This window comes from Tachyglossus aculeatus, chromosome 17 (genome assembly GCF_015852505.1).
Source record: "Tachyglossus aculeatus isolate mTacAcu1 chromosome 17, mTacAcu1.pri, whole genome shotgun sequence".
NCBI lineage: Eukaryota > Metazoa > Chordata > Mammalia > Monotremata > Tachyglossidae > Tachyglossus > Tachyglossus aculeatus.
Window position 1 is genome coordinate 55,591,056 of NC_052082.1, and position 60,948 is coordinate 55,652,003.

A 60,948-nucleotide genomic window follows, 5' to 3' on the forward strand; every position below is an offset into this window, starting at 1 on the left:
TGAGCTCATTGTGGGTAGGGAATGGGTCTGTTTGTTGTTGTACTCTCCCAAGCGCTTAGTACAGTGCTTTGCACACGGTAAGCGCTCAATATACACGACTGAATGAACGAATGCTCCCCCCCCCCCCCACCTTAGACCGTGAGTCCAGCGTGGGACGGAGACTCTAGTCACCGTATTTACCCTGGCACTTAGCAGAGTGCTCGGTCCAGAGCAAGGGCTTTGTAATTGCCATCCCCAGCCAAGCAGCTGGTGGGTTTGGACAGAAGGGGAGGTGAGATTTTGCAGGGGGGTTGAGGGGAGGGGCGGGACCGAAGAGAGGGTGGCACAGGAGGGCAGGGGAAGAGGGAAGCAAAGGGAAGGACGAGGTGGGGCTGGAGGAAGAAGTTCCTGAGGTCAGGGCTTGGGGGGAAAGGTCTCTTTGGAGCCAGACTGATTTTCTGACTGCTCTGGCTGCCTCTGGGCCGAGCCAGCGGCGGAGCTGGCTCATGGGGGAAGGAGGAAGGGTCTGCTGAGAAGACCACTGGGAAAGGAGGGTGGTGGGGAGAGCCAGAAACCACTCTTCCTCCGGGGCGGGGGGTTGAGAGGACGATTTTAGCAGCAGGCAACCAGGCCCGAAGGAAGGTCAGGGTGGGGGTCGGTGACCTAGGCAGCACCCCAGAGTCCAGGGCAGCTGAAGGTCTCCCCCGGGGGGCAGTGAGGACTGAGGGCGGGGAGAAGAAGAGGAGGCGGCGGAGGTGGCAGCAGCAGAGAAGCCCAGCCCCATGGGAGCAGAGAAGGGACCGTTGGCTTGGGCTAGGAGGGAGGCCACATCCGAGTGAAGTCATCGGAGGCAGTCGAGATGCAAAGCAAAGAATTCCAGGCGGGTGAAAAGGACTATCCTTTGGCTGGCAAGTTCCTCGAGGGCAGGGATCAGGTCTGCTAATTCTGTTGGTCTCTCCCAAGCGCTTAGTACAACACCGGGCACCGTGTTAGACACAGTCCATCCCCCGATCAGATTGGCAGAGAAAGGCCCATTCTGGTTGACTTCGATGTGGGCACACGACTGCCACACGTAGGCACTCCTCCACTTCACCCTGGCCTAAGGGTTTTAATTCCTACAGGCGGCTCCTTCAACCACACAACAGGCCCACCCCAAACCCTTGGACACGTTATGCTACAATAGTAATAATAATTATGGTACTCGTTAGGTGCTTACTACGTGCCAAGCACTGTTCTAAGCGCCGGGGTAGTTACAAGCTAAAGCAGGTTGAACACAGTCCCTGTCCCACATGGGGCTCACACTCTTAATCCCCATTTGGCAGATGAGGTAACTGAGGCCCAGAGAAGTGAAGTGACCTGCTCAAAGTCACACAGCGGACATGTGGAGGAGCCGGGATTTGAACCCAAGGATTTGAACCCTCACTGGAAGGGGCAAATCTAGACAGGGGCTGGTTTGGGGCTGAGCTCCCCCAAGCCCAGAGTTCTCGCTGCTGGTAGGAATTCAATTAATCAACCAGTCAATCAATAATATTTATTGGTCACTTACCCTATCCAGGGCACTGCACCAAGCAGTTGGGAAAGTACAGTAGGATTAGTAGATATGATCCCTGCCCTCAGGTTGCTTTTGGTCTCGTGGGGGAGGTGGACACTAAAGTAAATGACAGAAGGAAGCAAGAGAATGTAAAGATCACACTGTTGTAAAGAAGCCACGTTTCCTAGTGGAAAGAGCACAAGCCTGGGAGTCAAAGGACTTCATTCGTTCCTGCAGTCATATTTATTGAGCGCTCACCGTGTACAGAGCACTGTACTAAGCTCTTGGGAAAGTACAGTTATAACAATAAACAGACACATTCCCTGCCCACAACGAGCTTTCTGATCCCGGTTCCGTCACTTTCCTGCTGGGTATCTTGGGGCAAGTCATTTAACGTCTCAGTGCCTCAGTTTCCTCATCTCTAAAATGGGGGAACAGGCACGTTTTCTCCCTCCTGCTTAGGCTGATGAGGGCAAGAGAGTCCGGTACCAGCCTGCCTCCGCGCTGACCACCCCGTCTCCTGTCTCTCCCCATTCCGGTCCATACTTGTCTCTGCTGCCCAGATCATTTTTCTACAAAACCACTCGGTCCGCATCTCAAGAACTTCCAGTGGCTGCCCTTCCAGCTCCACATTCATTCAATCGTATTTATTGAGCGCTTACTGTGTGCAGAGCACTGTACTAAGCGGTCCGCATCAAACAGAAGCTCCTCAGCATGAACTGTGCGGCCCTCAATCAGTTCTCTCCTTCCTCTTACCTCGTTGATGGCCTTCTACCACCCAGCCCACAGCCTACTCACTGTACCTCGATCTCATCCATCCCACGGCCGTTCCCTCGCCCACGTCCTCTCCTGGCCTGGAACTCTTTCCCCCTTCACAGCCGACAGTCCCCACCACTCTCCCCACCCTCAAAGCCCTCCTAAATTCACAAGAAGCCTACCCTGTTTAAGCCGTCCTTTTCCCCTATTCACTCTTGAATCTGTGTCACCTATGCGCTTGGATGGACACCTTTTAAGCAGTCGATATGCACTCCATTTTCAGCCCCACAGCGCTTATGCCCACATTCTTATACTCTGCCATTTCCTTATCTGTGATTCATTTTAATATCTGCCTCCCCCTGGAGACTGTAAATTCCTTGTGGGTAGGGATTGTACCTACCGACTCTCCCCAGCTCCTAGTACAGTGCTCGTCCCACAGTAAGCGCTCAATAAACAACACTGATCGATTGGCCCAGGCCTGAGCCCCCAGTTAACGCGGTGGGGGGAGAAGTGGAGCTGAGCAAGGTGCCAGGGATTTCAGTCCCTGAAAGCAAGGACAGAGGCTGTGTCAAGGATTCGGTTTGTGTGGGGGGGGCAGAGAATGGGGGAAGGGAAAGAGATGTAGGGGGGAGGGCATGTGTGTCCCGAGCAGAAGGCTTCCAGCAGCTGCCGGGAGAGGAGGGTGTGGGCTGGGGCGGGGGGCTGGAGTGGAGCGGGCAGGGAGGGTGGGGGGCTGGCCCACGGCCGACTCAGCAGGCCAAGGTCAGGCTGGTCCGGGGTTTGGTCCGGGCTGGCTTAGGGGAGCGCAGGAGCCCCAAGGTCCAGGAGACGGGCGCGGAGGGGGCTGGAGCTGCTGGGTGGGGTGGGTCTGGAGGCCCCTGAGCGGGAGGAAGAGGAGGAGGAGGAAGGCCCAATCACCACGGGGATCGTGCTGCAGAGAGGGGAGCAACTGGGGCTGGTGACTTCTGGGAAGTGGGGGAGAATGCCTGAGGGTTCCCCTGAGGTTCTGGACCTAGGGGCCTGGGGACCACCTCCTCCCCCAAGTAGCTGGGTCAGCCGGAGCCCGAGTCCCAGGCCCCCCGGGCCCACACCAGCCCCAAGAGACACGTGACGGCCTCAGGATCCCCAGGCAGCCACCTCAGACCTAGCCGGGGCCCACGGGGCCCATCCCAGCAGGCCCGGGCCTGAGGGGAGGGCATGCTTTGGCAGCCAAACCGCTAGCCAGGAAGCTCCCGGAGGGCAGGGGTTGGGCCTCAGTAGGGTGCTGTGCCCACAGTTGACGCTCAGTCAACGCTGGAGATTGACCGAGTCATCAGCCGGTCCCATAGTCTGGTTGGGGGGACGTGAAGGGCCCCAAAGATGGGGAAGCTGAGGCCCAGGCCTCCAGCCTGTCATCGAGGGGGAATGTAGAATGAGGACAGAGTGAGAGCGGGGGCTCAGCCCATGATGCCCTCGGAGCTGAGGTCCCTTCGTTTAGGCCCTGCTTGTTTGGGGTTGCAGTTAGAGGGCTCTGGGCTGGACTAGACGCATCTTAGCGCGAAGCCCTATAAGGAGTTGGGGGGCAGTGGGCGTGGCCGGGGGGGGGGATCAGCGAGGGAGCTGAGGCAACTTGGAAGCCCCGAGCCCCCCTCCTCCCCACCCTCCTCCGGGGCCTTCCCAGCGGGAGACCCTCCCTCCCCGTCCCTCCCCGGGCCCGGCCCTGCCCCAGAGGCTGTGGCCGTCCCTCCGGGAGCTCCTTCGGCAGGGTGGGGCCGCGGGGGCCGGGAGGAGGACCAGGCCGCTGACTCCCCCCCGCCTTGGGGCTGCCCGGGGATTTTTTTTCCCTTCTACTGCTGCTGAATTTCCCTTTGTGAGACGCTGCTGCTGGGTAAATAAGCAGCAGGTTCCAACGTCAAGGAAACAGGAGGTCGGGGCCCGGCCTGCACAAAAGCAGCTTTCAGAGGCGGCAGGCGCCTCCCACCACCCCCCCGCCCCCGCCTGCCCACCCCCACCTGGCCCTGGCTGGGGAATCCGGGGGGATCCTGCTTGGAGCAGGCTCGCCCCTGCCCCCCCTCCCCAGCTGCCCAGACTCCAAGTCCACGGGAAGAGATGCGGGGGAGAGGGAGGCCGCTCGGGAAGGACAGGAACGGGGCGGGAGAGGTCAGCGGAACTAGGGCCCCTTCCCACGAGGGGCCGGGCATCCTCACACCCATACTCCATCACCATCCACCCCTGCAACCCAGCACACTCTCACAGCTTGCCCCAGGCCTCCCCCTTCACACCCCTCTGCCCAATGGTCCCTCTAGAGGGATACACACCCACCAACATACCCCATCCTCTATTTCCTTGCATCCTTCTCACGTACATCCCGACTCAACCCACCCTCCACACTCACACCTATGTTTACCCTACCACAAACCCACCAGGCACCCCTCCCCCGGCCCCCGTCACACTAACCATCCTTCAAGTTCTGTCCCTGAGTCCAGAGGGAACAGAAGGCGGGAAAGGGAGAGGCTGGGGCCACTGTGGGGTGAGTGAGGAGAAGGTCCGGCCAGGGTAGGAGGGCAGGAAAAAGCTGGTTGGACGTGGAGTGCCACCCTCCTCCTTTGGGCTGCCCAGAGAGCCATTGCTATCACCACCCCCTCCCCTGCCCAGCCCCTGCCCTCCTGGAGAAGACTGCCCCAACCACCCAACCTCCCCATCATTCATCCAGTCATTCAAATGAATAATCATTCATTTACTGAGTGCAGAGCACTGTACTAAGCACTTAGCACTGTATGGAGAAGCCCCGACCCCCTTCCCATAGGAGCTAGCTGCCTGCCAGTGGAAATAGGGGCTGGGGGAGGGTATAGGAGAGGGAAAATGAAAGGAGGGGCAGGGAGAAATTTCTCTGGGAGCCTGGGCCCCCTCCTCCCTCTGGGCCCTCCCCCTAGTCTCCCTTTCAGACAGACCAGCGGGGCATTGTTCCCCATTTGTAAAGAGAGGGATCCCAGAACAAAGGGGGACCCGAGAGGCTCGGGAAGGCCCCTCTCCTCCTGCCCTCCCTCCTCTGGGCATCTGCATGGGTGAGGGGTGGCCCGTCCCACCCCCATCAGAGTCTCACCCTACCCGCTGCCCCCAGGTCCCTGGAAGCAGGGCCGTTGCTATGGTGATTTCCCACTTGGGGCTCACCCCCCAAAAAGGGAGGGGCGGGTCCCACCCCAGCAGAGAGGACAGTGGTGCCCCATCACCGCAGAGCCTCTGCCATCTTCCCCATCCCCGTCCATCCCCACAATTTACCACCTCCCCGGAACGGCCCCTAGGCCCCCTCCACCTTCCCAACTCGTGGGGCCCTGGAGTGGGCTCTGCCAATCCCGTCAAATAAGGCTAGAGAGCCACTATCCTAGAGCGCACACACACGCACAAAAATACACGTGTGTGCACACAGAGATGTGCCTGTGTGAGCCATGCCTGGTTCAGTGGATTTTCTAGATCTGTCCTCGAATCCTTTTGCACATCGATTTGTGACGTATTGTCTGACTTCCCTGGAAGATCCTGGAGGGAGGGCAACGATGTTGCAGATTAGCATTAGAGCGGCAATAACGACGATGATAATAATTCCGAATCGCCTAGGCCCTCGGGCTCCTCCAGGGGATCTCTTGACCGGGAGAGATGTTGGGGCTGGACCATGGAGGGATGCACTAGTACGGTGAGCCTGGGGCAGAGCCCTAATCTGCCCCCGTCTCCGACCGGCTGGAGCCAGGCCCTCTTGGGACTTCTCCCGCCCCCACGTGATCCCTGATCGGCTCTGACCACCCAGGCCAGTCTCTGACTGGACCCTCCCAAAATGGCATGTTACAGTTTCACGGGGCTATCTTCGGGGTGCCGGGTGCCAACTGGTGGGTTAATGTAATCAATCGATCGTATTTATTGAGCACTTACTGTGTGCAGAGCACTGTACTAAGCACTTGGGAGAGTCCAATATGTTCTCTGCCCACAGCGAGCCCACAATCTAGAGGTCGAGACGGACGTTAGTATAACTAAATTATAGATATGGACCTAAGCGCCGTGGGGCTGAGGGAGGGGTGAATAAAGGGAGCAAATCCAAGCACAAGGGTGACGCAGAAGGGAGTGGGCAAAGAAATGAGGGCTTAGTCAGGGAAGGTCTCTTGGAGGAGGTGTGCCTTCAAAGAGGCTTTGAATAGGAGGAGAGTAATTGTCTGTCAGATATGAATGCAAACACCGGTGTTGAGCCCTAGCTGGATGGGAAACCTCATGGGCCCCCTGGGCCTGAACAAGGCGTGTAGGCGGGATGCCGTGGAATCAGAATGGGTTCCTCAGGGTCCCAGAGTCATCATCATCATCATCATCAATCGCATTTATTGAGCGCTTACTATGTGCAGAGCACTGTACTAAGCGCTTGGGAAGTACAAATTGGCAACACATAGAGACAGTCCCTACCCAACAGTGGGCTCACAGTCTAAAAGGGGGGAGACAGAGAACAAAACCAAACATACCAACAAAATAAAATAAATAGAATAGATATGGACAAGTAAAATAAATAAATAAATAAATTGAGTAATAAATATGTACAAACATATATACATATATACTGGTGCTGTGGGGAAGGGAAGGAGGTAAGATGGGGGGGATGGTATCTGTTAAGCGCTTACTATGTGCAAAGCACTGTTCTAAGCGCTGGGGGGGATACAAGGTGATCAGGTTGTCCCACGGGGGGCTCTCAGTCTTTATAATAATAATATTATATTATCCATGCCCCCTCGCCTCCCCCAACCACCCACCCCACAGGGGTTTGTCCAGATTCCCAGACCCGTATCCTGCCTAGGGGAAAATCTTGAACCACAGGAGAAGCAGCCTAGCCTAGTGGCAAGAGCACAGGCTTGAGTTCTAGACTGTGAGCCCATTGTTGGGTAGGGACTGTCTCTATGTGTTGCCAACTTCCCAAATGCTTAATACAGTGCTCTGCACACAGTAAGCGCTCAATAAATACGATTGAATGAGTGAATGAATGAATGAATAATCCTGACAGCTGCAGACCTAGAGCAAGTCAACTTCACTTTACCTCAGTTGCCTCATCTGAAAAATGAGAATTTAATACCTCTTCTGTCTCTTAAACAGCATGGGGGACAGGGACTGTGTTCAACCTGATTATCTCGTATCTACCCCAGTGCGTCGAACAGTGTCGGGCACAGACTAAGTGCTTAACTATCATTATTATTAATAGCAGACTTACCGGGGAGTAGGGGAGATCTGGGTTGCAATCCTGGTCTTCCCAGTGGCCTGCTGTGACCTTGGACAAGTCACCTAAATACTTGGTGCCCAGTGTAAAATGGAGATGAAATATCTGTTCTCCCTCGCCTTCAGACCGTGAGGCCCGGGTGAGACGGGGACTGTGTCCGACCTTGTATTTTCCCCCGGCGCTTAGTACAGTCCTCGGTGTCTAGTAAGGGCTGAACCAATACCCCAGCTAGGATTATTATGATTATTATCCTCATTAACTGGCTCAGAAGGGTGAGAACATACAGGGAGGCAGGGGTGGCCAGCAATCCGAAGCAGCATGGCTCAATGGAAAGAGCCCGGGCTTTGGAGTCAGAGGTCATGGGTTCAAATCCTGGCTCCGCCAATTGTCAGCTGTGTGACTTTGGGCAAGTCACTTAACTTCCCTGGGCCTCAGTTACCTCATCTGTAAAATGGGGATTAAAACTGTGAGCCCCCCGTGGGACAACCTGATCACCTTGTAATCTCACCAGCGCTTAGAACAGTGCTTTGCAGGTAGTAAGCGCTTAAGAAATACCATCATCATCATCATACCCCTCTCGTGGTCCTCCAGCAGCCCTGAAACGTGTGCCATGGCAGGGGCGGCCGGGGCTGGCAGGGGTTTGGGAAGCAGCGTGGAATAGTGGATAAAACTCGGGCCTGGGAATCAAGAGGCCCTGGCTTCTAATCCCGGCCCCGCCACTTGTCTGCTCTGTGACCTTGGGCAAATCACTTCACTTTTCTGGGCCTCAGTTCCGTCTTCCGTAAAACGGGGATTCAGACTGTGAGCCCCATGTGGGACAGGGGCTGCGTCCAACCCGCTTACCTCGTGTGTACCCCAGGGTTTAGAACAGAGGTCGGCACGTAGTAGGCGTTGAACCAATTGCGTAATTATTATTATTAACGCTCGGCTCCGCAGCCCCTTGGCCTAAAGGAAGCGCCCACCGGGTCGCCCTCCCGTCCAGCCGTCAGCAGAAGGAGCCTGGCGGGGACGCGGGGGTTTTTCGGTTGTTGTCTTAGTTCCGCCTTGTCCGAACGAGGGGAGAATCAATCAATCGTATTTATTGAGTGCTTACTGTGTGCAGAGCACTGGACTAAGCGCTTGGGAAGTCCAAGTTGGCAACATAGAGAGACGGTCCCTACCCAACAGTGGGCTCACAGTCTAAAAGGGGGAGACAGAGAACAAAACCAAACATACTAACAAAATAAAATAAATAGAAGAAGGGCGACCCCCACCCCCGACCTGCCCCGGGGGGAGGATGGCACTCCCGGGGCACTGCCTGGCCACCGCCCAGGGCCCCCGGGGCTGCTTCACGAGTGCACACCCACACCCACCCCCCCCCCACACACACGTTCTCACAGACACACACACACACACACACACACACACTCACTCACACCCGGTGCCCCCAATTTGGCCCGGCTGGTGATTGGAAAACGGCCCGGTCCCTTCCAGCCCTCTGCCCCTGGTCGGGGGGCAGGAGGGGAGACACAGGGAGGACCCAGGCGTCCACCCACGGGGACACACACACACACACACACGCACACACACACACGCACACACACACACACACACACACACACACACACACACACACACACATTCCGGCCCAGGTCCCGGGCACGGAGCAGGTGGGAAGTGGGGAGCCGGGGGAGCCCGGCGGGGAGACACAGGGAGGACCCAGGGGTCCGACCGCATCCACCCACAGACACACACATTCCGGCCCAGGCCCCGGGCACGGAGCAGGTGGGAAGTGGGGAGCCCGGGGGGGACACACAGGGAGGACCCAGGCGTCCGACCACGCCCACCCAATCAATCAATCAATCAATCTTATTTATCGAGCGCTTACTGTGTGCAGAGCACTGTACTAGGCGCTTGGGAAGTACAAGCTGGCAACATCTAGAGACAGTCCCTACCCAACAGTGGGCTCACAGTCTAGAAGGGGGAGGCAGAGAACAAAACCAAACATACTAACAAAATCAAATAAGTAGAATAGATATTTACAAGTCAAATAAATAAATGGAGTAATAAATATGTACAAACATATATACAGGTGCTGTGGGGAAGGGAAGGAGGTAAGATGCGGGGGATGGAGAGGGGCCCATCGACACCCACCCACCGACACAGATACACTCACTCTCTCACTCTCACTCACTCCCTCCCTCAATCAATCGTATTTATTGAGCGCTCACTGTGTGCAGAGCACTGGACTAAGCGCTTGGGAAGTCCAAGTCGGCAGCACATGGAGACGGTCCCTACCCACCAGCGGGCTCACAGTCTCGAAGGGGGAGACGGAGAACAAAACCAAACCTACTAACAAAATAAAATAAATAGAACAGGTATGTACAAGTAAGATAGATGAATAAATAGAGTAATAAATCCGTGCAAACATCTATACAGGTGCTATGGGGAAGGGGATGGGGACCCACTGGGCCCGGAGCAGGTGTGCCCCGCAGGAGCGTGCGGAGCCTTTAAGGCGCGCGAGGGGGGCGTCTCCTTGTGCCCCCCGCCCCGGGGGCGTCTCCCCCGGACCCGGCCCCGCCCCCCGGGGGTGTAGCGGCCGCCCGGGGAGGCGGCTCCCGCTCGGGGTGAGGGCGGCTGCGGCTGCGGCTCGGCGGCCGTGCCCGTGCCCGGTCCCGGTGCCTCTGTCGGCCCCCGGACCCCCGTGTCCCAGGACCCCCGGCCCCCAGGACCCCCGGCCCCCCGGGGCGGGAGGCCCCCTCCCCCCCTGCCCCCCCCGATGCCCGGCTCGGGGCGGGCGTGAGGGCCCGGGGATGGCATCGCTGCGGGCCGCGCTGCTGTGCCAGCTGCTGGCGGCGGGGGGGCCGCTGGAGATGGGCCCCGAGGAGGCGGAGCGCGGCCGGGGCTGGGCGCGGTGCCAGCCCGTGGAGATCCCCATGTGCCGGGGCATCGGCTACAACCTGACCCGCATGCCCAACCTGCTGGGCCACGAGAGCCAGCGCGAGGCGGCCATCAAGCTGCACGAGTTCGCGCCGCTGGTGGAGTACGGCTGCCACGCGCACCTGCGCTTCTTCCTCTGCTCGCTCTACGCGCCCATGTGCACCGACCAGGTGTCGGCCAGCATCCCCGCCTGCCGGCCCATGTGCGAGCAGGCCCGCCGGGCCTGCGCCCCCATCATGGAGGGCTTCAGCTTCGGCTGGCCCGACGCGCTCGACTGCGCCCGGCTGCCCACCCACAACGACCCGCAGGCCCTGTGCATGGAGGCCCCCGAGAACGCCACGGGCGCCGAGCCCCACCGCGGCCAGGGCATGCTGCCCGTGGCGCCCGGGCCCCGGCCCCCGGCCCCGGCCCCGGCCCCGGCCCCGGCGCCGGCCCGCTGCGAGAACCCGGACAAGTTCCGCTACGTGGAGAAGAGCCGCTCCTGCGCCCCGCGCTGCGGCGCCGGCGTGGACGTCTACTGGGCCCGCAGGGACAAGGACTTCGCCCTGGTCTGGATGGCCCTGTGGTCGGCCCTCTGCTTCTGCTCCACGGCCTTCACCGTGCTCACCTTCCTCCTGGACCCGCGTCGCTTCCGGTACCCCGAGCGCCCCATCATCTTCCTGTCCATGTGCTACAACGTCTACTCGCTGGCCTTCCTCATCCGGGCGGGCGCCGGCGCCCAGAGCGTGGCCTGCGACCGGGAGGCGGGCGAGCCCTACGTCATCCAGGAGGGCCTGGAGAGCACGGGCTGCACCCTGGTCTTCCTGCTGCTCTACTACTTCGGCATGGCCAGCTCCCTGTGGTGGGTCGTGCTCACCCTCACCTGGTTCCTGGCGGCCGGCAAGAAGTGGGGCCACGAGGCCATCGAGGCCCACGGCAGCTACTTCCACCTGGCCGCCTGGGGCCTGCCGGCCCTCAAGACCGTCGTCGTCCTCACCCTGCGCAAGGTGGCCGGCGACGAGCTGACCGGCCTCTGCTACGTGGGCGGCATGGGCGACGCCGCCGCCCTGACGGGCTTCGTGCTCGTCCCGCTGGCCTGCTACCTGGTGCTGGGCACGTCCTTCCTGCTGACCGGCTTCGCCGCGCTCTTCCACATCCGCAAGGTCATGAAGACGGGCGGCACCAACACGGAGAAGCTGGAGAAGCTCATGGTGAAGATCGGCGTCTTCTCCATCCTCTACACGGTGCCCGCCACCTGCGTCATCGTCTGCTACTTCTACGAGCGCCTCAACCTGGACCGCTGGCGGCAGCGGGCCGCCCAGCAGCCCTGCGGCCCCGCCGGCCCCGGCCCCGGGGGGCGGCGGGACTGCGGCCTGCCGGGCTCCGTGCCCACCGTGGCCGTCTTCATGCTGAAGATCTTCATGTCCCTCGTGGTGGGCATCACCAGCGGCGTCTGGGTCTGGAGCTCCAAGACCTTCCAGACGTGGCAGGGCCTGTGCCACCGGAAGCTGGGGGCCCGGGCGCGGGCCAAGGCCTGCGGGGGGCCCGGGGCCGCCTGCGGCCGCGGGGCCCGCTGCTACTACAAGGCCCCGGCCGTGGTGCTGCGCCTGGCCAAGACCGACCCGGGCCCGCAGAGCCCGACCCGCGTCTAGGGCCGCCCTCCCCGTCGCCCCCCTCCCCCGGCGGGCAGCCCGGAGCCGGACCGGCCGGCCTGACTTTATTTAACCGTGTAATTTATTGTGGAGTCGCTCCGGGACCGAATAAAGGCCCCCCCCGTGTGGCACGACCGCCCGACTGTGCCTTGGGGGAAGGGGCGGGGGGCTGGCCCCGGCCCCCGGTCCCCGGGCGGCGGCAGCGGGGTTGTGGGGGGGGAGAGGCCGGTCGGGGGCAGCTGCCCGGCGGCGGCCGCGGGGAGGAGAAGAGGGGAAGGGGTCAGGCCAAGCTCAGTGGGAGCCCCGTCCCCCATCCCACCGGTCCGGCCCGCCGTCGCCCGCCCACGGCCGGACCTCGGGCTCCGACAGCCCTCGACCGGTGTCCGTCCTTGCCTCCCTCAGAGCTGGGCAGGGGCCGGGATCACCGCCCCTCCGGGCCCCGGCAGGCCTCTTCCTCCTGCCCAGCGCCAGCCTTGCCCTCCTGGAGCCGGCCGGCCTCTCCGTCCGCCGGTCCCTGGGAGCCTGCCAACTCCTCCCTTCCCTGGGCCAGCTCTGCCCTCCCGCAGCCGGCCGGCCTCTCTGGCCCAGGGGCCTTCCCGGGGGCCGGCCGGCCTCTCCCTCCCCTGTGCCAGGTTTGCTTTCTGGTAGCCTGCCAGCCTCTCCTTCCCCTGGGCCAGTTTTGCTCCCTGGTAGCCTGCCAGCCTCTCCCTCGCCCCTGTGCCGGCCCTGCCCTCCGGGAGCCGGCCACCCTCTCCCGCACCGGTGCCAGCCCTGCCCTCTGGGAGCCTGCCACCCTCTCCCGCCCCGTGCCGGCCCTGCCCTGTGGGAGCGGGCCAGCCTCCCCCCGCCCCAGCCCTCCGGGGGCCGTCCGGCCTCTCCCTCCCTGCCCGCTGGGAGCCTGCCCGTCTCTCCCTCCCACGGTGCCAGCTCTGCCCGCCGGCAGCTGAGTGTTTCTTTGGGTCCCGGTAATGCAAACTGCTGTCTCTGCTCCCCTGCCTCCCTATGCCCCTCACCTCCCCCTCTCAGCCCTCTGTTGCGGGCAGAAGGCGAGGGCGGGGGAGGCATTTGACCTGGGCCAGAGCTGAGGAGGTTGTGGCACGTGTATCCAGGGGAGCGGAGGGGCGGGGGGTAGGCAGGAGGGCAGCTCGCTGGCTGGGATTGTGTATGTTTGTGTGTGCGCTCCTGGGATACTCAGGGATGTGCGTCGGCTGACTGGGGTTGCCTTTGTACGTAGCTGGAGTGAGCGAAGGATGTGTTGTAGGAACAGTATTTATTCGTTCATTCGATCGTGTTTATTGAGCACTTACTGTGTGCAGAGCACTGTACTACGTGCTTGGGAAGTACAAGGCGGCAATATATCGAGTTGGTCCCTACCCAACGAGCACCGGCGTCTCCTGGGTGCAGAGCGCTGCCTGGATGAGAATTAGACACGGTCTCTGGCCCCCGGGGTGCTCCCGGGCCGATGGCCATCCTAAAGCCCGGGCCTGGAGGGTCTCCGGGGTGACTCCGAGCCCCAACATCCGCTCCGCAGCCATTGTGCCGGGTCTCCATGGGCCCAGGGTGGAGAGAGGCAGGGGTCGCCCCCAGAGGACCACCTCTCTCCCTTAGCGTCTGGCCCCCGGCCCCGGCAGGAGAGCAGAGGCCTCCTAACTTGCTTCCTGGTCCCGGAGAGTGTCGCTCTGTTTTGGCCGGCTCTGCCGCTGACTCCTCTGTCCACCTCTACTGCCCCCCATTCCAGATGGACTGTGAGCCTGTTGTTGGGTAGGGACCGTCTCTATATAATAATAATGATGATGATGGCATTTGGTAAGCGCTTACTATGTGTAAAGCACTGTTCTAAGCGCTGGGGGGGATACAAGGTGATCAGGTTGTCCCACGTGGGACTCACAGTCTTAATCCCCATTTTACAGCTGAGGTAACTGAGGCACAGAGAAGTGAAGCAACATGCCCAAAGTCACGCAGCTGACGAGCGGCAGAGCGGGGATTAGAAACCGTGACCTCTGATTCCCAAGCCCAGGCTCTTTCCACTGAGCCACGCTGCTTCTCTCTATGTGGCCAACTTGTACTTCCCAAGCGCTTAGTACAGTGCTCTGCACACGGTAAGCGCTCAATAAATACGACTGAATGAATGAGGCAAGTGGGGGGAGCCCGAATGAGCCCATCCCAGTGGACAGATGCTGGCCGGCCGGCCCGATCCCTGGCACCGTGTGCCCGGGCGCCTCAAATCCACACTCCGAGTGGGACCGGACTCTGGGCCGCCCACCTTGCCCCGGGTTCCTGGCTGACTCCCCAAATCCATCTTTGTTCTGGGGGGGTTGGGGCTTGGGGAGGGGGCCTCCGGGAGCCCCAAAGCCACATCAGGACTTGGGTTGGGGTTGGCGATGCCCCAGGCTCTGACCTCAGACCACTCCCGGAGAGCTGGGGCTCGGGGCCTTAGGGGAAGGGGCCGGTGGGGAGTGAAGGCCCTGGACCCCAAAGTCAGTATTTGCTCTGGGAAAACCGTGCGGTTTGAGGTGGGGAGAGCGGCAGGCCTGGCCCTGCCGGGCCCTGAGCGGTTGGGGTCGGGGCTTGCTGACCCGTTGAAGCTGAGGGAGGCAGGGCGGAGGGGCTGGCCATGCAGGGCCATGCAGGACGGGGTGGTCTTGGGGTTGGAGGGTCCCACCTGCCCACGGAGGGGCACACCCCGTTGCTCTAAACGCCGGGCTGCGGACCCGGGTCCCCAGGAAAGAGCATGTACGGGGACCATGTACGTGGAGATCTGGGCGGTCCCAGTGAGAGGGACAGTGCCTGCCCATCTACTACAGAGGATGGGGTGGACCGAGAGGTCCCGCTTCTCTCCCCTCCTCTCCCATTTCAAGGCCTTTCTCCTCCCCAGAGAGATCCCCAGGAGCTGTCCCCAGGAGCTGCTGCGGCCTAAGGCGCTGGGACACTGGGGAGGGGAGGGAGCGGGCTCTCACCTCTTTATCAGGGGCGATAGGGACAGGAGAGGGCTGACGCTCAGCAGATAGGACTGGCAAGGGACAACTGGCACCCCCAGCCTGCATCTAGAGCCCGGGCTTGGGAGTCAGAGGTCGTGGCTTCTAATCCCGGCTCCGCCACTTATCGGCCGTGTGACTTTGGGCAAGCCACTTCACTTCTCTGGGCTTCAGTGACCTCGGCTGTAAAATGGGGATGAAGACTGGGAGCCCCACGTGGGGCGACCTGATTACCTCAGCGCTTAGAACAGTGCTTGGCACATAGTAAGCGCTTAACCAATATCATCATCATTATTATTATTATCTGCTGGGGGTGGGGAATGCTCCCAAGTTCCCTCCTCCCTGCAAATCACTCCACCCTCTTTGAGGAACAAACTCCCCATTATTCTCCCCCGGCACCCATGGACCTGTCCCCCCGGGGACTCGTCCAATTCTCACATGCCACACGGGGTCCTCCCCCCAGCTCTCCCTGGGCTGCCTGGGGATCGCCGGCATCTCCGTCCTACAGCCGTGGGAATCTTGTCGCTTACTGACGGGAGAAAATGTCAAGACCAGGCCCTAAGGCAGGGACTTCTAGACTGTGAGCCCACTGTTGAGTAGGGACCGCCTCTATATGTTGCCAACTTGGACTTCCCGAGTGCTTAGAACAGTGCTGTGCACACAGTAAGCGCTCAATAAATACGATTGATTGATTGATTGAAGGGGGCACCTGCCTGGGAAACAGGGTGCAGGCCGGGAGACGTCAGGGGATGTGCGCAGTGCAAGCCGGGGCGACCCAGTGCAGCGTAGGGTGGGGAGGGGGCGCAGAGCAGGCTGACGGGGGGCCTGGGGCAGGACACGGTGCGTGTTGGGGAGGGGTCTCGGAGGCGGGAAGGTGGGCGGCCCGATCACCTGGTCCCCGAGTTCTCGTTGGCCGGTCGGTCCGATGACAAGACCCCCCTCGTGTCACGCGATCCTGCTCCGGGTGACCTTTTCCGAGGCCGGTTCGCCAGCAGCCCCTGGAGAAAGAAAGGTTACACGCTTCCCCGGCTCCAAGTCAGAGCCCGGCCAGGTTAGGGGGCCCATCCTCCCTCCCCCCAAAACCCGCGGAGACGGCCCGCTACTGCGGCCCAGAGGAAACTTTGTTCCTGTAGGGTGGTTAGAGGCTTTATTCTGACAGTGGTGGGGGACCCAGGCTTGGGACCAACACCCCAGGGAGCTGGCACCCGTGTCCACCCTCCAACCCCTAAGGCTGCACGGAGGCCACCCCAAGACTCCTTCGGGTTCAGCCCACCCAATTCAAGGGCCACTGCAGGGGGATGAGGGGGATGGAAACACCCCACCTGACCCTCCTAGTCACCTAATACAGTGCTGTGCACATAGTACGTGCCCACTAAATACGATTGATTGGTTGGGTAAACCTGCAAGGGTCTGACGCTAACCCATCCTTAGAGACAGACAGAGAGACCGGCCCACGGCTTGTGGTTTAATAGTAAAGTTTTTATTCTCAAATCCTAGGAGTTACATCACCATGGCGGGGTTGGGGTGGGTGTTCTGACTTAAATAGGTACAGAAGAGCTAGGGGTGGCTTACACGTCTTCCAAATCCCACGTCGATACAAAAGAGAGTTAAACCCTGTTGGGTGTGGGGCTTTTTTGTTGGGTTTTTTTTTTGTTTTTTTATCAAAATCGGCCATAAAAGGGGGATGAGGGCTACAAAGGTTTTCGCTAAATACAACACTAGTGCTAAGGACTCACGTGAGGGGGGTCGGGGGCCTAGGCCTCTCTCCTCCCCGCTGGCGGCTGGCCGGTCGTGTCTCTCTCGGGTCATCGGGCCGGGCCCCGGCAAGGGGGGAAGAGGAGGAGGAGGAGACCGACAGGAGAGAGCGACGGTGCCCTGATTTCCTTTCACGGGCTCAAACCCAGCTGCCCCAGCTGGAGGAGGGCGAGGGGAGGGCGGTAAAGCAAACACACGTTTTCATATAAACTGTACTGTACATGTGCCAAAGCAAGACGACGGAATTATCTTACAAGGTGTTCTTTATACAACGTCACTGCTGAAACAAGCAACTTTTAATAACTAGAAAAATCAATTTAAAAAAAAAAAAAAAAAGAGAGAGATGCAGGTAAATTCTTCCTGCTTTGCTCCTCTGCCCCCAGAGCGTGTCTGTGGTGGGCGGGCGGAGGGGCCGGGCCGGTTTCGGGAGCAGAAGGCCCCGGTCTGCCTTGGGGAGAAGTGCCACCGTCAGGGTCAGAGGGGAAGATCTCCAGGTGGGGCGGTTTGGGAGGGGAGAGAGGAGGGGAGAGGAGGGCCAACCCCTCTCGTGATGCTGGTGAAGACGATCTGGGCGGGGGGCGGTTGTGCCCGGCCACGACCGGACCCTTTCAAGTCACTCTGCGGCCTTTCCCTCCCTCCCGGGCCGGAGGCTGCCAGCTTCCTGGCAGGGATCCGGAGTCGCTACTGCCGGGGGTGGGAAGCAGGGTCCTGGAGGCAGAGTTTGGGCGGGGGTGGGGGTGGGCCCTGACTGGGCAGGGCCCCCGCTTGCAACTTAGCCATCGCTATGGACAGCAAGGCCAATCTGGCCCCAGAATTCCCTAAGAGCTTTATGCGTGTGTGTGTGTGTGTGTGTGTGTGTGTGTGTGTGTAGAAGTGTACATGTGGGTGGGGGGCGGTTGGGCAGGAAGCACAATGCCACCCCTACTGCGGTAGGGCAAGTCGTGGGGTCGGAGGAGGTAGTCCGGGGAGGTGGACCCCCAGCCCCCTCTCCCACCTCTCTGACCACGGCCCGCTCCAGTCCCCCCCACCCCGCCGGGTCCCCCGCCGCCTCATTTCTTGCGCTTCCGCCCCCTGGCATGGGCCACGGGCTCGGGCTCGCTGTCCCCCTCCTCCTGGGCCTGGGGGCCGGCGGGCTTCCTGCGCCTCCTGCGCACGTAGGGGTGTCCGGGCAGGCGCTTGTGCAGCATGGCCACCAGGCACTGTTCCGTCTTGGCCAGGCAGGTGAGCACGTGGCTGCCGTGGCGGTTGTAGCGCTCCGCGTTGGTGAACACCTGCTTCATGTCGGCCAGGAACTCCTGCACCGAGCGGTAGCCGCCGCACGAGCACTTGGTCTGCATGGTCCGGAAGTCCATGGGGTGGCTGATCACGTCCAGGTAGTCCTCGGCCTCCTCCGGGGTCACGGGCTCCCTGCCGGCGGGAGGCGGGGGGAGAACCGATGAGCCCCCGCCACCCCAGACCTAGGGGCCGGGCCCGCCGCTGCCCCGGGCACGGCCCGCCGCTCCTCACCTGAAGGGCCAGCTGAAGCGATACTTGACCAGCTTGCCGAGGATCTCCTCGCACTTCTGCAGCTCCAGGCTCTGGCGCCGGGAGCCCCTCCGGGCCTGCAGCACCTGCCCCGGGGGGGAGAGGAAGGGCGGAGCGGGACGGGTCACCCCCGAGGCGGAAGGATTCGGGGGCGAGGGGAGGGTTCGGACGGAGCTCGGCCCCCAGCCTCCACAAAAATCATCCCCGCTGCCCCAGTGATCGCTGCGGCGAGAGCCGGCCTGCAGCGGGAAAGGCCGTCGGGTCAGGCACAGGCAATCCCCACGGCGGCTGCCGACCCCGGGCTTTGCTGTCCGGGAGACGGGATCGGGATGGGGGTGGGTCCCCAGAGGACCCCGCTGAGGTCCTCTACCTCAGACCCCAATGTGGCTGGCAGCCCTGGGCCCGAGGGACAGCGACCTGCCCCGTCCTGCCTGCCCCACGCAGCTCAACTCCCCCCCACCAGCCCAGCCCCAACCGGCCAGTTGCCACACGGCCCCCCGCGGGGCTGGTGCCGGGGAAAGGTCCAGCAAAGGCCACCCTGGCCAGGGCGCCAACTGCGACGGCCGGGTGTGGGGCCCGGGGCCCGGCATAGCCGGCATTCTGGCAGCGGCTCGGCCCGGCCCCCGGGGACACATGGACGCTATTTTAAACCCGGAACGAGCGGCGGCGGTGGGCCTCCAGCAGATCTGATGGAGGCGGACGACGTGTGAACACGGCCGCTGGGGGAGGAGGCCGGGATGCCCGGCATAACTCCGGCCGCGCAGGCGGCGGGAAGCCCCCGGACCCGGGCGGTGGGGGAGGACGGGGGCTCACCAGCTCATCCACCTCCGCCCCGTCCACCGCGGGGACGTGCTTGCGCAGCCTCCTGGAGGGGTGCAGTTTCTTGCCCGGCCGCCGGCCCGGTCTCCCGGGGTGGGGTAGGGCCCCCTGCTTGCCCCGGCCAGCCTTTCGGGGTCGCACTGAAACAGAAGCGGGGGGCTCAGGCCCGGAGCGGCCGGGAGGAGAACACAGAGCTCGGGGAGAAGACCCCCACCCCAGGCCCCCACAGCCCAATCCCCAGCAATCCCAACCCTCCGGCCGCCCCCACCGGAGGCCGACCGGAGCCGTGAAGGAATTGCCAAGCGGCCCCTCCGAGAGGGAGCCAGTTGTTGACCCCCAGGGAGCGCGAAGCCCCAACACGGGCACCCCGGGGGGTGGGGGTGGGGTCGGATTACCATGTTCTGGGGACAGATGGCATTCGCTTTCAGAGCGGGGCAAATCCCCTAGTTCCCGGAGGGCGGAGAGGGGCCTCCCGGCGGACTTTTCTCCCCTGGCCTGTGCTGAGCGTGCCCGAGCCGCCGCCCCCACAATCTGGGGGTGAGGGTGGGAATGGCTGGGGAGCCCCAAGATTGGCCCTGTATTTAACCACCTAAACCAAGTCTTCCAGAGCCGCGCGGTCTTTCTCCCAGCTGACCTGGAGGAGGGGCGGGGTCGGCAGCCCCCCGCCTCCCTAAGAGCCCCAGTCCGAGGGCGATTGGGATATATGGGGAGGGGCGGGAGCAGAGCCCACTCGGCGGACCAGGTCGGTGCCACAGGGACCGGGGCCGATGGACATCGGGGCTGGTCCCACCCAGGGGTCCGGGGTCCACCTCCTCGGCCTCAGTCCTGACGGCCAGTTCACCAGGAGCAAAACTCCTCCTCACCCGCCTTGCCTGTCGTGACCCTCCGAGGGCACAGCGGGTAGCTAGTTGGCGGCTGAGCAGCCACCGGGCTTCCTGGGATTTGGTCGGGCAGCAGGGAGCCCCCATGCCGGGGCTGGCAGTGCCTATACCAACGTAGTCTTCTGGCTGTGGGCTCCGTCTATTTCCTGGCTTCGTGAGGCGGGGTGGGGGAAGGAGGGTTCCTAACCTCAGCCATCCCCACCCTAACCTCCTCGCGATGCTCCAGGAGGCTCCCCTGAACCTCCCTCGGGAGACACCACCCCAAGATCCGAGCCAGGACGGGCCCGAGCCCCTCTCCTCCCCGCTCACACGGCTCTGGGGAAGGCAGGCCCGAGGGCCCTGTCAGCAGGGAGGCTTCGGTGCCCGCCAGAAACTTGGAAAAGGAGGGGGAGCCCGAAGAGGGAGTACCGGGGGGCTCAATGGTCACAGCTACCCCAAGACGTTCGTTCAAAGATGGGGAGTCGCCAACAGGCGGCCCAAGCAAGACCCTCAAAGCCCGTTCAGGGAGCAGGGTGACAGTGGAAGAGGAAGGAAGAGGTCAACCGGCTGAGGCCCCTGTACCCGCCGACCCGAAGGCTGTCACGACACTTACATTTCAACCCTGCCACCTCGTAGTCCTCCTCCTCTTCTCGCTCGTCTTCCTCTTCTTCCTCCTCCTCCTCCTCCGAATCCCCTTCCTCTTCCCCATCCTCCTCCGCGCCTGAGTCCTCAGCGTAATTCCTAGAGGGGAAGGGAAGGCTAAGAGGAGCCCGGGGTGGCTGCGGCCGGCGACCCGGAGCCCGGGGATGCCGAGTGGCCGGTCCGTGGGGCACACACGCCGGCCTCCCCGGGACCGAAGGGCACGACCCCAGGGCACTTCTGCTGGTGCACACACACCCCGGGGGACAGGGAGGGGACTGTGTGTGAAGGTGACACGGGACGGGACTGAACCCGGGTCGGTCTTCCAGTGACCGATCGTGCAGACTACGATGTCCATTCGGGGGTTGATCCTGCCTTCTCCCACTGAGGGACAGGAGGTGGGGCGTTAGGGGATTTGGGGCCTCAGCCTGCCCCCGCTCAACGGTCCCGCCCCGTGAAGTCCGCTGGCCCGGACTAAAAGGCCAGGGTGTTCACAGCCCTCTGTCGGGAAGATGAGCCGGGTGGGAGAAAGGCAGGCGGTCTCCACCGATGGCGCCGGTCCAAAACCCGAGCGGCTTGCAGGTGACTGACAGCGGCCACATAAAAGCGCCTGGGAGCCTGACCACCCCCCTGCTCCCACCCTCCCAACCTGGACAGGGATACGGGAAGGCAGAAAGGCCGGCCCAGAACTTGGGGAGACCAACACGGCCTTCCCTTGGGGGAGACGGTGGGGCCTGCCTCAGGCCCGCGGGAGGGGAGACCACCCGGGGGACTGAGTGGGGCTCCCAGTGGGGCCCCGGTCAGGGCGTGCGGCCCAGCTCCGGAGAATCTGGTGCGCTATGCTGGCTCTCACCATCCCCTCAGGACCCACGGTCCCAGGACGACGAGGCCCCGTGCCCACCAGCCCGTTCCCGCGTCTCCTCTCTGGAGCGCCGGGCCGGCGGCTATCCCCGCGGCCTGGCCCCGGAGGGCGGGCCCGTCGCGGCGGGAGACGGAGGGAGCCCCCTCACCTGCCCCGGGAGCTGCGGCGGGCGGCGGCGGGCTGGCAGGCTGGGCACTGCCATTCCCCGTCTGGGATCTCATAGAGGGCCGGCCTCAGGCAGAACAGGTGGAAGGCTTTATTACACTCGTCGCACAGGATCAGCTTGTCGTCTTCGCCTGAGGGGAGGGAGATGCGAGAGGTAAGCGCGGGCGGCACGGTCCGAGGGCACAGCCACTCGCCGACCACCGTCGGCCCAGACGAACGAGCCACTGGGACGGTGTCTGGTCCAACTGGTAGTCAGGATGACTGGTAGCTGGGTGCCCAGAGAGCCCTGCAGGTGACACTGGAGCAGCAGCATGGCCTAGTGTATACGGCAAGGGCCCGGGACTCATGACATGAGTTCTCATCCTGGCTCTGCTACTTGTCTGCTGCGTGACCTTGAGCAAGTCGTTCCACTTCTCCGTGCCTCAGCTGCTTCATCGGTAAAAAGGGAATTAAGACTGTGAGCCCCATGTGGGACACGGACGGACGGTGTCCAACCTAATTAGCTTATATTTACCCCAGCCCTTACACCAGTGCCCGACACCTGGTAAGCGCTTAAATACTGTTAAAAACACAAAAGGAAGAAAAAAACCCAAAACAGCTGGGCTCCAGCTCCTCGTCAGACCTGACCCGCCGCTTGCCCAGGGACAGGGAAGGGGAGTGCAGGGGAAAAAGGCTCGGCTCTTTCGTTCCCAGGGCCGAAAGAAGAGGCCGCCACGGTCCCAGTGGGTCTATCCCCCGACCCCACACCTCGGGTCTCGGTTCAGGGGAAAACCTTATTTCTCCCAACTCCTGATTACAGGGCCGCCTTTGAGGTCAGCATCATGACTCTTGTGGGCAGGAGATCCCCCCACAACAAGGCCGGCTCAGGCCTCCCCGCGGCCCCGCCCGCCCCCCCAACCCCCCGGTCTGTCCTCCGGTCCCCAGTGCGGTGACGGCAGTGGCTACCTTTCTTGCGGCAGACTTTGCAGCGGGCGTTCTCGGCGGACATGTCCCACTTGATGCAGGCGTCCAGCATGCCCAGCAGCACGTGCATGCGAGAGAAGGTCTGGGCCTCGCGGATCGCCGCCTTCCACTTCTCCAGGGCCGATGCCACCTGCAGGGACGCCCGGAGGGGCCGGTGGCGTTGGCTGGCGAGCGAGCGGCGACCCCGGGGACGCCTCCCTCGCGGACCCTAGGCCCAGCCCACGCTAACACCCCACCCTCCCCCAGAGTAACTCAGGGGCTGGGAAGGGGAAGTCCCTCGCCCCTGGTAGAGCTGACCACGGGGCCTCGGCCCCGGGCCAGCCGGGGCACCCGACTTGGCTCTGCTCTCTCTCGACTGACCCGCCCAGTGGTGCGGCTGCCATGGGTCCTGACCCCAAACCCCGGCCAGCGGCTTAGAAGGAGCTGCTCCTTGGCGGGGTGGGCGTGCGGCTGGCGAAGGGGAGGGGGTTTCTCCCAATGTCCCTTTTGGCACGGGTGCTCCAACCCTCTGTCCCCGCCTCGGCTCCAAGATGGGGTCCGTGGGGATTGGGACACGGTGGAGAACCCACGCCCATGGCTTCTTAGAGGGTGGGGCTGAGGGGAGGGAAATGTTTTAGGCACGTGGGTAGGGAGGTGGCACCAAGTGGAGCTGCTCGAGGTGGGGTGGGGGGCTCGGACATCTATTTTATTTTGTTAGTATGTTTGGTTTTGTTCTCTGTCTCCCCCTTTTAGACTGTGAGCCCACTGTTGGGAAGGGACTGTCTCTAGATGTTGCCAATTTGTACTTCCCAAGTGCTTAGTACAGTGCTCTGCACATAGTAAGCGCTCAATAAATACGATTGATGATGATGACTGTGGGCTCCCAACATAAGTCTCACCCAAAAAGCGGGCTCTGGGTTTACCTAAACCCCTCCCTCCCTCCTTCCCTCCCATGGCCCGGAGCCGGGATTCCGTCTCTGTCTCGCAGACATCAGCCCAGGCCAGACCTTCATTAGTCAGGAAGGGAAGGGGAGGGGACCATCCCCTCCATCTTACCTCCTCCTTCCCTTCCCCACAGCACCTATATATATGTTTGTACATATTTATTAATCTATTTATTTATTTTACTTGTAAATATCTATTCTACTTATTTGATTTTGTTAGTAGGTTTGGTTTTGTTCTCTGCCTCCCCCTTCTAGACTGTGAGCCCACTGTTGGGTAGGGACTGTCTCTAGATGTTGCCAGCTTGGACTTCCCAAGCGCTCAGTCCAGTGCTCTGCACACAGTAAGCGCTCAATCAATACGATCGATTGATTGGTTGATTGGAGGAGAGAGGAGGGGGTCAGTTTTGGGACAGCCACAGGGAATGGTGAGGACAGACCAGTGGCCTGCACCGCCCTCCCGTGGGCACCCGGGCGACTGCAAGTTCAGTCTGTAAACCCCCAAAGTCGGGCCTTGGCCCTCGGCCTGCCAACGGCTTTCTCTTGCTTTTGGTCGGCTGGGCGACACGCGGCTGGCCGCCTCCCTCTCTGAGCCGAGCCTAACTCCGAGCCAGGCGGTCCCCGTTCCCTCGACGGGAGACTCGGGTGGGCCCAGCCGAGCTCCAAAAAACCCCCAGGGGCAGGGAAGCCTCAGCCGGGACTGCTGGTTTGGGGTGCCCCGTGACCCTTCCCGCTCTTCCCTCACCATACCTCGTTCTCACCTGTCCCACCATCGATCCCCGGGCCTGGAATGCCCCCAATCCCTCTGCCCATCCGCCAAGCTAGCTCTCTTCCTCCCTTCAAGGCCCTACTGAGAGCTCCCCTCCTCCAGGAGGCCTTCCCACACTGAGCCCCTTCCTTCCTCTCCCCCTCGTCCCCCTCTCCATCCCCCCATCTTACCTCTTTCCCTTCCCCACAGCACCTGTATATACGTTTGTACATATTTATTACTCTACTTGTACATATCTATTCTATTTATTTTATTTTGTTAGTATGTTTGGTTTTGTTCTCTGTCTCCCCCTTTTAGACTGTGAGCCCACTGTTGGGTAGGGACTGTCTCTATATGTTGCCAACTTGTACTTCCCAAGCACGTAGTACAGTGCTCTGCACACAGTAAGCACTCAATAAATACGACTGATTGATTGATCTACAGGACAGGGAAGGGCAGAGCCGGGGGAGGTGGTGGGCCCAGCTCGTCGGGCCCCCGTCTTCCTCCACGGAGACGGGAGGAAGCCCAGGACCCACCAGCTCGTCGCCGGGCGGCCGGTCCGGGAGCCAAACGTAACCTGGGATTTTTGCCGACTGGCACATTCCCCTGCCGCCACAGAGTCGCGGGAAGGATGTGGGGGTGGGAGATGCTTGGAAGCCCCCGCCTTGGCCTGGAGAAAGCCCGGGCTCTAACAGCCCACCCGGCCCCTCAGGGAGCAGGCACCCATGGGGGGCGAGACGGGGCCCATAGCAAGCCGGGGCCCGCCGCCATCCGCCCCCGGAGCCCCGCCCAGGGGCCGTTGCCGGCCGTGAAATCGCTTTTCCAAGAAACCGTCCCGTGGTTCCGGCCAACGTGCTGTGGATCTTGGCCTCACGGCTCAACCTGCTAAAAACTCAGAGTTTCCTTCCCGCCCCTAAGGCCTTCGGGAGCTTGGGCCGGGCTGGGGGCTGAGGACTGGACCACACCTGTGGACGGTCCGAGGGGACGGGAGGGGCGCGGGGTGGCCGACCTGAAAACGGGCCGTGATGGGCATTGCGGTACAGCAAAGACCAGTGGACCCAAAGCCAGCTAGGGGCCCTTTGGGGTATTTGCAGGAGAGCAAGATTTGCTCCGTGAGAAGCAGCGTGGCTCAGTGGAAAGAGCCCGGGCTTGGGAGTCAGAGGTCATGGGTTCTAATCGCGGCTCTGCCGCTTGCCAGATGTGTGACTTCGGGCAAATCACTTCTCTGCGCCTCAGTTACCTCATCTGTAAAATGGGGATTAAGACTGCGAGCCCCACGTGGGACAACCTCGATTACCTTGTATCCCCCCACCCCCAGTGCTTAGAACAGTGCTTGATGACACCCTGAGATATTTTGAGAAACCAGAAAAGGAAAATCTTACTAGGGTCATTTGAAATCCGGGGGACGCCCCCAGATCCAGTCCCCCACCCGCTCGACCTCTGCTCTGCTCTCCCACAGCACAGGCAACTTTAGAGGAAAAGGGCCTAGAAAGTACCTAAGCATAAAGGATCAACTGTTTCTGGTCATTCCCTGAACTGAAAAAGGGGATTGCTGAGCTTTCTCCAGTGGGCCCGTTTCCCCTTGCCACCCCATCAGCCACACCTGGAGCAAGTTGAGATGTGCTATACCCCAAGCTCCTTCCCCCTTCCCATCTCCAGCCTTTATGCAGTACCCTCTGGGAGTAGAGTGCAGTGCTGGGCATACTGGGTATAAGGTAGGCTAGATGGTTGGCAGGGGGAAAGGTATATCGGGGGAGGGATGGCAGAAAGGGGAGAGAGGGAGTGAAAGAGGGTGAGACACACACACACACCAAAACAGACAGTACAGTCCTCCAGTCTGCAAGCTCGCTATGGGTAGGGAACCTGTCGGCTAATTCTGCTGTACTGTATTCTCCCAAACGCTTAGCACGGTGCTCTGCACATAGTAAGTGCTCAATAAATACCACTGATTGATTGACTGAGAGTACTGGCGAGGGGTGGGAGGGAGCCTGCCCGGGCCCCACGGATTAAACAGTTTGATGGATTGGGAGGAGCTGGAGGAAGAGGAAGAAAAAAAAAGGTTTAAGGAAGAAAGGGAGGAGGGAGAGAGCAAGCCGAGGTGGTCGGTGGTGGCGATGGCAGAGGCACCAGTGAAAAGGTACAGCCTGTGGAGGTCAGGGTGGAGGGAAGGGGAGAGAAAAGGCCCGGGACCCCGCGGGGCAGGGCGAGGCCATCCCGGCCCAGCTCTTCAGGGGCAGGTGCCCAGACCCCCGCAGGGGTCAATCCCCCAACGCGGCACTCCCGGAGACCTCGGGGGCCGACGGCCATCTCGGGGCCAAGTCCGATACCTTTGCCTCCTCTGCCATCTTCTTCTCCTCGTCCACTTCCTCGGTCTTGGCCACCGAATCCTCCCCTTGGTGTTTCCTCCTCTTCTGTTTGGGGGCCATGAAGCCTTGCAGGAATTTTTTGATGACGCTGGCCTGGAGGGAGATCACACACTCCCCGAAGTCCTTCAGACTCTCCAGAGAGAACACCTGCGGGAGGCCACGTCATGGGCGGGTCAACCTCGACCAGCCCACCGATCGAGCCCTTACGCTGGGCAGGGCGCTGGACGCGGCGCTCGGGAGAGCGGCGTCCCCTCCCAGATCTGACCTGACGGCAGCCCGTCGACCCTGAAGGGTCTCGGCAAGGTCATTTAGAACTTCTTTTCTCTGCCCCCCCACCCCCACAGCCCTCCATCCCTGTGCCTGAATGAACAGAGAGTGCGTGGGACAACGGCTCGGACCGACCGAGCCATGCTAGGGGACAGACACCAGGCGCCCGGCGCCTTAGGGTCCGGCCTCGCCCCACCCGAGTGGGTGCTACGGGGTGGCGGGTGGAAGTGAGTCGCGGCCGGACGGCCCCGCCGTCGGGGTCCCCAGGGCGGGCGGGCGAGAACATCGCCCCGGGTTCTCACCCTGGCTTCAAACTCGGACGTCTCGTCCACGTAGCCGAGCCCACCCTTCTGCAGGCGGGTGGCCACCTCGATGAGATCGCTGCGCAGGAAGCTCAGGAGCTCCTGGTTGCCGTCGCAGGACTTGAGGCCCAGGTTCTGCTTCCGAGCCAGGTGGATCGAATGGGTGATGTCCTGGTACCTGCCCAAGTCAAAGGGAAGGGCCTTCGAACCTCGGCCCTCGAGAGCGGACAATCCCATAACCGACCCGGGATTCCGGGGGAGTGCCCGCTTGGGCCGAGCCGGGGCCGGCCCACATCCCCGGAGGCGGGGGGGGAGGGGTCTCAGAGCAGGACCGCGGGGCCGCCGACCAGACAGGCGGAGCCGGGACAATCAATCTGCGCATCAGGCAGAAACTCCTCACCCTGGGCTTCAAGGCTGTCCATCACCTCGCCCCCTCCTACCTCACCTCCCTTCTCTCCTTCTCCAGCCCAGCCCGCACCCTCCGCTCCTCCACCGCTAATCTCCTCCCCGTACCTCGTTCTCGCCTGTCCCGCCGTCGACCCCCGGCCCACGTCATCCCCCGGGCCTGGAATGCCCCCAATCCCTCTGCCCCTCCGCCAAGCTAGCTCTCTTCCTCCCTTCAAGGCCCTGCTGAGAGCTCACCTCCTCCAGGAGGCCTTCCCAGACTGAGCCCCTTCCCTCCTCTCCCCCTCGTCCCCCTCTCCATCCCCCCATCTTACCTCCTTCCCTTCCCCACAGCACCTGTATATATGTATATATGGTTGTACATATTTATTACTCTATTTATTTATTTATTTATTTATTTTACTTGTACATTTCTATCCTATTTATTTTATTTTTTTGGTATGTTTGGTTCTGTTCTCTGTCTCCCCCTTTTAGACTGTGAGGCCACTGTTGGGTAGGGACTGTCTCTATGTGTTGCCAACTTGGACTTCCCAAGCGCTTAGTACAGTGCTCTGCACATAGTAAGCGCTCAATAAATACGATTGATTGATTGATTGATTGATTGACAGCGCGTGTGGCTAGTAGAACCGTTACCTCTTCTGCAGCCTCTCCTTCAGCTGGCTCTCCCGGACTCCCTGAGGGTGGAGGCAGCTCAGCAGCTCGTCCAGCTCCTTCTGGCTGTCGCAGAGAAACCTGCAGAACGGGGACCCGAGCCGGCGGAACTGAAGGCGGGCCCAGGCGCCAACACTTCTCTACAAGGGACTAAGGGGACGGAGGAAGAGGAACCACCACCCCTTGGACCGTAATAAGCTCCTAGAGGACGGAGATGAAGCCCCAAACTTCTCTATGCACCCTCCTGTCCCACGACCCCCCCAGCAGGACACTCTGCCTTTGGCAGGGGCTCAAAGAGGAAGAGGAGGAGGAAGAGAAGGCGGCGGACGTGGTGGCCGGGAGCCACGTTAGCCACGTTACCAGAGGTTCTGGCCCTGGTTGGGTACGGTCGTCTCGATGTGGGTTTCGGCTGTGGCTCCGTGCTGACTGTTTAGGCTGAGGGCGGCTTTCCTGCCTACAAGAGATTTGCGAGAGACTTGGAGAGGATGAAAAAAATCAATCGACGGTAATTACTGAGCGCTTACTGGATGCAGAGCACTGTACTAAGCGCTTGGGAGAGTACAATCTAACAGAGGTGGTAGACACGTTTCCTGCCCACTAAGAGATTACAGTTTAGGGGGCAGAACGGCTTCCCAGGCCAAAGCCAAGATGAGAGAAGTCTGCTGGGCTGCTGCTGCCAGATACATGCCGGAGAGGAGGAGGAGGAGGAGCAAGGGGAAGGCAAGGGTGGAGAAGGGCCTGCTTCTACTCCCCCAGCAACCGTTCACCCGGAAAAGTCACTCGGGAAGAGCCGGAGGCACCCCCGGGTCGGTGCTTTGGAGAGCACAAGACGGGAGTTCTGCGCCTCCCCCGCCCTACCCACCCGAAACCGGGGAAGCCGCCAGGGTCCGACTGGGCTCCCCCCAAACTAAACCCCCGGAGAGGCGAGGCAGCCCCTCACCCCGCGGATGGCAGTCGTCGTCATTGTCGGAGTCGGTAGAGGCCCGCTGACCGCGGGGGAGGGCGAAGCGGTAGTCTATGCCGTCGTGGACCCAGCCCTTCTCGATGAACAGTCCGGGCACTTCGTCGGAGAACAGCCAGTACCTGCAAAGGACGCCCCGCTCAGCGTGGCCGCCCCGTGCCGGGAACGCGGGGACGGGCTCGTGCCGGAGGAGCGGCTCCCGCAACCCCAGGGAGCCTCCGGCCGGCCGACAGGGAGGCCAAAAAAGATCTAAACCACAGGTGTGGCCGAGCCCAGAAGCCCAGGAGGTGGCGGGGAGCCTGGGCGGAGGCCCAAGTGAAGGGCGATCTCCGCCCCAGGCCACCGCCACCCTCTCTGCCCGTTTTCGGAAGATTTGGGAGCCAAGTGGGTCCTCTACATTTCTCGATAGGATTCGCCCCAGGCCGCCCCCAAGACGGTGCCCCGAGGGGCAGAGGGGCTAGGGCGCTACCTGTTGTGATTACGGTCCGTCCCAATGGGCGTCCTGCGCATCACCAGCTTGGCCTTGGCTATGCCCTCCTGGAAGGTCTTCTCGGCGGCGGCCTTATGCCTCCGGATCCTCTCCTCTTCGGCCTCACGCTCGAGTTTCACTGTTAAAAGACCCAAAGTGGCCGCGTCAGCCGGCTTCTCCCCGACCCCCCGATGGAAACGGGTAGGAGCCCCAGCGCGCGGATGGGTTGGGGAATTGGGGCAGCTGTCGTGCACGCAAATCCAGACGACTGATCCACAATTCCAACTCCGGGGCTCTCGGAGAGAATCTTCCCTTTCCCGTTTCCTCCAGGGAGAAACATCCATCCACCTTGCAGGTCCCTCGCGCCCCCACCCAACACCGTTTCTCATCCTACCAAGAAAAGGAGTCTATTCAAATGTACGCTAAGATCCCATTAAGACGCTCACGGTTTAGGACCAGAGTCGCTGGATTGATGGCTCGTCCGGGAGAAGCAGAGACAGATCCCAGAGAGGCGGCAGGAGCAGGGGGGGCCGGAGAGACAGAAATCCCTCCCCACTGGGGAGGCAGGGCACCCAAGAGAGTGGGGCTGGGTGACGGTGACCCCGAAGCCAGACTTTCTGGAGAAAGGGGATTTCCAGCATCCCCACACTCCAATCTAATGGGATTCTGCTGAACCTTAGGGCCTGAAGACCAGATAGCTTCTGGTCAACAAAACGACCGGTCGCTTTCTCGCTGAAATCCGTCTGCCGGCCTGAGTGTCGATTCAGTAGACGGGAGAGGTCGATTAAAACAGATAGTGGTGACTCGGTTCTCACCAATGGGGGAGGTGGGGAGAATCGAGGGCCTGGAAAAAGGAGGCCTAAAAGATGGTATTTAAAATCCTAAGGAAGAGGAGAGGCGTGGACAGGACAGGGAACTCCAGGGAGTCGGGGGAGAGCAGAGCGGGACGGTTTGCTGACAAAGGGGACGGGAGCCGGGGAAAGGAAGAGTACGGGTGGATAACAAAGAGCTCCCTGAGAGCACACCGGGGGAAACGGGAAACTGAGAAGCAGCGGAAGCCAGCCAGCCAGCCAGACGGCCCCGGGAAATGGGGTGGGGTGAGGTGGGGAAAGAAGAAAGATCAGAGATGCTGCTGTGAGGGCGGGTCTGGCGAGGAGAGGTCAGAGACACTGGGGTCACCAGGTCTGGGGGTAAGAGAAGGTGCCGGGGGAGGGCTGGGGAATTCAGTGTCTGGCTTCGGGTAGGGAAAAGGTATATATATATACCTGTATATATACATAAAGGTATAAAGGTGTATATATATATACCTATATATGTGTGTGTGTGTGTGTATATATATATATATATAAGACCGTCCACCCAGTACATCTCAGACAGAAAGCCACCCGCCCGCACCCAGACGGGTCGGGTCGGTGGCCTCCCCGTGTGGGCTCGCCTCAGTGGCTGACAGTCCTCCCCCGGTCCCTCCCGCCCGTGGCCCGGCCCTCCCGGCCCCCGGCCCGACCCTCCCGGCCCCCGGGCCCCGACCTCTCATCTGCCGCTCCCGGAGCTCCCGCTCCTTCTTGGCCCGGATGGCCAGCAGCCTCCGGCTCTTGACGGCGCTGATCATGTCGTCGGGCTCGGCCTCCCCGGCGGGGTCGGGCCCGGCCGCCTCCCTCTTGCGGTCGGGGCGGGCCGGGCCGTCGTCGTCGTCCTTGCCGCCCTCCCGGCTCTTGGCCTCCAGCTCCCGGCGCCGCTGCTTCTCGGCCCGCTTGCGGTCGTTCTCCTCCTTGAGCACGGCCAGCCGCTCCTTCCAGAGGCCGGCGGAGGCCTGCTGCTTGGCCTCCATGTGGTCCTGCACCGAGTAGGTCATGAGGATGCGGTGGCAGAGGGCGGCCAGGATCTGCAGCTTCTCCCGCGCCGACAGCTCAAAGAACTCGGAGGTCTCCAGCTTCTCCAGGGACTCGTCCCGCACCTCGTGGTCCTCGGGGCAGGCGGCCCCCTGGCCCTGGGGGCCGGGTTCCGAGCCCCGGCTGCCGCCCTCCTCCTCTTCCTCCTCCTCGTCGTCCTCCTGCACGTCGGAGCGGCGCAGGCAGAGGCGCACCAGCTCCGAGACCGAGTGCAGGGTGAGGGGGATCTCCGACAGCCTCATGCCCAGCTCGGCGTAGTCCTCGGCGATCTCGTCCTGCAGCAGGGTCTGCAGCAGGACCACCAGGGCCCGGTTCAGGTAGAGGAAGCCGCCCTTGTCGGCGCTCAGGGCCTCCATGAGGGACACGGCCGTGACGGGGTACTGGGCGTCGGGCAGCAGCAGCCCCGAGTAGCAGCTGAGGAACTCCACCACCATGGCCACGTCCCCGAAGAGGGTGTTGGGCAGGCCCTCCGGGGTGTCCACCAGGCGGAAGGCCGGCAGGCTCCGGCCGCTCAGCTCCTGGTCCTCGTAGCGCCGCTGCTTCTCCAGCTTCTCCAGCAGCTCCCTCTCGCGCCGCTCCCGGGCCTTGGCCTTCAGCTTCTCCTTCAGCTCCTCGCGCTTCTTGCGCAGGTAGTCCTTGCGCTGCTCCTGGGACATGGAGGCCCAGCGCTTGCGGTGCTCCAGGAGCTCGAAGCGCTTCTGCACCAGGCCCCGCAGCTCCTCGGGCAGCCGGGCCCGGTCCTCGCTGGACAGCAGGCGGGCCGTCTTGGAGATGACGCACGACAGGGCCCCCTTCTTGTCCTCCCGGTCCTTGTTCTCCTTGTAGTAGGCGATCAGGTGGAGCGCCGCGGCGGGCAGCTGCTTGGGCCGGCTGGCCGAGCGGGGCGTCCCCCCCGCGCCCCGGGGCCCCCGCGCCACCTTCGGGGTCCCTTTGGCCATGTCCAGCAGGGTCATCTGCTTCAGCTTCGTCTTCGGGCCCTTGGGCCCCTTTCTGGGGGACCGGCCCTTGCCCGCCGGGGACTTCTGCCCGTTCAGGACCCCCTTGGCCCGGCCCCTGGCCTTCGGGGCCTTGTCCCCGCCGCCCCTCCCGAGCCTCCTGGCCGCCGGCGGGCCCTTCTTGGCCCCGGGGAAGCTGGCGCCCAGCTTGCTCGGGGACATCATCTGCATCATCTCCTCCAACTGCTCCTCGGGGGTCTTGGGGGTCTTGGAGTTCTTCAGCTTGAGGGGGGAGCCGTTCAGAGACTTCTTCAGGTGCACGTGGCACCAGAGGGAGGGGCTCAGGGGCGGGCCCACCGAAGAGCCGTCCGCCTTGGGCTTCTTGGAGGGCTTCCGGTCGGGGGAGCCGACGCTCTTCCTCTTGGCCGAAGGGTTGAGGGTCATGTACTGGAACGGGAAAAGACGAGGCCCCGGTTAGTCGACGGGAAGCGGGCTGGGGGAGCGGCGGCAGTTGGGGGCGGGGGGGGGGGGGGGGAGCGCGGCACCCTACTAGCTCGGATTTGTGTCACACACATCCGCCCCTCCGCCGCCCACAACCACCCACATCCAGCCTTCACATCACCAGTTCAATCACTCCTCCTACTTGCAACCTCTCCACTTCACTCACTACACCTTTCAGCGACTTGCGAGTCTCGTTTCGGCCTCCTCGACAAAAGCCAACGACAGCTACCCGCGGCCCGCGTTAGACCGGAGGCCCTCTGAGGGCAGGCGGGCACCGGGTCTCATCCCCTAGAGATGGATGAATCAACCCATCAGGCACAAAAAGAGGTCGGTCGGGCACGTGACCGGGCGAGCGGTTGTGCTGGCCTCGCCTCCCACTATACTGGAAGTTCCTCAAGGACCAGCTCTGTTCTCTCACCCTCTCCACGGTCTCGGCATCGGGCTCTGGGACGGGAGTGCAATCAATCACCCCTATGCCCATGGGTGCCAGGGCACCCCGCTTGAGTTAAGAGAAGCAGAGTGGCCTAATGGTAAGAGTCCAAGCCTGGAAGTGGGTTCTAATCCTGGCTCCACCACTTGTATGCTGTGCAACCAAGGTCATCTCACTTCACTTGTCCGCAACTCGGTTTCCTCAGCTGTTAAGAACGGGGGGGTGGGGGAGGGAGGTCGATCCCCGATCTCCCTCCCCGTTCTCCCTCCCATTCCGATGGTACACCCAGAGTCGGGCAGGGACTGTGTCCGATCTGATCACCCCAGATCTACCTCGGCGCTTACGACGATTCTCGGTCCAGAGTAAAAGCTTCACAAGCCCCACGATCATTATAACTAATATTATTACTCCCGCCCTAGGGCTCACAGTGAGGGCTCTGGTGAGGCCTCCGGTTCGTCCCGTGTGGAGAAAGCAGAACAAACAAAATTCAGAAGGGCGTTACGTGGGCATCTTCCCCAAGATGGCCACCACCACTGCCCTCTTCGAAGAGGATGGCAGGGAGGAAGCAGTCCGTTGGTAAGCAGAGGCCTTGGAGCCAAGTTTCTGGGGGCGCTCAGTCAAGGGGAGACCAGATGCCCACTCTGTGAGTCAGCGGCGTATGTGGGGGCGGAGGGGAAGACATCCCCATCACTGGCCACGGAGCCACGGCTACCTCACCTAGACCCTCAGAGCCTGAAGGCAGCTCCATTCCTCGCCCCTTGCTGGGCGTGGGGGAGGAAGAAGAGGAGGAGAAGAGCAGCCGACTCCTCAGAAGGGGTGGGTGGGAGCTGGGCACCTGTTTTGCCCCTACCTCAACGGCACAGCATTTGAGGGGTGGGGAGCGGTTGCGGGGGTGTGTGTGTGTGGGGTCTTTCTTTTATTCTTTTGCTTCTCTCTCCATCTATCAGTCAGTGGTATTTATTAAGGGCTTACTATGTGCAGAGCACTGTGCTAAGCACTTGAGAGAGTGTGATACGAAAGAATTAGCAGACACATCCCCTGCCCCTTTCTTTCCCGAAGCCTCTGCCTCTCCCATCCCCAAGTTCACACCCCACCCCCTCCGCCCCGTTTTAAACGCAGCCCTGGAGCCCCTGGCAGGGGCCGGCTCTCCCTTTCACAAAGCGACGCCTAGGACGTCTCTAAGGTACGGTGTGGGCTCGTGCCCGTTGGCGTGACGGGAGACCGAACGTGGCGGGGTAGTGACGGGGAATACCCTGACCGACTGAGAAGACGAGGCTCCTTGCGGCTGGTCGATCGGGCTCAGCCAGTGACCGTGGGGGCCCCGGGACGGCAAACCCTCTGTCCTGCTGGGTGTCCAGAGGTGAGTCCCACCCCCTAACCCCTGGCCAGGGCCCGGCTCGGCACACCGCCCCGGAGTGCGTTACTGGTTGCAGCAGTGAGGGAAGAGTGAGAGGGGCAGTTGTCCAGGGACCAGAAGAGGAGCCCCTCTCCTCCCCACATCTGCCCCGGCCCCGTCCTCTCCCAGAATCAGCCCGTCGGCCCCGCCCCCACGAGCTCCTCAGCGGCGGCCCCAAACTCGAGGGCTTCGTTCAGAAGTGTTCCTGTGGGCCTTGGCCCCAGAGGCTGCCCCTCTTCTCCCCCCAGCCCCTAATTTCTGGGGTAGTTTTGGGGGGGGGGGGGGAAGGAGGGAGGAGAATGAGTTGAAGGGCAAGGGGTGGGACCTAGAGAACACCGCCTCCCTCCATCCCCGGAGATCAACCAACTCCCCTCCCGCCGGGGGCCAAGTCCAGCCGTCACCAGGTGAGCCCCGCCGCTGGCCTCTGACGGCGGTGTAGGCGGGCAGGCTCTCTTGGGCGGGGAGCTTCCCCCGACCCTCGCGACCAATTTGTGGAAAATCCACCGGGCGAAGAGACCTTCCTTCCCACAGAGAGAGGGTGAGAGGATGTGGACTGGGGAGGAACAGGCGGCTGGGCATCCTGCCACCCAGCCAACGGCGCTCGGGCTCTTCGTATGCAATGCGAACCCGATCCTGTCGGCCCACGCTCGGGCCTTTCCGCAGGGCCGCCCGGCCCCCCGCCTCTTTTGGGACCCTAACCCTCCCCCGGGCAGATTCTCTGGGGCTGGATGTGGGGGCAACGGAGCCCGCCACCCCTGCCCGGTCCAGCTCCTGGGTGGGGCTCGCCGACACCCGGTCGGGCTTCGGAGCACACGCCACCCAACTCCGCGCCCCGAGATCGGTTTGGCTTCTCCAGGGCTTGCCGGGAGACCTCCCCCGACACATCCGCAGGGTGGAGAAGGGCCAAGCCCACCCTCCCTCCCTCCCTCCCTGCACACCCTCAAACGGCGGGTGCCCCTCACTCCTTTGGTCACCTGAGGAAGCCCCGTTCACCTTAACGTCCAAATGGACACGCCCGGAATCCGACAAGTAGGAAAGACGGTCTGACCACAGAGAGGACGGGAAGAGAGCGCTTACTGTTTTGCAGCCTGCTTCTCTCCCTAACCAGCGAGGACAGCGATGGCACAGGCCCTAGCCCAGGGGGGCCAACAAGCCATCCCAACAAAATCCGCTCCCCCCAAAACATTCCTCTCCCTCCACTCTTGGGCCCTAAAGATTGCGATCACCTTGTCCCATAGGACCATCCCTCCCTTGGCTCTCACCCTGTTCCTCATCCACTCCCTTTTCCCACTCAACCCCAGCGTGATAGATAGAGCCCAGGCCCAGGCCTGGGGGTGAGAAAGACCTGAGTTCTAATCCCGGCTCCGCCACGTGTCTGCTGTGTGACCTTGGGCAAGTCACTTCACTGGGCTTCAGTTCCCTCATCTGTAAAATGGGGATTAAGACTGGGAGCCCCATGTGGGACAGGAACTGCGTCTAACCTGATTACATCTACCCCGGCACAATGCTTGACACATAGGCAGTGCTTAACAAATCCCATCGTCATTATTATATTATTCCTCAATCCCACCTTCTCACCGAGCTTCGTTCTTCACTCTCCCGCCTCCCATCCCTTGCTCCCTCCCTGCTTGAAACCCACAGGACCCCAGCTCCCCGCCCCGCATCTCCAAAGCCCTCCGGAAATCCCACCTCCTCCATCCGTCTTCTCTCAGGCCACAGCCTCCCAACTGCCACAGGCAGGGTTTAGATGCCCTCGATCACACACGCGCTGTCGGCTTCCGTTCGCCACCACACCGCGTATTGGTCCACACACCCATTCTCCTTTCATTCTCTTTTTCTATTTTGGGCCTGGAGCCCCTGCTGAATTATAAGCTCCTTGAGGACAGGGATTGGGTCTTCTAACTACTCCACCCTCCCCAAACGCCGACGACAGTGCTCTGCACACGGCAGGTGCTCAATAAATACCACCGCCCCGGGGGGGCTGGAATGATGATCGGGGACTCTCCGGGATTGAGGGAGTCGGGGCATTTTACGGGTCAAGCAGTGGGGTCGCTTTTCGTTTGGAAATTCAAAAGGAAAAAAACCCAAGACAGAGGCCATTAGAGTCGGTGTGACTTGTCTAATTCAACGAAGCTTCTTCAAACGGGCCACCCCACCCCACTTCTTCTCTCCTCCTGCTTCTAAGTCCTGCCTGGAACACGGCTGGGGGCGGTCGGAGGAGGCTGGGGTGTCCTGGAGGGAAGTCGGGGTGCCGTGTGGTCCAGCCGGCCCTAAACTCCATGACAGAAGCGGGGGGCGAGAGCGGCCGCCCCGCGGACCACCCCGCTCGAGCCGGCGGGCCCCGCTTCCGATAGGAAGCGGCCCGTGGGCCCGGCCGGGAAAAGGGAGTCGGAGAGAGGGGGCTGGGGGAGGGAGAGGAAGAGCGGGGTGGGGGGCTGATGGGGGGGGCCCCTGCACGTGGAGGGGATGATCTTGGCCAAGCCACACAGCTGGAAAAATGAAAGAAATGGACTCACCCAACCCCCTCCCAACAGGCCGGCTCCCCCGGGCGAGCCAGGTCTTCGGCAGCTGGATCGTGTCAGCATTGGGCATGCTGGGCGGTCCCAGCCGGGTGGGAGCCGGCGCGGCTGGACACGGGGGGATCTGAAAAAGTATAAAACCACTTATGTGCGGAGGGCCCCACCCCCCGCCCCACCCCCCCACGGGGCACTCAGCGCGCACACACACACTCAGCTGGGGGCGAAAACAGGAGCCTCGCTGGCCGGCTCCATCAAGAAAAGAAAACCGCTCTCGGCAACATGGCGGCCCGGGCCGAAGGGGAATAATAATAATAATAATAATAATAATAATAATAATAATAATGGCATTTATTAAGCGCTTACTATGTGCAAAGCACTGTTCTAAGCGCTGGGGAGGTTACAAGGTGATGAGGTTGTCCCACGGGGGGCTCACGGTCTTCATCCCCATTTTACAGATGAGGGAACTGAGGCCCACAGAATAATAATAATAATAATGGCATTTATTAAGCACTTACTATGTGCAAAGCACTGTTCTAAGCACTGGGGAGGCTACAAGGTGATGAGGTTGTCCCACAGGGGGCTCACGGTCTCCATCCCCATTCCACAGATGAGGGAACTGAGGCCCAGAGAAGTGAAGTGACTTGCCCAAAGTCACACAGCTGACGAGTGGCGGAGCCGGCATTTGAACTCACGACCTCCGACTCCAAAGCCCGGGCTCTTTCCACTGAGCCACGCTGCTTCACTTAGAGTACAGCAGAGTACAGGTCTGGGAGTCGGAAGGTCATGGGTTTTAATCCCAGCTCCGCCACTTGTCTGCTGTGTGGCCTTGGGCATGTCACTTGGCCTCTCTGGGCCTCGGTTACCGCATCTGCAAAATGGGGATTGAGACTGTGAGCCTCACGCAGGGCAGGGACTGGGTCCAACCTGATTCTATATATATAGAATATATATATGTTGCCAACTTATACCTCCCAAGCACCCAGCACAGCGCTCTGCACACAGTTAGGGGGCCCAGAGTAAGCACTCGATAAATCCTATCGGTTGACTGACTGATGGATCGATCGATCGCCGGCCCTAGGAATGACCACGGGGAGTCCAGCTCCTCCACGGCTTCCGGGCCTCCCCCGAACTCGGCCCCACGGCGCGTGCGTCCAGATCCCCGATTGATTTTCGGTGTCTTCCTCCCCCGCTCGTTGAGGGCAGGGACCGCGTCTACCAACTCTGTGGTACTGGCCTCTTTCCCAAGTGCTTAAGTCCAGCGCTCTGCACACAATAAGCGCTTAATGGATGCTACGAGTTCACGGACGGACGGACTGCCGAGCTTCAGTCCCACCCGGCTCTGGTTTTCCCAGAACGCTTTCACAATACCTAACTTGGTGGGTCCGCCCAACATCCCCGCAGGAGAGGGAGAGGCAGGAATCACAACCCCCCTTTTACGGGAGTGGGACCGAAACCCGGAGAGGTTTGGTGACTTGCTTGAAGTCACTCGGCAGCTCAACGACTGGGCTCTCCTTGAACCCGGATCTCTCAACTACCAGCCCTGCATTGTCCGCACACAAACCTTCAAAAGACGGTTTGATGGCGGCCAGCGCCTGGACGGCAACTGGGAATACCTTGTGGAAAAAATAAACAGGTGAAAGAAATACGGGAGGACTCCGGGGCGGTGCAAGATCACCTACCCCAGAGTCTGAGAATTACCCTAGGGGAAATCCTAGACTCAGACATAACACAAACAGCCAAAAAATGCACGACCGAGCTAAAGTCAGCTACACCCAAACTGTCTTCTTCACCGGGTTTTCTCCCCAACCCAGAGCAGAGGTGGCCCACTGCAAAATCGGGGCCACATGTGACCCACACCCCGGACCCCCGTGGGCTTGTTCTCCCCGAACGGGCCAGTCACCCCCTCTCCGCGGCTACCTTCCCCTTGAACTCCTTTCTGGCTCTTGGGAACATTCCGACACGTGCGAGGGGCTCCAGGGGACGTGTGCGCGGCACAGGAGCGGGTGACAATTTCTTCCTTACGGTACTTGTTGTGTGCCGTGTGGCAAACGCTGTTCTAGGCGCCGGGGTAGATACAAGTTAATTAGATCAGACACAGTCCCTGTCCCACACGTGGGGCTCCAAGTCTAAGTAGGAATTCACCCACTTAGTGAAAACGTGCCCGTCGCCCTGGGCAGGGGCAGGGCTGGCAGTCTAGCTAAGATACCTTGCCAGAGGCCGGGGGAGGGCTGAGGATGCCCAGTTGAGCTCCCTACTGCTGCTTGGAGGCTTGGGGAACCACGGCCGCCGCTGCCGTCTCAAATCCCGCTGCGGCGGCGCCTCTGCCGCTGGAGGAGAAAGGGCTGGCCGAGGGCGGGCAGTCACTGGAGCTGCCTCGTAAAGGCAAAAGCAGCTCGCTGGCCTGGCTTGGTCCTGGCCACCCCAAAGGGGGGTGGCGTGGGTGCTCCCAAATAGCCCAGAGGGGTGCCTCGGCCTGCTAGAGTCGCCAACTTCTGCCCGGTGGCCCCTAGGCAAACCTGCTGGCCTTATGCCCACTGGGCGTCCCGGGAAGGCAAGGGTAGGCTTGGGTTTTTCGAGGCCGTCCTGGGCTGTTTCTGAAAAATCCAGACCGCACGCCGTCGACACTAACGCGACCCAGTGGTTCGGCCTCCTTTGCCTTTGCTCTTGTTCCGTTTTGGGGCCCACCTGCCCCTCCCAGGCTGGAGCTCACTATGCTCCCGCTTCAGTTTAAGACCACCGCCGCCGGCTGGGATGATAGGCTCTCTCGCCCCTAAGTGGGGTCTAGGGGATTTCAACCCCCAAATCACCCACTCCCACCCTCCCCGTCACCGACGAAAGGGGAAGATGGGCGAGCTCGGGACGGGGATACCGGTTTCTGGAGAGACCAAAGCACCAGCCTAGCTAGAGACCTTCCTCACCCGCTCCCCCAGACACCGCTACATTCACACCCACAAATCTCCTCCCGGGGGGGATTGCTCTGGCCAGCAAACTAGGAAAGAGGCAAGACCGAGGTGGAGCAGCACAGATCCAAACCGGGGTCTTGCAGTAAGCGTCCTGCGATGTGTGCTCCGCAGCGGGCGAGTGGGTCAAGCTTAATAATAATGATGATGACAATCATTATTGTGGCATTTGTTAAACGTTTACTACGTGCCAGGCATTAAGCGCTGGGGTAGATACGAACAAATTGGGCTGGACACAGTCCCCGTCCCACCTGGGGCTCACAGTCTTAATCCCTACTTTAAAGTGGAGGTAACAGATACAGAGAAGTGAAATGACTTGCCCAAGGTCACACAGCAGACAACTGGATTAGAACCCAGGTCCTTCTGACCCCCAGCTCTGTGCTCAATCCACTAAGCCACGCTGCTTCTCTGAGGACGTAGAGAAGGAGGAAGGATGGTGGACGGGGGTGTGCGGGGAGGGAGGCACCCGGATGAAATTCCAATGGGCCGTTCCCAGACCAAGATGGCGGGGAAAGCCCGCGCTAAATGGGAGCGGGTCCGGCTTCCTGGCCCCAGCAGGGTGGAAGTTGAGTAAGTCGCCGGGGGCGATAATGGCGGCGAATCCAGAGTTCTCCGGGCTTGTTAGAGCCGCCTCTCCCCCGAGCTCCCGGGAGAGGCTCTGGCTGGCCGGGTTGCCTCGGAGCCCGCGCCTTCTGGGATCTCAAGTACCCAGAAGTAGAGGCTGTGCCTGACCCGGACAGATGGGATGATTCCATCGGCAGGGCCGGCCCCCACCCCTCCATCCAGCAGGTGGTCCCAGGCCCGCCAACATGCCACCTTCCAGGAGCCTGGGAACAACTCCTCCATCCGTCCTCAGGATCACTAACACTCTCAGACCGTTAATCTTCCAGAAGCTGAGGATTCTTTCCCTCCCTTGTGACACAGAAGAGAAGCAAAGCTCTCCCAGCCCGTCCCCGCCCAGGATCAAAGAGGAGACCGCGCCTGCGAGCCGCCAGAATCCAAAGACTCCAGGACCCCCTCCTCCTTGGGGGAATTCCGGGGTTGAGTTCTCCCTCCCGGAAGAGTGGTCTTGGGACACGGTCCTCGGATCTGGGCCGAACGGCCCCTCGCCTCCCACCCGGCCCAGGCCAGAGTCCCACTTCCAGGAGCACAGCCGTTTGGGAGAAACGGGAAGCGCCACCGTCATGAACCTCGCGAAGAAAGACTACCAACAAGTTTGGTGACTCAGTTCCTGCTCTCTCCCAGAGTGTGATCAGCCCCTGGACTCTCTGCCCTTCGGGCATCACATCCGAAGGACGACACAAACGCATCTGGAAAACTTCCCGCTGAGCCCGAACGTAACACTCCCACCCGGGCCCAAGCGGAGTCGGCGGAGGGGTCTTTTCCAAAGGAATCTGGCCTCAGACCGTTAGGGTAGATGTAGCAAAGGTTCTGCGGTTCTTGTCTGGTCCCTGAGCTTAGCAGATGCAGAATCCCCCTTGGCTGGACCACGCTCCTTTCTCTCTCTCCTGGCCTGGACCCAAGAGAGACTCCGGCCCCTCCCCTGCGGGGCCCCTGATGAACTAAAGGAGACCCCGGGAGCCGCGTCCCTCCCCTTCTTCCCCAAGCGGCCCAGATGGCCCCCGGGACCGGCGCCGCCCCGGCCGCTTACCTTGTAGGGGTCGAGGAGGAAGTCGCTGAATTTGCTGGGCAGGGAATACTTCTTCACCAGCTGGTCTTCCACCACCCAGGGCGCGTTCTCGCCCATGCCGGCCCGCAGGGCGTTGTGGCGAATGAAGTAGCGCAGGATCTCCTTGTTGGGGGGCCGCTCCGTGCGGAGCAGGCTGTCGGCCGGGACGTTGCTGATGATCTGGGGGGAACGAGCGGGACGGGGGAATGGTTCATCCGGGCAGCTGGGGGACCGCGGGGGTCCTCCTTCCCTCCCTCCACCCAGGGGAGGCACAGGCTTCGGGGGCCCCCGGGTTCTCCTTCACATCCTCCCACCCGAACCCGACGGGGACAGTCTGGACAGCCAAAGCCACACAAGGCACAGGCCATTCTTAGACCGGGAGCCGAGCCGCCACCCCCACCCCTGGCCCCGAGGGGAAGGGACCTCATTTAACTCCCACCTAGGCCTTCTCTCCCAACGCTTAGCACAGTGCTCTGCAAGTAGAAAACACTTAGTAAGTACTATCACTACCCTTGGTGCTGGGCTTTCAGGAGGGCTTTCTGGCGGGGGCAGCGATTTTCTTACCTCCGACAAGTGAAGGAGAGCAAGGCCGCCAAGCGAGTGGGCCCGGCGGGTAGAGACAGAAGGTCTCAACCTAGAAGAAGCAGCCACACTGAACCCAGAGACCTAAGGCAGGCACGGGGGATTATGGGCTGACTGGCAGGGCGGGGGGCACCCCGGCTCCTGACTTCACGTCTGTTTGGAGGCTGCCATTGGTCTCGGGCCTTCGGAGGCGGCCTCCCTCTCTGATATTCCTGGTTCTGGGGCTCAGACCCCAAAAGCTTTCATTCAATTAATTCATTCAATCGCATTTATTGAGCGCTTCCTGCTTGCAAATCAGCGTACTAAGCGCTTGGGAGAGTACGACGTAACAATAACCAGACACACTTCCTGACCACAGCCTCAGGGAATCACAACGGAGTTGGGAAAGAGGATACAACAGAAGTGTCGCCTGAACTTGGAAAGGCAACTCCGAAGACTCTTGGGCTAGGTGGAGTTGATCTGGAATTTCTTCCGCTACTTAGCACAGAGTAAGTGCTTAATAACTACAACGATGATGTTTATTATAAGAGGAAGTTTATAACAGTCACCGCTATTGTCCATTTGAGTGTCCAAAATGACCGTCCTCCAGGCACGGAAGGAAGCCCCTTCCCGGCCGACCAGACGGAATTCAGAAGCTACAAAACGCCAACTCACCTTGTCTTCATTCTGCAATTTCACGTCATATTTGTGAGGCAGAAATTTCGGGGGGACCCATTTTTTCTCCCCCTTCTTCAGGGAAGTGGGAAGTTTTCTGGGAGACCGCCGGGCCCTGTCATCTGGTCAAATCAACATGGGGGAGAAAAAAAAAATCATCAAGAGAAGGGGCAGGACACCCAACTACTTCAGGTCGCAAAATCACCCATCCACCTAACTGATGGGGCTGGGAACTTCGGGGGCAGCTTTTCTCTTAGGAACCACTTGGGTTCTGAAAAGTCCTCAGTCTTGCTTGAAAGATTCTTGTGCGTGTTTACGAAGGGAGAGGCCGACCTCATCACCACTCCAAACAGGGAAAGGCTTCTCTAAAGGTCAAATCCCAAGGGAAGCTGATGTGGCCTTAGTGGACAGAGCACGGGCTTGGGAATCAGAAGGACCTGGGATCCTGGGCTCTCCTACTACAGTCCAGCCCGCACGGTCCGCTCCTCTAGAACCAGCTGTACCCAACCTCATCTATCTCACCTCTGACCCCTTTCCCGTGTCCTCCCGCTAGCCTGGAGTTCCCTCCCCTTCCACATATACCAGAACACCACTCTCCCAACCTTCAAAGCATTACTACGATCACATCTCCTCCAAGACGCCTTCCCAGATTAAGCCCTCTTTTCCCTGGCTCACTCTCCCTTCTGTGTCACCTATGCACTTCGACCTATGACCTTTACTCATTTGACATTCACCCCAACCCCTACCCCACAGCACCTCAGAGCGTATTTTAAATTATATATAAATTTTTTACTCATATTAGTGCCTGCCTCCCCCTCTACACTGTAAACTCATCACAGGCAGGGAACGTGTCTGCTAATTCTGTTGTACTGTGCTCTTCCAAGTGCTTAATACAGTGCCCTGCACACAGTAAGCACTCCATAAATATGATTAATACGGGTGTTCAGCACAGTGCTGGGCACATAGGGAAGTGCTAGATAAATACCACTGTTCTCTCCCAAGGGGGATTGTGGATAAGACAAATAACAATAATAATAATTATGGTATTTGTTCAGGGCTTACTATGTGCCGGGCACCAAATGGGGCTTTCACCCGAGCTGGGGATTTTACGTACTGATACTCTCCCTCCTGTTCTCCTCTTCCTTTAGGACCGACTCCTTCTTCTGGTGGTCCGGAGTCGCCTGGCTGGAGTTCTCTTTGTCGCTGGATGGGGAGTCACAGGCACCATCAGATTTCTTCTCGGGGACCACCTCCTCCTCCACCTTCTCCAATGGGTGAATTTTCACAATCTTCACTTTCAGCATCTTCTCCTTCCCCACCTAGGAAGAGGGGAAGAGGCAGTGGCAGTTAGAAGTAACCGCATGCACTAAGCACTTCCTGGGGGCAGAGCACTGTACTAAACTCTGGGAGAGACGCCCTAGTTGGGAAGTAGATACGGGCCCTCAGGGGACTCACAGTAGAAGTGGGGAGAAGGGACTGGACACATCGGGAACTATGAAGACAGGATCACAGCTTCTTCCTAGTTTGACACCCCCTCCTCCAGAGGGAAGCCCCAGGCTACATTTAAGTAAGAGGCTTTGGGGGGAAGAGGGAGAGGGAGTGTTTCCCAATGAGCAGCCCATTAGCATCTCGTTGCTCCGCCTGTGACCCCCTCCCACTGAGTTTGTGGACTACTCAGCAGAGCAATAAACCGCCAACACCTTACAACGCCCTGGTGACTCAACTGATAAAAACCAACTCCAGCAGAGATGGCATGTCAAGATTGAATAAAGAGATCAGGTGATGCGGCCATTAACAAATTAAGGGTGAATGGATCCCCTATGCCCTAGGGCTGCGTCCCTGAAGACCCATATAAGCCCAGAAGTAAGTCACAAGGGACCATTCATCCAATCAATCACAACTCCTTCCAGGGGCCCTCCCTAAGTCCTTAAAGTCAATCAATCAATCAATCATATTTATTGAGCGCTTACTGTGTGCAGAGCACTGTACTAAGCGCTTGGGAAGTCCAAGTTGGCAACATATAGAGACAGTCCCTACCCAACAGTGGGCTCACAGTCTAGACGGGGGAGACAGAGAACAAAACCAAACATATTAACAAAATAAAATAAATAGAATAGATATGTACAAGTAAAATAGAGTAATAAATATGTACACACACATATACATATATACAGGTGCTGGGGGGAAGGGAAGGAGGTAAGACGGGGGGATGGAGAGGTGGATGAGGGGGAGAGGAAGGAGGGGGCTCAGTCTGGGAAGGCCTCCTGGAGGAGGTGAACTCTCAGAATCATGGTATTCGTTAAGCGCTTACTATCTGTCAAGCACTGTTTTAAGCGCCAGAGTGTAGATGCAGGTTTTAGCAAGACTCGCGTGGGGCTGTCAGTCTTAATCCCCATTGTCCAGATGAGGTAACTGAGGCCCAGAGAAGTGAAGTGACTTGCCCAAGGTCACACAGCAGACAAGGGGCGGAGCCGGAATTTGAACCCATGACCTTCTGACTCTCAGGCCCGGGCTCTATCCGCTCCACCATGCTGCTTCTCAACGTTCTACCCACTCTGATATATTATACTGGGCTCTCCCAAGTGCTTAGAATAGTGCTCAATAAAAACCATCAATTGATCAATTTCGATGGAAGCAAAGAGGCCGCGAGAGAGGCAGACAGGCTGATCAGATTAGATATAGAGGAGCGGCGTGGCATAGTGGAAAGAGCCCGGGCTTTGGAGTCAGAGGTCATGGGTTCAAATGCCGGCTCCACCAATTGTCAGCTGTGTGACTTGGGCAAGTCACTTAACTTCTCTATGCCTCAGTTACCTCATCTGTAAAATGGGGATTAAGTCTGTGAGCCCCACGTGGGACAACCTAATCACCTTGTATCCCCCCAGCGCTTAGAACAGTGCTTTGCACATAGTAAGCGCTTAATAAATGCCATTATTATTATTATTATTATTATTATCATCAGATGCCGGGTGGCTGCACTTCCCAAAGACAAGGACGGTCAACTGTGGCCCCCCCGGGAGACACCACCAGCAGACGGACCAGGCCGGCGTGGGGCAGTGGGCAACGGGGCAGCGATTTCTGACCGAGGCTTTGGCACAGCTTTGGGACAACTGGGGAACAGAAGAGGGGGCGTCGAAACCCACCGCAGAGGCAGAGCAAAGGATGCGATTATGAAGGGTGGAAATCCTGGACACCCAATCGGCCCTCCCAGCCACAGCAACTCTGAGAAGCAGCGTGACTCAATCTAAAGAGCCCGGGCTTGCGAGTCAGAGGTCATGGGTTCAAATCCCAGCTCCGCCAATTGTCAGCTGTGTGACTTTGGGCAAGTCACTTCACTTCTCTGTGCCTCAGTGACCTCATCTGTCAAATGGGATGAAGACTGTGAGCCCCACAAGGGGCAATCTGATCACCTTGTACCCTCCCCAGCGCTTAGAACAGTGCTTTGCACATAGTAAGTGCTTAACAAATGCCGTCATCATCATCACCCTGAGATGACCACTGGCAGCTATGTCATCTTCCAACAGACACAAAGAGCCGCAGATTGCCGAGCTGGAGGCTTTGGTGAAATGCAACAACCCTTTGCGTAGACTGTGAGCTCAATGGGGGCAGAGAAGGAATGTGCCTTTTTATCGTTATACTGTACTCTCCCAAGTGCTCAGTATGTGCTTTGCATACAGTAAGCGCTCAGTAAATACGACGACTGAATTCAATAATGACCAGGAAATGGCTTCTCCACATGAAACTCCCAAGAAACCTGGGAGTTTCGATGGAGTCCCATCAAAATGTTTCGCTGGGAAAACGCTTTAAGAACTGCCGTGGATTCCGGTCGGGAGCCCAGTTGGGGCAGCTGCACGAGCCCCCCCGCTGTTAAGACACTCACCTCAAAGTCACATTCCTCCCCCACTGCGTACTTCGTCATGATCTCCAACCAGGCAGTGTCCACCAGCTTCTCCAAGGAGATTGTGTTGTGGTGAACCATCTCCAGCACAAGTTTCTCATACCAGGCGGGGAACTCCTCCTTCAAGCTGAAGAAAGCCAGGATTAGCCTTCAACCGCCGAGAAACCAGCTTCCTCATCGGAAAAGCAGGTATTCAGTACCTGATCTCCCTCCTACCTAGCCCTGGGGCCCCATGGTTGAAATCGACCCAAGTAAGCGCTTCGGAAACATCCCGTGATTATAGATGAGGACTGTAAATTCACTGTAGGCAGAGAATGTGACTGTTATATTGTTGTGTTGCGCTCTCCCTGGCGCCTGGTACAGTGCTCTGCACACAATAAGTGCTCAATAAACATGATTGATGTTTCAGATGAGGTACCACCCTGGTGCTGGGTTCATTCATTCAATCATATTTATTGAGTGCTTAACACTCTATTTAAAGTGCTTGGGAGAGTACAGTGTAACAATATACAGACAAATCCCCTACCTGCAGCGAACTTACAGGCTCTCTGCCCCCTCCACCCCGCCGGATTGCTTCTCAGTACGCAGAGTCAAAGGCTGTGGGACAAGAGTCTCAGAGCGGATTCACCTTTATTACTTTCTGGGGTCCTGGGCCCAGGAAACAGAGAGCAAAATGAGTTTATAACAACCAGGATCTGGAGATTGTGAACTCTTCCAGGAAAAATAGGGAGTCCTGATGCCTTTGGCTACCTCGGGGAGCGGTAGTGGGGGGAAGAATGGGATTTACTGAGCACCAAACGAGGGCACAGCCCTCCCGGGAACCGTTAGAAACAGTTTTAAACAGGAGTCGCCGGCAAATCTAAAAGGAGCCCCCCCGGCTGCCCCTTTCAAGCCATCTCACCGCGAAATCCTTGGCCAACTAAATCCCAGGCATGTCGACCACATGTTCTCTTCAAAGGAAACTAGAATATATTTATGGCTGCCCGGTGTTGGGATTTTGACACAGAGGGAGGCCTGTTGCTCTAATTCTAAGAATAGCCGGCTCAACGGCCAATGTCTGGGACTTCTATTGAAGGTGATGGTCAACTAACCTGACACCAATTTCTCTTAAAAAACACACGGCCACAGAGGCTCCGCTCTACACCACACCAAAACTGAAGTGCCTGTCATCAAACGGACGCTTTCCGACCCATTTAAGAGTGGCGGGAAGGAATAGCGGTGGGTGGCATGAGGCATGCCTTGCCACAGCCAAGCTGGGCGGGCCGAACACACCAGCAGGTTTAAGAAGGGGCCGTTTTGGGGGCGACTGGAAAACTATTGGGCAAGTTAGGGTGCCTCCCCCCACAAAGTGGGAGGGCAGGAAAGCCGTGACCCCCACTGGGGACAAACGACAGGATGGGGTGGGCCATCCACCTCAGGGATGGGTGCCGTCCAGGGTCGGATTCTGGGTTCAAGCCACAGGTGAGGTTGAAATCCTAGAAAACCCTCATCCCTGCAGAACTGGCTCCACTTCTGCTTGGCCTCCCTGTCTCCAACTGCAAGTGTGATGACCCTGCCTCTTAGAGGGGAAGCAGATCCAGGATTTAAAAGTCTCCATTTTCAACCAGGCGACTCCAGAGGCCCTTCCCTTCGGCCACCACCCCAGGGGGGTCCAAGCTGTGGGACTCCACGGCACCCTCAGCCTACACCCAGTCGGGGCTGCCCGACCACCGTTTTAGTGGCGGGGGAAGAAAACGAAAACCGGGGGGGTGTTGGTCCGACCACGTGAGAGCCTTGGAAAGAACGGTTTGGTAGACAGGGTGTGAAATGAGGTTCTTGTCGGGGCCACAAAGTCTCAGGGTCAACTGACTGACTGTGCGTCGGGGGTCAGCACCAGGCCCCTGAGCTCTGTACTAAGCGCTTAGTACAGTGCTCTGCACACAGTAAGCGCTCAATAAATACGATTGATGACCAATCCTTGGCTGGGCCAGCAGGGGGCCTCCGAAGAACAGCTTGAACAAAAGTCCGGCAGTGAACCCCAAAAGCTGAGCTCCCTCCATCCGCCCACCCCCCGCCCAGTTTCCCGAGGGTCCGGTCAGCCCCCCGACCCGCCTCCAGGTCGGCTTGCCCCTCGGCCCAGGAAACCGGAGGGCTGAGGTGTTCCCCGGGGGGAAGCTGGGCTCCGGCTGCCAACGCTCCCGTCGACGGGAAACCCCGGCCACGGACGGTGGTCTCACGGTGGGCCCCCTTTCCTTCGCCCCCAGCCGAGCTGCCCGCTGCGTCCCTCCAGGCACGTGTAAGGCCAGGGGTTTCCCGGGCCAGCCGAGAGGAAGGGTGCAGGGTTTTAGGCTCCCTCACCCCAGGCTTATGAGGCGTCCTCTGGGAGAAACACAACCAAGCTGGCTAGCCCTGGCAGTACCTTTTCAGAAAATCCAGAGAAACCAAGTCCCAGGGATTCTAGTACATTAGAGGGGGGTTGGCGAGATACATTTCCTCCTAGACTCGCTCTTCTACCCCAACCCCCGAGGAAGTCCCGTCCCCCGGAGCGACACCAGGCCTGATGCAGTCTCCAAATCGGGCCCTGTCCAAGACGGTACCTACCATTCATTCATTCAATCAATCGTATTTATTGATTACCAGACTACCAGTTACCAGAGCAACTCTGGATCACAGCCCACCCTGCCGAGGGGTGTGGAGGGAAAGGATGGGGAAGAAGAAGAAGAGGGGGCCGGGGCCAGAGGCCTAGCAGGTGCCTCACTCATATCTAGCCCCGAGCAGAGGTCGTTCAGCCCGATGACCGCTACTCTGGCCCCTCTCCCGTGGGTTCGACTACCTCTGGGCATCCGGAGGTCTGACACCACGGCCCATAGCAGTGGCAGGAGCACAACTGGCCAGTCTCTGCTAGTCTGCCTGGCAGCCACTGTTTCTCAGGAGAGTTGGGGGGTGGGGGGAGAAGTAGCCCTGGCACCCTACCAGAGGAAGCATCCCCTCATGCCCTTCCCCGCTACTTACAGCTCAGCAACTTCCTGTTCCTCTTCCCAGGCCTCTTTATGGGTCAGCTGGCTGCTCCCCGTGCTTTTGCACGTCCAAATGCGTTCGCTGTACCTCTCCAGGCGAGCCTCGTACTCTCTGGGGCAGCCACCGCTCAGAAAAATAACACTCAAGGAAACCGGGCTTAAAGTAACAATGCTTTCCTCCCCCATGAGGCATACACACACGTGCAAATGAACACCACACACACACACACACACACACACACACACACACACACACACACACACACACACACACACACACACACACACACACACACACACACTCTATATCTGCCAAGGCTGGACACTGATGCCACCCGACGTTACCCTTCAAGCTACGGCCAGGATTTGTTTCAAAAGCCAACTCACGTCACAGGGTAAGCAGGAAATGGAAAGGAAACACACAGGGACTTGGGCCCTCGTTTCGAAGTAACCCCCACCCTTCACCCAGTGAGCGGTCGGTCCCCTGGTTATCCATACACATCACTGCTGCACCCTAATTAACATTAACTAACATTATCCCAGCTCCCTCATTTGTCTGCTGGGTGACTTCAGGCAAATCACTTCACTTCCCTGTGCCTCAAATACCTCATCTTACAATGGGGATTACGACTGTGAGCGCTACGTGGGACAGGGGCTGTGTCCAACCCGATCATCTTGTATCTACTCCAGCACTTAGTACAGTGCCTGGCACATAGTAAGCGCTTAAATGCCACATGAAACTAGCTGAGGCACGCACCGAGGGGGTGGAGATGGGAACAGGACTCGATCTCAGCCTCCTCTCCCTTCCTGGCAACTGTCTCTACCCGCAGCTTCATGCCTCCATTCAGCTCCCTTGCCCCGCGCCTGTTTTCTTTCTTTTGGAGGCCCTTCTCGCCGCTGCGGGTTTCGTTCTGAGCTCCGGCCTCAGGCCAGCCCTGCTCGGGGAAGGTTCTGACTCTCTCCGCCATCGCCAGCGGCGGCGGTGGCGTCTGGTGAGACGGGCGGTTCCGGATTGCAGGGCAAGACCGCCGGCCACGAGGTCCTGGAAGGGAGCCAGACCATTGCTTTTAAAAACGAAACTCATCACGACTCCACTCCGCCGGGTTGGACGGGAGGAAGACAGACGTGAGCAGAAACCCTCCACCTGGCCGCCTTGAGGCTGCCCGGTGGCACCCGGCTGATGTGGTGGCGGTGAGCGGAAGAAACTGAAGACGGAGTGAAGAAAAAGGGAGGGCAACGCGGCCTAGCCCCGGGCTGCCAGAAGACAACGGCGGGCGAGACCTGGCTTGGCACCCCAAGGGAAGGGGTTGCCCGATTCCAGTGGAGGTCCTCGGGCAGGTCAGGACTGAGAAGCAACAGGGCTTAGCGGCGGGGGAAGGTGGACAGTCGTCTCGGCCAGCGGGGATATTTGCTGGCTTGTGGGGGAGGCCAACGAGCCATCCAACTGACAGCATGGGAGGAGGTGGTCGGGTCACATCCAGCCCACAGCCTTTCCTTCTGTCCCTCCCCAGTCAGCCCATCGTATTTATTGAGCGTTTACTATGTGCAGAGCACCACACTAAGCGCTTGGGAGAATACAACATAACAGTAAACAGACACATTCCCAACCCACAATGAGTTTACAGTCTAAACATCCTATATCTACCCTCCGGGATTTAGTATAGCGCTTGGGACATGGTCAGGGCTTTAACCGACACCACAACTATTTTTCTGGGGGAAAAAGATCTTAAGTTTAAGAGTCTATCCACTGAGTACAATAGGGATAATCACACTTCCCTATCATACAGGCATGACAGGGGGATGAAACAGGACTGTGGAAATCATTGCAAAAATGAAGACGCTGGGCCAGTTCTACGCTCAGGGACACTTCAGGGTCAAAGGCAGCACCAGATATACTGTTAAAAGTGACCCCCCAACATCAATCTTTACCCCTTCTTGGTCTGGAAGGGACGGTGGGCTGGGTCCCAGGGCTCTCAGGAGCCAGCACTGCTACCAGCCCTACCTTTGACCATGAAGGGCAGCTCCACACCCAGACCATGACCGTGCTCAGAGCCAGAGGGCCCTTGAGAAACGTAATCCGTCCCCGGCCGGAGGCTCGGCTGCTTGCCCCTCAACCTGCCATGCAAACTGGCTTGGGCCACAGCTGAGCTAAAGTTTTGTTTGTTTCCTTTGATGGCATTTATTAAGCGCTTACTATGGGCAAAGCACTGTTCTAAGCGCTGGGGAGGTTACAAGGTGATCAGGTTGTCCCACTGCGGTGCGGGGGAGGTCACAGTCTTCATCCCCATTTTCCAGATGAGGGAACTGAGGCCCAGAGAAGTGAAGTGACTTGCCCAAAGTCACACAGCAGACACGTGGCGGAGCTGGGATTTGAACCCATGACCTCTGACTCCAAAGCCCGTGCCCTCTCCTCTGAGCCACGCTGCTTCTCCATTTATCCATTTGTTTGTTCAAATGGTATTTGTTAAGCGCTTCCTACGTGCCAGGCGCCGTCCTAAGCGTCGGGGTAAAGACGAGTTAGTCGGGATGGACCCGGTCTTAATCCCCATTTTGCAGATGAGTAGCGGAGGCCCAGAGAAGGGAAGTGATTTGTCTAAGGTCACCCAGCAGACAAGTGGCAGAGGCAGGATTAGAACCCAGATCCTTCTCACTCCCAGGTCTGTGCTCTATCCGCTAGGAAACACTGCTTCTCTCAAGATGAATTCCGGCCGTAACTCTCTGTTCCAGAGAGCTCCGATACCGGATTTCCACTCTCGGCCTGCGCTAGATTAGTCGTGGTGATTGAGGGGATGAGAGGGAATGAGGAGAGGTAAGAATTCCAGGGAGAATCCCAACTTCTTTGGCTTAAAACTCCTCTCCCGCTAGACCTGTTGTCCCACAGAGGCTGCCAAATAGCAAAGTTGACTGACATATTTTACCTACGCTCACCTGCTTTTGTCATCCCCTGCTGCTGATGCTGAATAGAAAACTGGATGAAAGGCAGGTGGAGAGAGAGAGAGAGAAAGAGTTAGAGCCAACTGAGTAAATCAGGCTTCGAGAAATCACACGTTGGCTCCTCAACTAGCTCTGTACTCTGGGTCGACCGATCCCGTCGGGGCCCGAAAGCAAAGCTCCCCGGATCAGACGTCGTTTCCAAAGTCGGACCCGTGGTGGGACAGCCGCCAGGCGGGACGCCCAGGGGCCGGTCAACGCCGTAGGCGGGAGATGGCTCCGGGGGAAATCCTGGGTCTCGGGAGGACCGACCACACTCAGTAGGCAGGGAACGAACGATTGATCAATCGGTCAATAATGTCTGGGTGCTTGCTCTACGCGGGGCACCGTACGGGGAGCCACGATATAAGCCAAACACCATCCTCGCTGCGTTAATATTATGAGGAGCGCAAGGCCTAGTGGCTAGAACGTGGGCCTCGGAGCCAGAGGACCTGGGGTTCTGATCCCAGCTCCACCACTCGTCTGCAGTGTGACCTTGGACAAGTCACTTCCCTTCTCGGTGCCTCAGTTACTTCATCTGTAAAATGGGGATTGAGAATCTGAGCCCCACGTGGGACAAGGACTGTCCAACATGATTTGCTTGTATCTACTCCAGCGCTTAGTAAAGTGCTTGGCACATAGTAAGTGCTTCACAAACACAACAATTATTATTATTTATAATAATCATCCCGGCTCTGCCACATGCCTACTGTGGGACGGTAGGCAAATAATAATAATAATGGCATTTATTAAGCACTTACTATGTGCAAAGCACTGTTCTAAGCGCTGGGGAGGTTACAAGGTGATCAGGTTGTCCCGCAGGGGGCTCACAGTCTTAATCCCCATTTTACAGATGCGGTAACTGGGCCACTGAGAAGTTAAGTGACTTGCCCAAAGTCACACAGCTGACAATTGGCAGAGCCGGGATTTGAACCCATGACCTCTGACTCCAAAACCCATGCTCTTTCCACTGAGCCACGGCTTCTTTGCGCCTCGGTTTCCTCATCTGTAAAATGGGGATTCAATGCCTGTTTTCCCTCTTACTTGGCCTGTGAGCCCGCTGAGGATCAGGGATTGTGTCCGAGCTGACTGACTCGGATCACCCCAGCCCTTAGAAGAGTGCCTGACACAACGTAAGTGTTTAAACACCGCAATAATTCTCCAAAAGCCCGGCCCGTGTGTTGAAGGCTGTCGATGAATCTGAATCCTATCGGCCGCACCTCTGAGGGGTAGGACAGTGAAGACAGCAGGTGGGCCCGGGGAGAGGCCGGCAGAACCGGGCTCCCCAAAGCTGCCATCTCCCTGGCCCCGCTGCCCCCCGCTCCCCTACCCCGAGCTCTCTCTGGCCTCCCCTGCCCGCTGTCTTTTCTCCCGCTCGCTGCTTTAACTTCTCCCCGGTACCGACACCATCACCCTCCCACCCCCCGCCCGCTGTCATTTGACCGGGTCCTTCAACTAGCTACCTAGAACGAAAGTAAAAATGAAAGAAAGAAAGAAGGCTCGATCTTAGAACGGCTCAACCACCCTCGCAAAGACACACCGGGGCCCAGGTCCCGCGTCTGAAGGGCTCACGTTCGCAGCCGGCGCTAGCCACGTCGCCGTGGGCCAGAGCCCACGACGGCCACCCGGGGAAAAGGCGTTTTCAGACCCACGCAGACCGTGGGCGTCTACGTCTGCCTGACAGAGGGTTCAGAACGGGCCTCTGTGTCCCACAGCCCGCTGGGCCTTTGTTCTCCTCCGCCTTGAAACGTGACGCTGTTCTTTTCAGCGGAGGAGTTGAGAGCCTGGGGAAAAAAAAAACAAAACAACCAGGCCGGAGGCCGGGCCGGAGGGGCTCCAACTGATGCTTCCCATTCCACGCGGAAGAGAGTCGCAGGAGAGCACCGCAGAGAGCAGCAGTTAGGGGGGACAAAGGGATCTTCACCCCGACTTTCTGAGTGCCTCCCCCGGGGGACAACCACCATCTGCCCTATGAGACGCTCACTCCGCCCAGGCAGAACCTGAAGGGACTCGGAATTTCCAAGGCCCGAATCGGGCCGGCCGAGCCGGCTCTGCTTCACGACTGCAACTTAACTCCAGCCCCAGCTGCCCCGCTCTCATCAAGACTGGCCCCGAGTCACATTCCTGCCCTAGTCCTGCTGCAGATGAACCTTTCCCCGCCACAAACGGTACCCGCTGCCCAGCTCTGGCACTCTGACGCAGGCTTGTCTAGAGTAAAGCCCACGCTCCAGGTTTGACAGGGCCTGGTCTCTAGTCCCAAGCGCTGCGCACGTAAGCGCTTAACAAATACCACCGACTGACCGACGGATAGGCTGACCCCAGGCCCCGAGCTCCTTTAGCACACAACAGTTGGATGGAACGCTCGCGGAGGGTAGCCCTACACATTTCTTGTCCCTTCCATAAATATGCAACCTCATTCCTTGAACCTTCTAAACCCTACTACTCTCAGCTTCGCCTCTAAGCCAATACAATATGGGACCAAATTAGCTTCCGGGCACCAAACAAGCAGACTGACACACAAGGTATCCAATCACCGTAAAGTCTGGATCCTTTCAAATATGAAGGGGCTTAAAAAAAAGAAAGAAAGAAATCCTCTAGACAAGGACCTGAAAACACAAACCTGCACGTGCAGCTATGACCCAACCACACTGCTTATTCACTGCTGCAAAACCACTAATATCTCCATAAAGCGGTATAATAGCCATACCGTACAATTATTTTAAAACCATCCTTAAACAGCTTCCATTTGTACCAACTCTCAAGGGAGTCATTTTTCATTACTATGTATTATTGTTAGAACCTTAAAATGCTAGTCCAGGAGATTTCAGTCACGGGAGCCAGATGACTAATCTGACACTTTTTAGTAAACAAATTCCCCTTGGGTTCTTTTTTCCCCCCCCAAACTCTCTCCTAATGCAAAAAACTTGCAAAAATCACTTCACGGATGACAGGTTCTTGGTGCATCCCACCTTCCTAGTGTAACCCCCTCCCCTCGCCCCACACCCCTTTCGCTGACCTCTACCCCATCTGACATTCCCCAGAGCCTACTGAAGTCCAGCACGTGCCAGGCTTTGAAAGAAAGGATGACTGTTACGGAGCGGTAAGCCCAAGTGTCACGGTCACTGGCGACACTGAAGAGTCAAAAAACCAGATCCTAGTTTGGGGTGATTTCATCTGACCCCCTTTACATTTGGCTCAAACAGAGGCACCCCATTAGCAGCTGATGCCCAGGTCCAGAGATTCCCCAGGGGATGTGAGGGCATCAGTTCTGGGGGTTCAGTCAGAGTTTCCAGTTAGAAATCACTCTAGGCCTGTGGAATCCAGGACTTCTCCCCTTCCCATGACTTGGGGGTGGGCGGTGGGAGAACCTAATGAGTCATTTTGGCACTTAAGTGCTTACTATGTGCACAAGTAGATGGAAGGTCATCAGGTCAGACAGTCCCTGTCCCACACGAGGCACCTAGTCTACGTAGGAGGGAGCAGGATTTAATTCTCATTTTACATATGAGGAAACTGAGGTCCAGAAAAGTTGTGACTTACCCAAGATCATATAGCAGACAGGTGACGGGCTCCTTGGGAGATCCCCTGCCCCGATTAAAAGAGCCGCCGATGGGCTGGGTCCTCCCCATGAGGGACCGATTTCTCTTCTGTAAATCTGACTGTTAAGAGCAGCAGGAGTGTGTAATTTAGGATGACTCAGAATCAGTTCAGGCGGTGAGGAACGCAAAGGCAGTAAAGGATGTGGTAAGTAGGTGCGGAACAGGTAAATAGAGGAAAAGCCCTACTAACGGATCCAATAGGCCAAGAAAGCAACAACAGGGGATTTCACCCCCCTCAAGAAAAATGGGGAAAATGAAAATAAACACTGAACTGCATTCTTTTTTCCTAGCATGCCAGGTATTGGTGGGCAGGGAAATTTCTCGTTCATGACGGCTGAAGGAAGAAAGTTAAGACAGCTTCTTCAAAGCACCTACAGTAACATTCATATTAAAAAATCAGCCCAAAATTCCCAAGAACATGATGACGCCACCAACACCAAAGAGAATTCAAGACAGGGGTCTTGCTTCACCTGAGTTTTTTGTGGGGGGGGGGGGGAGGTGTTTGCATTACAAATCCACCACCACAAAATACAATAAAAAAAAGTTTCAAACAGAAAGAGCCTGGGCCTGGGAGTGAGAACTCTGGCTCGACTGATTGCCTGCTGGCCCAGTCGCTTGGCTTCTTTGGGCCTCATTTTACATCTGTAAAATGGGGGTTATATACCTGTCCACCTGGGTCCAACCTGATTATGCTGTATCAATCCCAGTGCTTGGAACAGTGCTTGGCACATGGCAACAGCTTAATAAATACCACAGTTACTATTAAAATTATAAACATTAACAACACAACACCTTAACTGAAAAAAATCAACGGTACTGTTGTATTAAATGTTTGGATACAGAAGCTAAATCGAAGATGGGGACGGGGGAACGTATTCAGCACAGCAATGTCACATCTCCTGGACTTCCATGTTCCTGCGGGAAAGGCGCAGATTCCACCCTCTCTTTCCAACTCATCCTCGGATTCTCCTCCCACAAACATCTCAGTCCCAAATGAAAATCTTCCTTCCAAGCCATCGCACTGATCACCAAAACCTGCCTTCGACATTTCTAAGAACAGCACATAGTAAGCAGTTAACAAATACCGTCATCATTATCATCTCAGACATCACAAGCCACTATTAAGCCCCTTTCTATAGCACCGGCCCATCCTTGAGAATCCCTTTGTGTGTCCCCCCACGTTCCATACTTGCCCTGAATATTGCTCGGATAAAAGCCGGGGAGGATAATAAGCCATTTTCCCAAGGCGGGCTGAGCCAAACGTTATCATCACTGAAAAAGTTTGGAGAAAAAGCAAAGAAAGAAAGGGGCCGGGTCTCTCTCTCAAAAAAAAAAAGTAAATCGGATGCAGCCCCTCCTCCTCTACACACGGAAGACATAGACGGCCCTGCTAATTCACCCCTCCTCCTCCAAGTCCCAAAATCACTTTGAGGGGAACCGGGGATGACAAAGTCTATTTTCTTTAACTCGTGGAGGCCCGGGCACCTTTAACTGAATTAAAATCACGGTGGCTGAATCCACCGGGGAATCCCTAACACATTGGCTCCGGGCGCTTAAAAAAAAAAAGGCCTGCAACTCTCAGCAGCGAAGACGGGTAGTGAATAAACCAGATTAAAACGGAACAAAGGTTTGACGGAAAGCCGAAGGATGAAAGTGCAAGATCCAAATGGCTCCCGGCCCACGAGGGCGGTTCGGAAGCAGGACCCCCCTCCTAACGTGGGGAACCCACTTTTCTCCTTCGTTTTCTACAAGAGTCGGGGAACCACCGACACCCCCCCACACACACACAAAAACCAACTCCCTATTTTCTGAACTTCTGCTTTTCGCTGTTCTCGGCCCCGGCTCCCTGGCACCGGGAAACTCTGCCGGTCCCCTCGGAGGTGGGCCCTGGTAGACCGTCCTCTCCCGAGCGTTTCGCGCAGTGCTGCGCAGGAGGGGTTGAGGGATGGAGGGCCCGGCTCCACGAGGGAGGCAGGCAGGCAGGCAGGCAGGCAGGCCGCCCGCGCCGCGCGGCTCTAACTTAGGGACCGGCCGCTTTCCGGGCCACCGCGAAAGGCTCAGTGCAAAACCACGCGCGCACGCACACACACACATACACACACACACCCCTAAAAACTGCTCTACACACGCACACAACCACCCCAAAAAACTGTTCCACACACACGCGCGCGCCTGCACAAACGATCCCAGACTGTTCTCTCTCTACACACACACACACACACACACGAAACCACCCCCCAAAACTGCTCTACACACAGACGCACCTCAAAAAGTACTCTACACAGACACCTCCAAAACTGCTCTACATACACATTTACACCTCCAAAACTGCCCCACACACATACACCCCTCAAAAACTGCCCCCCCACGCAAACCTCAAAACTGCCCCCCACATACACCCCCCAAAACTGCCCTACACACACGTGCACACCTCAAAAACTGCCCCCCATACACACACACCCCCAAAACTGCCCTACACACACACACACGCACACCTCAAAAACTGCCCTACACACGCACATGCACACCTCAAAAGGTGCCCTATTCACACACACATGCACACCTCAAAAGGTGCCCTACACACACATGCACATCTCAAAAACTGCCCTACACACACACGCACACCTAAAGAGCTGCCCTACACACACACGCGCGCACCCCTCAAAAGCTGCCCTACACACATACACGCACCCCTCAAAAGCTGTCCTACACACACACACACACCCCCTAAAAAGCTGCCCTACACACACACACACACACCCCTAAAAAGCTGCCCTACACACACACACCCCTAAAAAGCTGCCCTACACACACACACAGAAACCCCCACACATGCACCCCTCAAAAACTGCCCCCCACACACAGATGCACCCCTCAAAAACTACCCTGCGCGCGCACACACACACACACACACAAGCAAACCTCATAAACTGCCCTAGGCGCGCGCACACCTCCAAAAGTGTTCTCCACAAAGCCCCCTCTCTCCCCCCCGCCCCGGCAGCCCCGCACACAGTTGTCCCCCGGTGTGCGGGGCCGCAGCGCAGCCGAGCGCGGGAGACAAAGTGCGACGGGGGTCGGGGGTCCGGTCCCGTGGCCCGTGCGGGCTCCGGAGAACTTTCCCGCCGCGCCGGGGTCCGGACGAGGCCCCCCCAGGAGGAGGAGGCGTCGTCGTCGTCGCCGTCGCCGGCGTCGGGTAAGGATACTCCCGGGTGCGGAAGGCCTCCTGCGTGTGCGGGATGGTGTAGAGCGGCTCCTCTCCGGGCAGCGGCTTCACCAGCGGGAAGGGCTTGCGGCCCAGCAGCGGCGCCATCGCGGCGGGGCCTCGGCCGGCTCCCCTCCCGTCCTCTCCTCTCCCCTGTCCCCTGTCCCCTGTCCTGTGACTCCTCCTTGGGCCCGGGGTTCGGGGTTCGGCTCCGGCTCTCACTGCTGGCGCGGCGGCGGTGGCGGCGGGCGGGAGCCAGCCATGGGGCCCGCCGCCGACGGGGCCGCCGCCTCCTCCGTCCTCCTCTTCTTCGTCCTCCTCCTCCGTCCTCCTGCCGCCCAGATCCCGGCGTCCGCGACTCCTCCCGCCACAAGGCCCCGGACCGGCGGCGGCACCGGAGGAGGAATTATTGAAAAATGGCGGGAGATTCCGCCCCCCCTCCCCTCCCCCGCCGGCCCCCGTCGTGCGCGCACTCTAGCCCGCTCCCCTGGGGCTCCGGCAGCCCGGGCCCCGATTGGCGGAGGGCCGGCGGCCCCTCGCCTCCCATTGGGCGGCGGCCCCGTCGCCCTGCCCGAGGGCCCGCCCCCTCCCCCGGCCGGGTAGTTCGGCTGCGGCGCGCGGGAGGCCGGGGGGAGGGGGGTGAAAGGTCACGGGGTGGAAGCGCCGCTGACAGGCGCCCGCCCAACGGGGAGGGTCGTCACCGCACACACACACCGCACACACACACACGCGCGCACACACACTGCGCCATCTGTCACCGGCGGCGACACCGTACATCCGGGCCCTCGCGGCCGGGGGCTTTGTCTGCCCGCCGCGGCCCCGCCCCTTTTTTTAAAGGGGCCGCGGCCCCTCCCCGCCCCCGCCTCGGCCGGGCCCGGTCCCGGTCCCCGCTTCTTTCCCCCGCCGGTGTGGCCCCCTCGGCCGTCCCCTAACGTGGGTGACCGGAAGTGGGCGGCCACGGGCCCCGGGGCCTCCCCTCAGAGGCGGCCGGGCTGAGGCGTCGAGGCCCCGGGGCCTCCCCTCAGAGGCGGCCGGGCCGAGGCGTCGAGGCCTCGGGCCCCCCCCG

General features: G+C 59.4%; 2 protein-coding genes across 4 annotated transcripts; one reads left to right on the forward strand and one right to left on the reverse strand.

The window, feature by feature from the left end:
• Positions 1-10,276: 10,276 nt before the first annotated feature.
• FZD9 (frizzled class receptor 9) lies at positions 10,277-12,106 on the forward strand. Its single transcript, XM_038759528.1, has one exon. The coding sequence runs from the start codon at positions 10,277-10,279 to the stop codon at positions 12,032-12,034; it is 1,758 nt and encodes a 585-aa protein (XP_038615456.1). The 3' UTR covers positions 12,035-12,106.
• Positions 12,107-17,810: 5,704 nt separating this feature from the next.
• On the reverse strand, positions 17,811-60,028 carry BAZ1B (bromodomain adjacent to zinc finger domain 1B). 3 transcript variants are annotated; one of them, XM_038759182.1, is made up of 19 exons: positions 59,884-60,028; positions 50,107-50,223; positions 47,098-47,242; positions 44,335-44,539; positions 43,221-43,342; positions 41,967-42,164; positions 31,213-32,956; positions 29,686-29,824; positions 29,196-29,338; positions 28,616-28,709; positions 28,238-28,336; positions 27,200-27,377; positions 26,592-26,777; positions 22,579-22,726; positions 21,617-21,764; positions 20,581-20,708; positions 19,102-19,247; positions 18,271-18,374; positions 17,811-18,171 (listed from the first exon to the last, which is right to left on the reverse strand). In XM_038759182.1, exons 1-19 carry the CDS (start codon positions 59,988-59,990, stop codon positions 17,814-17,816), a joined length of 4,509 nt encoding a protein of 1,502 aa, XP_038615110.1. In that variant the 5' UTR covers positions 59,991-60,028; the 3' UTR covers positions 17,811-17,813. The 3 variants fall into 3 exon arrangements, with proteins under 3 accessions (XP_038615110.1, XP_038615111.1, XP_038615112.1); XM_038759183.1 differs by lacking the exon at positions 59,884-60,028 and adding an exon at positions 57,521-57,787; XM_038759184.1 differs by lacking the exons at positions 43,221-43,342; positions 44,335-44,539; positions 47,098-47,242; positions 50,107-50,223; positions 59,884-60,028 and adding an exon at positions 37,353-37,479 and having other exon boundaries at positions 41,967-42,049.
• Between the last annotated feature and the right edge of the window lie 920 nt (positions 60,029-60,948).

Excerpts from the sequence above, each read along its gene's own strand:
- BAZ1B (XM_038759182.1), bottom strand. The coding sequence starts at position 59,990 with ATGGCGCCGCTGCTGGGCCGCAAGCCCTTCCCGCTGGTGAAGCCGCTG. Across the intron at positions 42,165-43,220 it reads AATTGCAGAATGAAGACAAG|ATCATCAGCAACGTCCCGGC; the intron begins GTGAGTTGGCGT and ends CGTTCCCCCCAG. Across the intron at positions 18,172-18,270 it reads CGCTTCAGCTGGCCCTTCAG|GGAGCCCGTGACCCCGGAGG; the intron begins GTGAGGAGCGGC and ends TCCCGCCGGCAG.
- FZD9 (XM_038759528.1), top strand. The coding sequence starts at position 10,277 with ATGGCATCGCTGCGGGCCGCGCTGCTGTGCCAGCTGCTGGCGGCGGGG.